This window comes from Phyllostomus hastatus, unplaced genomic scaffold, assembly GCF_019186645.2.
Source record: "Phyllostomus hastatus isolate PE091 unplaced genomic scaffold, TTU_PhHast_1.1 phas_contig_312, whole genome shotgun sequence".
Lineage (NCBI taxonomy): Eukaryota > Metazoa > Chordata > Mammalia > Chiroptera > Phyllostomidae > Phyllostomus > Phyllostomus hastatus.
In genome coordinates this window covers 4,120,686-4,192,774 of record NW_025333849.1, presented here as the reverse complement: position 1 = coordinate 4,192,774, position 72,089 = coordinate 4,120,686, and the positions used below count along the sequence as shown (strand labels likewise).

General features: G+C 38.9%; 1 protein-coding gene and 1 non-coding gene across 3 annotated transcripts; one reads left to right on the top strand and one right to left on the bottom strand.

The window, feature by feature from the left end:
- Nucleotides 1-4,419: 4,419 nt before the first annotated feature.
- Nucleotides 4,420-4,522, top strand: LOC123819486. The gene has a single exon (XR_006785816.1). It is a non-coding gene; the product is annotated as a U6 spliceosomal RNA (small nuclear RNA).
- A 16,987-nt stretch (nt 4,523-21,509) lies between these two features.
- Nucleotides 21,510-62,483, bottom strand: FAM240B (family with sequence similarity 240 member B). Of its 2 annotated transcripts, none has more exons than XM_045839836.1 (3): nt 62,234-62,483; nt 34,745-34,890; nt 21,510-22,153 (listed from the first exon to the last, which is right to left on the bottom strand). In XM_045839836.1, the coding sequence occupies exons 2-3, from the start codon at nt 34,885-34,887 to the stop codon at nt 22,060-22,062; spliced, it is 237 nt and encodes a 78-aa protein (XP_045695792.1). In that variant the 5' UTR covers nt 34,888-34,890; nt 62,234-62,483; the 3' UTR covers nt 21,510-22,059. The 2 variants fall into 2 exon arrangements, with proteins under 2 accessions (XP_045695792.1, XP_045695793.1); XM_045839837.1 differs by having other exon boundaries at nt 62,323-62,483.
- Nucleotides 62,484-72,089: the final 9,606 nt, after the last annotated feature.

Sequence of the window (72,089 nt, the reverse complement as noted above, 5' to 3'; positions counted from 1 at the left end):
CCCACTGCTGGGATTATACCCTAAGAATCCTGAAACTCCAATTCAAGAGAATCTATGCACCCCAATGTTCATAGCAGCACAATTTACAATAGCCAAGTGTTGGAAGCAACCTAAGCGCCCATCAGTAAAGGAGTGGATCAAAAAAACTATGGTATGTTTACACAATAGAATACCACACTGCAGAAAGAAACAAGGAGCTCCCACCCTTCTCGACAGCATGGATGGATCTGGAGATCATTATGCTAAGCAAAATAAGCCAAGTGGTGGAAGATAAATACCATATGATCTCACCTGTAAGTGGAACCTAATCAACAAAACCCACAAGCAAGCAAAATGTAACTGGAGACATTGAAATTAAGAACAAACTGACAGTAACCAGAGAGGTGGTAGGAGGTGATAATGGGGGGAAAAGGGGGAATGGTCATCAAGGAACATGTATAGAGGAGACATGGGCAAAGCCAAAGGGTGTTAGGATCAAGTATCAGAGGTGAGTATGGCTGGAGTGGGTGCAAATGGTGGGGATAAAATGAAGACAATATTATTTGAACAACAATAAAAAAGTAGACAGGGGATGTTAAGAATAGCATAGGTAATGGAGAAATCAAAGAACTTATATCTGTGACCCATGGACATGAAGTAAGGTGAAGGAATACTGGAAGGAGGCATGGTGCTGGGTGGAGGGAGATAAAGGGGAGAAAAAATGGGACAATTTTAATAGCATAATCAGTAACCTATACTTAAAAGAAAGCAAAAGGAAAAAACTCTAATTCCTTCTTCCATTTTTGGACCCCAAGTGAATACAATCTGTACATATCCAGCATAGGTTTTCCATTGGCATTGTAGGTAATGTTGGAACAACTGAGAAAAAATTAGAGAATTATATAGTAAAGTCACTCCCTAAGAAATTTTTCCATAAAAAGCAAACCACAGCACAAAGACGAAGGACCCTTCTTGTCAAAATGACAGTGTTAAAAAAGAAGAAGGAAACTGCCCCTTCTTTATGAATGGTTCTTAGACTCTAATCATTTGCATTGGTCTATAGTAATTTTGTCCTTCTAAACTCAATTTCAAATTTCTATAAATCATCTTCTTGTCCATGCTTTTGAAGCATCAAGAGGTCAGGTTGGTACTCACCCAGTGATGAGTGTCTCTGGTCAGAAGAGCATCCCCTTTATCACAGCTATCTTCCCTGCCAGCTGCCTGTGCTCAGAGAGGGCACCTTTCACTTTTGGGAAGAGATACAACTTGTTTTTGTTACAAGACACAGATTCTCCTACACACACTGAATGACCATACATAGAAAAACACAGCAATCCTGCTTTTTGCTTAATATTCAGCATACTGCAAGAAATTTAATTCCCTTTCTGAGAATCTCTTCAGGGTCAGCAGCAAGAAAGTTTTTTCCATAGGTGCTTCCCACTGAGGGTGCTATTCTTCATGCTGTGGTCCAGCCTTTTCATTTGTTCCATGACTTCCATAGTAAGTTGTTAAATGAGCCCTTTAAAATACATGTTCACACCTTGGCTGGTGTGGCTCAAGTTGATCAGGCATCATCCAGCAAACCAAAAGGTCATTGGTTTAATTCCTGGTCACAGCACATGCCTGGATTGTGGGTTCAGTCCTTGGTCAGGGTATGTGAAAGAGTCAGGCAATCATTGTTTCTCTCTCACACTGATGATTCTCTACCTCTTTTTCTCTCTCCCTCCTGCTCTTTAGAGTCAGTAAAAGAAAAAAATTAAAATACATGCTCATGAATCATTTTAAGAGGAAAATGATTTAAACTCTAGTAAACAAGCACCTGATGATGGATATGTAAGAGTTTTCCCTAAAAAAAAAATCATTACTCTATAACCACTGGTGGTTTTTCAGGACATCAATTTTCTCTGAAAAGTGGTAGGACAAAAATAAATACCTAGACAACCCAGGTGTCCTGTGCTCTGGAGCACTGTTATCTCTGCCCACAAGTATGGCCTTCTACACACCCAGTGTGTCCGTATATGAAACACCTAAACATAAATTTCTGAGGGGAAAAATGAGCAGATTCAGATGGTAAAATGCAGGTATCCATGGAAACTGTTCTTAAGCTGGCAAAGTTAAGAATCAACAAAAAAAACCCCATTAATTTATAGGGATATTTATAAGGATACAGAAGCAGAAGGTTTTTATTGACAGGAGAGATAATTTTGTAAGTAAGGATCAGAGTGGAAATCAATGCTAAATAATGACAATGATTACTATTTTAAAAATCTTGAAAACAACGTAAAACCCTTTCCCCCTTCCTGAACAGCCTGAAGTCCTTTTAGAATTAGGTGAAAGGTGAGAACACTGAAGTAAGATGAAGGAACCCTGGGAAAGGAATTTTGGAAAACACAAGGAAGTAGATAATAAAAGTATGGGGGACGTATGCATACATTGTCATGTGAATAAAGCTAAGATACCTACATTCTACTCCAGTTGGAGTTTTGAGAGTTGATATGAAAAGAAATGAGCCGTGGCCAGGGGAAGAGATGGTGAGGGTCGCAGGGAACATGCCACTCAGGGGAGCACATGGTAGGGGTGCTGAAAGGCAGATTTGTAGATATAAAAAAAGGAAAACCTAGTGGGAAGATGGGAAATGCCAGCCTGAGGGACATTTTTCATCACTGGAACCTTTGGCTCAGTGGGTCCAAGGCTGGACACAAGAGTTAGTGGCAAGGGGACAGGTGTCAGAAGGTTTTGTCCATGAGCTCATGCAGGCGCCTCACTCCCTTTCATTGCCTCCTCAGCCAAGAGCCCACAGTGTTAAGTAAGCATGCTCTGATCCTGCAGTAGGAGCATTATGATCCAAGAGATTAATGTGTTCTCATTTTGATCCAAGAGATCAGTGTGTTCTTCACCATTTTCTCCATGAAGAGGGTAGGGCCAGCCAGGATTTAGAGAAAACCTGAGGGACTTAGCCTACCAGAGCCTATTCTTAGAAGCAGAGGGCATCCTAACTTTTCCCCCAAGATTAAGTGAAACTTTTTAGAAAACCAGGGCAAGAACCAGCTCCCAGACTGTGTGTGTATAAGGATACTGTCTTCAGTGGAGACAGAGCCTGGGGACAGCTCATAGTCTCAGGGCTTTTAGGTTTTTGTGTTTTATCGGGCAGTCTGAATCATCACGTAATACCTCCTCTCAGATTTTTGATCAGCCAGGGAGTCAACACACACTCACTGATTAATCACAGAGTGTGCAGTCAAGTGCTAAGTGTACAGTCACATTAAAGAACATATAACCACCAGCCACATTTCTTTCTACTTTCCATGGCTGTGCACATGGGAAAAAGCAGCCAGAACCTCTTTATTTATACTACTTCAAGGGTGCCGTTATAGAAGTTGCCTCTAAAAATACAGTGGTTAATGACATGGAGACAAATGGAGTGAAAAGAGCAGTGTTTTGGCATCCAAAGCAGTTGCCTGGCTGAGGAATCTTAGGCCAGCTGCTTGACCTCTCCATGTCATCCCTTCCTCTGCAAAATTAGGATGTTGTTGTTGTTGATGACAATGATGATCTTTAGCTGCTAGTGTTATGAAAAACACATCAAGTATAAAGGGTCATGTATGTCAGCTGTTCCTGCTGTAACTCAGGGGTGGAGTCTTTGGTACCATGAAAGCCCAGATGCAGCCTATCTGGATCATAGCAGGGATTCTCGGAGTCAAGGATAAGACGTTCTCCATGTACAACTCATATTCCAGAGAAAGCCATCTCTAGACACCACTGTCAGCCTCAACAGGTGGTGGGAGTTTCTCTACAGACATAGTGGGCAGGATCAAGCTGAGTGTCTTGCAAGTTAATTAAAATGAGCTCTACTTTACATTAGTTTTTAGAAATTACAAACTGCTGCAGATGTCTGAGTAAATAGTCAATAGTTTTGAAACCTTGGTGAATCAAGTCAAAAGAAAACATACTCTTTAAAGACTATCAGGTATTTTTCCTCTTTTATGAGAGGTAAAGTCTAAATTAATTTTTTTTTGAAAAATAAAAAAAAATATGTCATAATAGTTTTCATTTTCCAAAGGTGAAGCCTAGATTCCACTGTGGAACAAAATTCAACACAATGCAGAACAACTTAATATTCTGCAATAATATTAAAGGTAGGCTTTACTACTTATAAAATTGCATTTCTTTATTCTTTTATTCAATCATTCATTTAACTAGGATGTGCTGAGCTCCTATTATGTGCTTAGCAATCCTCTAGGCCCTGAGTTCTGCCCTTATGGTGATCACAATCAGTGAGGGAGACAGATAGCAAGCAACCATTTTACTCATGCTGGATGCTAAAGCAGCCAAGAGGGTGTGTGAAGGGTGATGGGCAGGGTTTTGGAAATCTTTTAAAGTGACTTTTAAATTGAGATCTATAGAATGAGCCATACTTCACAGTCAAAAGGGGGTGGATGCCTGCTTTAACAGCATGTAGACTAACATTGGAACAATATAGAGGAAATTAGCATGGCCATTGTGCAAGAATGACATTCAAATTTATAGAGTGTTCCACATTTTTGCACAACAATGTGAATGTACTTAATGCTACTGAACTGTATACTTAAATGATTAAAATGCTAAATTTTATGTTATGTAAATTTTGCCACAATAAGATAAAAGGGGGGTGATTCTGAGAATGTCCTATTGTAACAGTGGGAGCAGCAGGTACAAATGTCTTGTGGGAAGAGGGAGCATGGGCAAGAAGAAAGCCAGCAGGGCTGGTTTGTCAAGATTTGGGGGAGGTTGTATGGCCCAAGATGAGGCAAAGGCCATCTCACACTGAAACTATATATTGATCTGTATCCTAAGACTAGTGGTAGGTTGTAGAGGGCTTTCATCAGGGCAGTGACATAATTTGTGTTTGAAAATATCACCCTGGAATAGGGTGGAGAGTGTGTGGAGAGACAGTGAATGTGGCTGACCAGTTGGGAAGGTGTCGGAATTCTCCAGGAGAGAGATGAGTGCTACTTTAACTAGGGCTTTGGAGTTCAGATGGAGAGGAGCAGATAGATTTCAGAAAAGTCAGAGGGCAAATGTATAAACTTGATGGCTTGCTGTGGGCGTGAGGGAAGGGACCAGTCAAAAAAGATGTCCATGATTCTGGATGGATAATGGTGGTACTAGTGACTGGAACAAGAAGCACAGATAGAAGGGGTTTGGAGAGGTGGACATGATTCTTGTTTTGGACACATTGAGCTTGTGAGCCTCAGTGAAAGAGGAGATCCTATGTACAGAGTGTTGGCTCAAGGCTCACAGAGCCACACAGTAGTTTCTGGCAGAACACAGTGTTTTTCTCTGAGACATGTCTGTCACCTGACATGTGAGGATTCAGAGCCACTCCCAAGAGAAGAGATGGAATGCCCAGTCTACTTTACGCAGCAGTCTGACCTGCTCCACTGGGCAGCTGACAGAAACAATTTCTTCCTCTTCTGAATGGCTGCTCCCCAAGAAGCTGCACTGGCTCAGTAACAGAATCTTGACTAAACCCTCCTGGCTTAGATGGTAAATTAAATGGGGTTGGGTCCACACACCCAGGATGCCATCTATGTGTCCAACTCTGGTCTCTTAGACCCAGAGGTAGGCATTCTTCACAGTGCTTCTGAAATGTCAGCATAAGAGGCAGATCCTGGGTGCTGACTGACTGAAACTAAATATTATGTCCAGTTACAGGGCTCATGTCTCTGGAATGGGTGTTCTTTCATTTGATGATTTTGAAATATCAAAACCATATATATTTGGAAACCACCTGAGGCAGGAGTAGCATTGTATTTTTAAACTTCTCTCCTCCTTCCCTCTAGCTTCTCTGTAATCTTTAGGCCCACACAAGACCCATTCTAAAGTTACCTTATTCTTTTTGTGTCACTGATAAAATATATACAAAGGCTTCAACTGAACAATGAAATATCAATAAAACAATATTTTTTAAAGCCTTAGGGCATACCATCTAAGTAACTACACATGTAATAAATGCCTTTGATATCTCATAATATACAAAGTTATACAGGCCAAATTCTTGGTTAAGTTTAGAAATTTAATGCTTTGGAAGTGGCTGGTCATCATGAATTTAAAAGTATATGAGTATGAGATAAACCCTCAGGTTTGATGGTAAATATGTACTGAGGGAAATTTGTTAATCTAAAAAGCTCAACAAGATAACCTTGATGTGACCTCAAGAAAATACAATATGATGTAAGGCTACATATAAATAAATAAACATTATTAATATATCTAAGGAAAACATTATGTCCCCAAAGTAGGAGGATGATAGTACATCTGTAGGAAAAATGGTCAAAAAGTGAGGGTATATGGGGTTTTGTCAGTGCTCTGATTCCCTAGTCACCAAGCACAAGTCTTATTAACTTGGCTCTGAATTTTGTTTGACTTTGCTGCTGGTGTACAATGATTCTGAGTGACTTAATCAAAATATCCTGTATTGTGTATTGCTACATTGTATAGTATCCAAATGAACCAAGAGTCTAGTTTTAAAGTAGAACATGTACTTTTTCTTGTGTTGTCCTTCCAAAATTCCTGTGGAGTAGAATTATTGCCTCCATCCAGGTGAGGAAACTGATGCTGATGGAGTTTTGCTAAGGAGTCTAGTAAATTGCAGGCCTGAGATTAGCTCTCAGATCTGCCTGATGCCAAAACCCATGCACTTAACACCTAGGCTCTGTTAATATCAACTTTGTATTTGAGTCTTGGTCACAGTCCCAGTAAGCAACAAATTTGTAGATTTCTGTTCCTTCGTTAATCACTCTCTCAACCACTCTTCCACACAGGATAGAGATACTGATTAACTGGTCCCTAATAATTATTAAATATTTGCCTAAAATATTTTGTCTTTAAAACTGGGAAAAGTCTTGGAAGAGGAATATTATCAGGCCACATTTAGTGAAAATTTAGCTCTAGTTAGTCTCTTTTATTTTTTCGCCAAGTTTTAACACTCAAACTCAATCACTTGTCATGGTCCTCCCAATCATAAGATTAGACAGGGGAAAGGTCAAACATAAGAATTCAAGCAATATCTTCTGGATTCCCATGTCCATTGCATTATAGGTTTCCTGCCCTGGGCTGCATTTTAGAGGACATAGCTGACTACACATGGCTAAGTTAGTGGGAAAAAGGACAAGAATAATTTCAGGATCACAATGTTTCATCCTACATTCAATGTGTGTCACACATAGGAAATGAAACATAGGAGAGAAAAGGAATACCTGACAAATGCCAACCAAAGAAAGCTAAGGTAGAAATATTAATATTAGATTGATTTCTGTGATTTTTTTTGTTACATACAACAAACATTTCCACGCCACCTGCCAGCTAAATTGTTCAGTCTTTGGCATTCACCCAGATGGGAAGTCCATATGTTACCATAGACAGTTGGAAGGGCTGGCTGTGTGGGGGCAGCACAGAGGACATAAGGATGCAGGTATCCAGGGGTACTCTGTGGACACCACCTGGCTCCCCCAGATATGCAGGTGCCATGTCCAGCATCAGGAGACTGGCTGAGGGCTACTGCACCTCCAGGTTTCCTGGCTGGGGGGCCTGCAGCCTCATGCTCCTCTCTGATCCTGATACTGTGGACCATGGTGGGACACTGGAGAGTCTCACCCTTTGTTCAGGATGGTGCAGAGATAGATTCTTGCACTGGGGGGACAGAGGCTAAAGGGATGAATGGAAAGGGACCCCAGCATGCCAAGTGCTAGCAAGGTAATTGGATAGAGAAAGAAAGCCCTCTCCTTTCTCTTCCTACAGGAACTGGGGACTTGAGCAGGAAGGGAGGATGGTCTTTGAGATGGGAGTCCACCATTCACTCAGGTCAGCACTTGAATAAACTCTTTCATTTTGCACCACTGCCTGTCTCTCCAGTTTGGTTTCTGCTGCCAAGGGCAGCCAAACCTACCTTGTTTGATTTCATTCACATTTTGTTTATTTTTGAAATGGTCTCATTAGAAAGCTTTGGGTTCTCCTCTTCTGCTTCTGGGTAAAGGAAGGCAGTGCTCAGCCTTGACCTGAACACTCTTCTAGCGTGAGTACCACCAGAGATGGTTCCACTTTGACCTGACCTTGATGTATTGCCATTGATTCTGAGGTTTTGCACCAAGTCTAGTTTCTCTTGAGCTCTGTCTCTATTTTTATTTGTCAGATCTTGTGTGTTGAATTAACTGTGGGAGGAAAGAGGGGCATATGTTGATTGACCTGGAAATACAGGGATCAACTTGGTCTCCACCATGGAGGAACAGAAATTATCCAGGAGGTGGCACTGTAGTGCCTCTCCTAGGTGGAATCTCTAAGCCACACAGGGCCAGCCAAGAAGTACACTTTACAGAAAAAAGTTACCGTAATTGCTTGGTCTTAAAAAAGTTCAGCCTACTTCTCCTCTTCCTCTTATTTAAGCCACAGAAAGAAATGAAAAACAGTACATACAGGGAAACAGAGTCAAGAGAGAGAGGGAGAGAAATAATCAATGTTTAAAATGCTGATGTTTGTGTAGCATCCAGCAAACGCGAAAACAAATATCGGAGACTTTCAGGGTATCAAAGATGTTACTTTATTGGTCAAGTTTAACCTGTGCAGGGGCGAACTCTCAAAGTGTCCAGTGACACAGTGCCCACAAGGAGCTGCAAACGAGAGCCACGCCGAGTGCTTACAACTACATCCTTATATAGGGGGCAAGCAAGCGTTATACAGAAGCAGACGTGGCAGTTGGCAATTCGCTTACAATGACCGCGCACAGGAATTTCAAACCAAGCATTCTTGCATAAGGCGGGAAGGCAGGATGTTTATTCATTAACCTAGTAATCTCCTGGCTCTAGCTAGCTAGGTTCCTATTTTCTCATTAAAAACTACAAAGCATTGCTTATCTAGCCTACCCAGGGGAGAGCATCTGCTCGACACAGGATGTTTGCTTAAGTGTACTATGTCTCCCTTATCATTTCTTTTTAGCTACAATGTGGTTCTTGTTTACTAAGGTGAAATTTAGTTCTTAATTTCCTTGTTCCCAACAGTTTGGAAGAGATTTGATCAGACTGCAGGACTCAGCCTCCCTGCCAGCTCATTTATTTAATTTCCTGCGCTGTGGGGGCCTCAGAGGAGGGGCTGTGTGAGGGAGTCCTTCCTTTGTATAGCATTTTGGTACACTTTGGACTTTTACCAGGGGTACATACTTTTGGGTTAGCCAAAAATTCCATTTAGTGTTTTTCATAAAATAAAAGTCACATTTTTCATTTCACCAATACCTTTATTGATTTGGATATTTTGAGTAGCTACCTTTTGCTATTGGTTTCTAGTGAGTAGAAGCCAGGGGTCCTGTTAAACATCTTCCAATGAATAAGACAACCAACCCACAACAAAGGGTTATTTGGCCACAATATCAATAGTACCAAGAAACTTCATAAACCACTTTTAACATGTTTGATCAGTCATAGAACCTTCTCCATACACTGCACAAATCTCTTTTTGCCTTTCAGTTGCATTTTTACCTTTCTTGAAACACTAAAGCATAATATACCACAAATGTTGCTTATTTTCTTCCATCTTCAATATTAAAATGGCTACACAAAAATTCACCAATTTTGATGTTTTTAACATGCACGCTGATATGAGAGCTATCATAATATAATTTATCAGAATTGTTTCAAATGCAGTTAAAGACAACTAAACACTACTAGAGCTATTATATGGAAAAAAACACTAAACAAACTTTTTGGCCAACCCAATATTTGAATTTTTGACATAACTGAAATAAATGTGCAACTGCCCAACACCTATTTAGTGCTCTGGGGAAACTAGGACACTTTCACATACATCTATCAGCCCAGAGCAAGGAGAAACTGTCTCCTGTCTTTGCTGTGGGGCCAGGCTCCCAGACGCCCACTGTAATACCATTGGAACAAATTTTGAGTTATCTGTGCATCAACTGTCTTGTTATTTGCTTAATATTTAAAAAATATGCTCACTTTGTTTTACTTAAGTAAATGTGTTTTTTAAAAACCTCAATCAGGTTTTACCAAATATCTTTGTGTTCACATCTATTAAGCATTTTTAAAAATGTTTTGTTATGTTGGTGTTTAGGTAGATATTGAGAAGGGGAGCAAAAGAGACTAGACACTGAACTTAATGAACTGGAAAGCAGGAACTTGTTTGCTTCATCAGGAAACTACAGCTTTTCACACTCCAGTGGACCACATCACTGTGCTCTGTCAAGGGAATTAATACTGCTCCCTCCCTTCCATCCTGGATTGTTGTGGGATGCAGGGGAAGGTGCTAGACTATAGTGGCCTGTCAGTCTAACTAGGGGGTGTAAACCTATCCAAAGGCCATGGAAACTTGGGAAGTTGATTGGCCATTCTAAGAAAGAACCTGGTCCATCTCAAACCCAAGTTCCTGGATATAACCCCAGGGGAACAAAGAAGCTCTCTTTCTTGCCCAGGTGACCTGCACTCGTCCCATGCATTCATGAGTCCTCTCTCCATAGCTATGTGGCCCTAGTGTTACAGGGTGCAGCCAAGAGCGGGGGATCCCAAGTAGGCATTTGAAATGGGGTCCAGAACTCAAGGTGTCCAGGAGATTTTAAGGTGTCTTCACCCCTTCCCCCACAGGTGTGAGTTGGGGGCAGGGGCACACAAGAGCAAGAACATGCAGGGCAGCTTTGCAGCTAATCCATGGCATGGTCATTTAACATACCTATAGCCTTTGGCTGGTCACTTAGATATGCTAAATAGCTATGGCCATGCTCAAGGCCAGGGGGATGGAAAGGGACCTCCCCCCCCAGATGGGACCTGGGAGGCAGGTCCCCTGAGTTACAGTGCCTGCGTGGGAGCTGGGAGAAGATTGGCTCCATGACATGGGGTGACACCTGCCCAGACCCACGATGGTGACCAAAAAAGCTGGAGAAGACAGCAGATTGAGGGCAAGTGTGCCCAAGTGTAGGAGGAGTCGGAAATGGGACTGCAGAAGAAGATTGGCACGGGGGATTTAAACCCAGACACGGCAGCCATTGAGGGAGAACCACGCGGCCTGGACAGAGTGGGGACTCTCCCTTCCCGAAGCCCTGAGAGAGGGAGAACCATGCGGCCTTGACAGAGTGGAGACTCCCACAGCCCTGAGAGGAAGAACCAGAGGACTGCCTGAGCCATGGACTTCTATTTCCTTTCCTGAGATACATGGACTTCTATTTCCTTTCCTGCTCTGGACTGGGCAAAGGGGGAAGGAAGGAAGGACTGTGTGTGTTTGTGGGTGTTTTTAGGGACTTTAGGATTTTTGATAAAGACATTAGGTCACTACTTTAAGTTAGTATAGCATTAAATAAACATTTCCTTTCCTTTTCACGAATCTCTGGCATTGAGAGATGTCTTTCCTAGGGCAGCAGACATAACGGACCCGGGGCCTTCTTTCAATAATAGTGTATCGTCCCAGGCCCCCCCTTGTTTGTTCTGTAACACTAGCAGCCACATGGACCATGACCACAGGGACTCCACACACAGGCTCCACAATTGAGACTGAATACCACAGCAAAGCAATGGACTGCAGCTGGAAAACACATGCTAAGCTAGCTAGATGCTTAACTGGACTGTATTTTGATAAGGCACAGAATATCTGGACATTGACTCTACTTCTGACCCTGATATTCCATAGTGGAATAAAAGGGGATGGGACATTGGAAACCCAGGGGGTAGCTTCTATTTTCACATGCATAAACCATCTTGCCATCCCACAATCTTCTGTATGGGTCCTTGAAATGCTGTCCTTGTGATCACATGGAAGAGCCTAATTTCCACCTACAACTTTTACCACCACTGATCTGATTGCCACATAGTAGGAGGAACTTCTGGTGAGAAGAGACTGAAAAAACATGTTACTAGTTGGTATTAAGAAAAGGAGGCGTCCCCAAGCCTGCGACTTTTGAGAAGCTGTACTACCTCCCTGAGGATGGATGGGGCTTTTAAGGAGCCAGCCTGTATTTATTGCACTGGGATGACTTCCTCGATATCAAGAAGGTATCTGAAGAATTGAGAATTTTCTCCCTAAGAGAAAGTATAACATATTTTGGTACTAGCCAAAAGCAAACAATATTAAAATATTGACAACTTGGCAGAAATTCACAGGCAGGGTGTCTGATAAGGACTTGTGGTTAAGAGCATTGCTGTAGTAAGTGTCCAGAGATGAAATGCAGTTATAAACAGCCCACTCTCTTTCCCACTTTCTTCTTCCTCTCTCATCCCCAGAAAGCAGAATGTGTGGGACCCAGAATGTTTCACATTTAAATTTACTCATCACTCGAGTTTGCACCATTATAGCAAAAAAACTTTATTTTGAATACCACTGTCAATTCCAAAGGCACAATAGAAAAAAAATTCCTGAACCACAGCCCTGAACAAATAACTGAGAAGGGCAGCCTTGGCAGTAGGAGGACCCCTGCACACACCTAACCCCCCACACCTACCCTCCACCCATGCAGATGCACTGAAACCATGAGTTACACATGAAGAGGCTCAGTGGGCATTAAAGCCAGTGGAGCAGCCAAAAGTCAAGGTGACAGAGTAGAAGTAGGTTCCTGCCAAGACGGAGGTATAGGTAGAAATGCTTCACTTCCTCACACAACCAAAAGAAGAATAACAACCAATTTAAACACACACACACACACACAACCAGAACTGCCAGAAAATCAAACTTCATGGAAGTCCAACAGCCAAGAAGTTAAAGGAACATTCATGCAGCTTGGTAGGAGAAGCAGAGATGGGCAGCCAGGACAGAGACTATGCTCAGCAAGGTGATGGACTGCATGGGTGAGGCAGGGGCTGGCTGATGCAGCAGCCCCAGATTCCCATGCTGATAAGCCAGGACAAACAACCAGGGAGTGAGACAGACCATGACACCAAGGATTTCAGGGCAGAAAACTAAAGACTCAAAACCTCAAGACTAAAAAACTGTGGGGATTGCAGCAGCAGGAGAAACTTCCAGTCTTCCAGGACAGTCCATTGGAGAGGCCCATAGGGTCCTAGAATGTACACAAACCCACACACCTGAAAATCAGCACCTGAAAGGGCACAATCTGCTTTTGGGAACTGAAGGAAGTGAAAGCCGGCCAAGAGCTGGGCATTGTTCCTTCTCTGACCCCTCCCCCACATACAGCACCACAATGTAGTGAAAAGGATTGCCTCTCTCTGGAGAATACCTAAGCCTCCATCCCTTACAATATAACAAGTGCACCAAGACAAAGAAATATGGACCACATGAAAGAACAGATCAAAACTGTAGAAAAATAACTAAGTGACAAGGAGATAGACAACCTGTCAGATGCACAGTTCAAAACACTGATAATCAGGATGCTTACAGAAATGGTTGAGTTCGGTCGCAAAATGAAAGAAGAAGTGAAGGCTATACAAAGTGAAATAAAGGAAAATATATAGGGAACCAATAGTGAAGGGAAGGAAACCAGTACTCAAATCAAAGGTTTGGACCTGAAGGAAGAAATAAACATTCAACCAGAACAGAATAAAGAAACAAAAATTTAAAAAAATCAGGAGAGACTTAGGAACCTCTGAGACAACTTTAAATGTTCCAACACCTGAATCATAAGGGTGCCAGAAGGAAAAGAGGAAGAACAACAAATTGAAAACTTATTTGGAGAAGTAATGAAGGAGAAGTTCCCCAATCTGGCAAAGGAAATAGACTTCCAGGAAGTACAGGAAGCTCAGACAGTCCCAAAGAACTTGGACCCAAGGAGGAACATACCAAGGCACATCATACTTACATTACCCAAGGTTAAAAATGAAGGAGAGAATCCTAGAAGCAGCAAGACAAAAGGAGATAGTTACCTACAAACGAGTTCCCATCAGGCTGTCAGCTGATTTCTCAAAAGAGACTTTACAGGCAAGAAGGGTCTGGAAAGAAGTATTCCAAGTCATGAAAGGCAAGGACCTACATCCAAGATTACTCTATCCAGCAAAGCTGTCATTTAGAATGGAAGGGCAGATAAAGTGCTTCCCAGGTATGGTAAGTTTAAAGGAGTTCATCAGCACCAAGCCCTTATTATACGAAATGTTAAAGGGACTTATCTAAGAAATAGAAGAATATCAAAAACTATGAACAGTAAAATGACAACAAACTCACAACTATCAACAACTCAACCTAAAAAAAAACAAAAACAAAAACTAAGCAAACAACTAAAACAGGAACAGATTCACAGAAACTGAGATTACATGGAGGGTTAGCAGTGGGGAGGGGCAGGGAGAGAATAGGGAGGGAAGGTATAGGTAATAAGAAGTATAATTGATAGGCATAAAATAGAGAGAAGGAGGTTAAAAATAGTATAGAAAATGGAGAAGCCAAAGACCTTATATGTACAGCCCATAAACATGAACTAAGGTGGAGGAATGCTGGAGGGTGGGTATGCAGGATGGAGGAGGGATAAAGGGAAGGAAAAAATTGGGACAACTGTAATAGCATAATCAATAAAATATATTTTTAAAAATATATTAATTTATTTTAATTAACATGGATTAAGTAAAAAGAATATAAGTCTAAAGAGACAGCAGAGCTGGTTTTGTTACCAGTGGGGACCTAGGACAAGGGACCTAAGCTCCTGAGCTGTGGTTTCCTCATCTGTAGTAATACACATACCACCATCTCTTTCTCCAGGTGGCTGAGATAAAATAGGTGGGTGTAAAAGCTCCTACAGCAGGACCTGGCACAAAGTGAGGTTTTGGTGTAGCTTAGCTTTCTGCCTTGTTCCATCCCTACTGTCCCTAAAGGTGATGGCCAGTCCTGGGGCAGAGATTACCAAGCTTGCCAGCCGATCACAATCACCTGGAAAGGATTCTTAAATTTATTAATTCCTGGGCTCCACTCCCAGTGATTCTCACTCTGTTGGCCTGATGTGAAGATAAGGAATTTTTGTATTTTTATCAAGCTGCCACGAGAGCTCGATGCTTAGCCAGACTTGGGAATGGCTTCTCCAAAAGAGTGCAGGGATCCAGTGGAGAAGACAAACCGTTAAAATTGAGTTGGTCATCAGGCTGTACATGAGATCTCTAGAATTTAGTCACCTGAAGAAATGAAACTTTGTATATCTCCCTACTTCCCCTAACCACCAGCCTCTAGCAACCACTATAATTAATAATACTGTATTGTATACTTGAACTTTTCTAATACGGTATATCTTATGCATTCTTACCACACACAAAAAAATAACTATATGAGGTGATGGAAATGTTAATTAGTTTGATTTGTTAACCATTTTGCAAAATATATGTGTATCAAGTTATCACATTATACAGCTTAAATATATACAATTTTTATTTGTCAATTATAATTCAATAAAGGGGAGAGAGTGAGTCAGTGTGGCAAGAAGAGCACACGTGCTGATATGGGGAGGCATGAAGATCTCACAGAGAGGGTGAGGTTTGTGAAACAGGAGCAACAACATCCCTGAGACATCAGCTGTGCTGTCAGCAAGGGGAGAAGAGGGAGGAAAGGAGAGGTAGGTTGGGGTTAAATGGGGAAGCCCTTGAAATGCTGGCTAAGGAATTTGGACATTATCACAAAAGTAATGGAGACTCATCAAATGTTTTTAATCAGAGCAGTAACTTGCTAAGATCTGTCTTAGTAACATAGTAAAACCATCCTGGCAGCAGTGTGGAGAATGCACTCTACAGATGTTGGGAGATCGTCTTTGCCAAAATTATGATTACCCAAACAGCCTAATTAGAAAATATACCCTTTATGATCTTCCACTCTGTTCAAGGTGAACTAAGGCACAAATAAGAGGGTGGTCTAAATGATGGAACATAGGGAAAAACATGACAAATTTGCCTTATGTTGTGATTCAAGGTAAACATCTTTATACTTTTGGCTTTTATTTCAAAATTAGCTCTTTTCCTTTAATACACTTGTGTGAAATGTAGGCTGTAAAATGGCTAAATCTTGGAATGTACCAACTGAGAAGTGAGCTCAGCTGCTCAAAAAGGCTTGACTGAATTTAAACCACAGCTTACTTACATTTGATATGTAGTAACAAAGGTCCATGTGACTTTTGGACAAATGATTCAGTAATAGTGACAGAAGAAATGAAAGTAAAAAGTGTCTTTTTTCACAAAACAATTCAATGGTAAAACTGAAAAGAGCTCTTGACTTCCAGACCAATGCCCAAGCTCTCAGGCTAATTTTGGTACAGATAAGCTGACCAGTATGTACCCAGCCAGGAGAGCCAGGAGAGAGAGACCTAGAGAAGTAGGGAGGAAGAGGAAGAGGAAGAGAGACACTGGTTAAAAAAGTTACTGTCTTAGGCACTCAGATGAGATGGGCAGCACCCAAAGGTTGTAGAGAAAATCAGAGGATGACTTGCAGCACTGGGCCACCTCATCCAGACAGCATGAGCACTGAACCACTGGTAAAATGAAAGGAAGGCACAAATCCAGGCACAAAGCCAGGCCTCCCCAGGTCATTGTCTTGACCATAACAAGGACAAGAGACAATACATTAGGAACAAGGAGTTCCAGGCCCTCCCCTTAGCCTGCTCTGGCCAAGATGCTCCTAGAAGACATACAGATTCTAAAGGAGGAAGAAGGATTCCTCCATGCTGAGAATCTTACATTAGATTAAAATACTCTTTGAAAGGAATAAAGAACTGTACTTTCCGAAGTATATTTTTAAGGGAAAATATACTTATATTTTATTTAAAAAGTATATTTTATAAAAATATACTTGTTTGTGGTAAAAATTCAGGAAAATAAAAAACTTGTAAAAGTTATACAAAGTCTACCATATAGCAATAAACACTACTGATACAGTATTTAGAAAACCATTGAGCATCTCTCTATTTACATAGAATCAAAAAGATAAATAATTTTTTAATTGTAATTTAACTACAAATGATTTTTGTAATCTGATTTTTCACTCAATAATATGACTCACATCATTTTTTGTTGGCTGTATACTAATTTATTTAAACCATTACCTGCTTAGGATAAATTGTAAGAAGCAGAACTGTTCTTAGAGGGTGAGTAGACAACTCCTGGATCACAGCGTCCTCTGCCTGCTCATACTGGAACTATTAATTTTGCCTGACTGGTGTCACTCTCCCACTTCCCTTATAACAGACTGAAATAATTTTGGGGAGATGCCCATCTTTAACTCACCTTCCTGTGGTAAAGGGAGGACTAACCCCACCCCTAGGCCCTTGACACAACTTGACCCATCAAAGAGGTGCCCGAGATTGGCTCAAGGATGACCATGAGCTAAATGGATCCAGGGAAGGCTGGGGCCTGAGCCTGGACTGGAACTGTGTAGAAGGGGAACACATGATTTTCTGGGTCTACTAGCAACAATGATGGAGTCTGGGACTGCTATAGGGAGAAAGTCACCCTTGGTAGAGTGTTGTTGTCCAAGAATTGAAGTCAACACATAGGAGGTTGAAGCTGAGAGGAAGAGGATGGGGGAGGGGAGAGTTCCTGGACTCAGACAGTTCTAGAACCAGCTTTATCCTCTGGGTCCTTTGACTTCTTGAGCAGACATATACATAATCTCTTTTCCTTTTTTTATGCCTTAGATCACTGTAGTTGTCTTTCCCTTGTAATTAAAAAATGTCCTGAATAAGAAAAAAAAGGTCCTTCTCTGGGCCTCATCCCTAGTACATAGGCACTGACCCCAGGGCCCTGACCAGGTGGCATCTAGTGATCGCTCATGGCTGTCTGGCCACAGTGACTGATCCCAGGCTGGACACTTGCCCAGAGAGAGCATGGCTGGAGACAAGAGTGCTGGGAGATAGGCACATCAGCATCTGAGCTGGGAAGAGAAGTTCTTCCCACATCTGCAAAGAGGGGCTCACAGAGGCCTGGCTCACTTCCTCCTGTTTTGGGGAAATAATAATTCCATTCAAAAAGGCAGGGGGCTTAGGGGAGCTCATTGTTAAGTAACTGTGAAAAACTCTGGACTGAAAAACAAAAACCACAAAAAGTGCTTTTAGTTTTCTAGGTCTGTCTCACTCCTAGTTTATCCACATGCAAATGTGGGACTGCCTAGTCCTCCAGCCACCACCTTGCTGTGAGTCCTCTCTACCCTGGCTGCCTGTCTCTGCCCCTCCTATTTGTCTGTATGAATGTTTCTTCTTTAATTCCTTGGCTGTCAGACTTCCATATAGTTTGGTTTTATGTCAGTTCTGGTTATTTTTTGTTTTTACATTTGTTGTTGTCCTCCTTTTGGTGTTGTAAGGACACAGAGTGTATCTATCTATGCCTCCATATTGGACAGAAGTCAAAACAAATTAACATCTTGTTTCAGAATTTCCATGACTTGCTCCCCTACATTCAGTCAACCTTCAAGACCTATCCACTCTCTCTGCTCAACTCCTTTCTCGGAAACAGCCTCCTCATTCATCTCTTGCCATCTTGGGCCATATCCCTCTAATCCATTTTCCCAACTACAGGCAAGTGATCATTTAACCTTGAAATTTTTCAAATCATTCTGTTTATGGTACCTGTTGCCACAATAAGCTTTTCATTTTTACACTGGCAAGTATGTCTATTTTTCCTTTTTAGCTTCAAGGTTTTCAGACTTATAATGGATGTCTAAGCAGGCCTTCCCTTCCTTGCCCTCTAGACTTCTAATGCAAATGACAATCCAGGGGTTATGTCTTACAATGTATAAAATATTTGCACACAGTGACATAGAAAGGCAACTTTAGAAAAATGGGCAATAGGTGTGCATAAGCAATTCACAAACGAGGAAACTAAACTAATAAACAAAAATGGAAAAAATCCCGTGATCACTGGTGGTCAAAGAAACAAAGTGATACCACTTTACATCCTTCAGACTAGACAAACTTGAAAACAGCTATCACACTGATTGCTGACAGGGAGAAGGGAATGCTCATTTGAACTGCTGGTTCAAAGGGCAATTTCGCCAGCCTTTCTGAAAAGCATTCTAGTAACATTTTAAAAGTAGAAACTGCAATATGTTTGTTCTAATTTTCCATTGCTGTGAAGCTATTTTCTAGCACAAAACCACTCATATAAAGGACCTGTGGATAAGAGTATTTACTGCTGTATTGTTTGAATAGCAAAATCCTGGAAATCGGGTGGCTATTTATCTCTAAAAGAATCATTGACTTTATTATGAAACATCCGCATCATACTAAAATAGGATCCCATTAGAAATGTGAAGTCTAGCTACATATTGACTTGGAAGCATGTTTATGAGGTGCAGTTGAGTGAGGAAAACAAGGTGCAGAAACTTGTGATATGATTCTGTTTTGTAAAATGTTACCAAATGAATGCAAAGCCATTTAGATGTAGAGTTTGGATGTAGAACTTATATAGAGAGTGCCAGTGTGAGTGTGTGTCTGTACATGGCTATGTGAACACAGAGGAAACTGCAGGAGGACCCACAGTGTGTTATTAACATGGGTGACGGATGCAGGACTTGAGGACCATAGAGAGTAGAGAAGAAAGGGAGGAAATGAACCAAGACAAAAAGACAAAGGAGAAAGGGTCAATAGTAAACTGTTATAAAATCATATCTGCATGTATGAGATGATCATATTTATGAGTTTTTATAAGTTACATGTGTGTATGTGTATTAAAAAATCTGAAGAGTTAAAAATGCAAATCTAATCAGTTCATTCTTCCTAAAACTTTACAATGGCTATCTGTGCCCCTGTGCATCAATCCAGAATCTCCAGCCTGGGCTCCGAAGCTCCTGCTCTCCTTTCCACCCCCCTACAGAATAGCTACCCTCCCCACTCTGTGTCAATGTCACACATTGCCCTGGACCCCCAGTGCCTGCCCTGCAGCCCTCCTACTGTTTTAGCTCTTCACATCTACTGTTCTTCCCTGCCAAGGCCACTTACCCATGCCTGGATAACTCCAACTCATTTTTGTAAGTCTCAGCTTAAACACCACTTTCTCAAGGAATTTTCCTGACCCACAGATATGGTTATGTATCTTGATATATATTCTCATTGATTCCTTGTCCTTAATAAAATTCTATTTACTATTAGCCTTTTCCCCCCAAACTTTGCACAAATTTCCCAAACTGTAATTTACTGTTTTACTGTTTATTTGTTGTGTCCAGATTGGATAAGAACCCGTGGCAGAATCTGAGCATTACACCCTGGATCTCATATTGTGGTGATGTAGAATCACCTCTTCCAACCCTCTTGCCACCCCATGGCTCTCTTAGTCATGATAAGCCCATATAGCTTTCTAGGAGCAGAAGTTCATACCACCAACTGACATCCCTGGCACTATCTCAGATTATCTCCCATCTCATCCCCAGTGTTCCTCTGGCCAGCTGTGTTCCTTGGCTGCTCAGGGTTCCCTACTTTGCTCCCATCCCCCAGAGAGGAATCCCTGGGCAGAGAAGCCTAGTTACTGATGGAATCCCTCCTGCTTTGTGGTCACAATCTGAGCTTGAGAGGAGGCTACAGTGAGAGTGACTTAAAATTCCAGAGTGTGTGTGAGGACAGCTGGAGCTGACATTTGCTATTTCACCAGAGAACGAACTAAGACAGTGAGTTACCAGTAGGCACACACCAGTGAGACATGATAACCAAGTTTATTAAACATTATCTTGTTTTCACTGTACATTTCTAATTAAGCATGTTTATGAAAAAAATAAATACAATTCATATGAAGAGAGAAAACTTAGTTCTGTTTATTTTCAAACTATATTGTTAATAAAGTCTTCTATTTATAACAATTGCTTTATTTCTTTTTTTAATATATTTTATTGATTATGCTATTACAGTTGTCCCATTTCCCCCCTTCACTTCCCTCCACCCTGCACACACTCTCCCACTCACATTTCCCCCCTTTACTTCATGTCCATGTGTCATACTTATAAGTTCTTTAGCTTCTACATTTCCCATGCTATTCTTGCCCTCCCCCTGCCTATTTTCTACCTACCATCTATGCTACTTATTCTCCATACCTTTCCCCGCTCTCAACTCCTCCCACTCCCCTGTTGATAACCCTCCATGTGATCTCTATTTCTGTGGTTCTGTTCCTGTTCTAGTTGTTTGCTTAGTTTCTTTTGGTTTTGTTTTAGGTGTGGTTGTTAATAATTGTGAGTTTGCTGTCATTTTACTATACATGTTTTTTTGATCTTCTTTTTCTTAGATAAGTCCCTTTAACATTTCATAAAATAAGGACTTGGTGATGATGAACTCCTTTAACTTGACCTTATCTGAGAAGCACTTGATCTGCCCTTCCATTCTAAATGAAAGCTTTGCTGGATAGAGCAATCTTGGATGTAAGTCCTTGTCTTTCGTGACTTGGAATGCTTCTTTCCAGCCCCTTCTTGCCTGTAAGGTCTCTTTTGAGAAATCAGCTGACAGTCTGATGGGAACTCCTTTGTAGGTTACTGTCTCTTTATCTCTTGCTGCTTCTAGGATTCTTTCCTTTATTTTTACCTTGGCCAATGTAATTATGATGTGCCTTGGTGTGTTTCAGAAGAAAGAAAGAAATAACCACACAGAAAAGAATGAACAAATAAGAATTCAAAAAAATGAGGAGAGGCTTAGGAACCTCCGGGACATCTTTAAACGTTCCAACAACAATTGCTTTATTTCTATAAGTGGTTGCATTTTTGTCTTGACACAAAAGGGGGCAGAAAGAAAAGGCTGTATGACTCTGTTTTCCCAAAAGACAAAGGGAAGCCAGATTCCCATCATGATGACCGCCCTTGGTAAGCTTAGGTAAAACATTCAGATTTCAAAATGAGAAGAAAATATGGAAATAAATTGTACTACAGAGACCTTTGAGATGGGGGAGTATTAATTCCAAGAGCTTTCAATATTAAATAACCTGAGCTTCACATTCCACTGGCAGTCATTCTATTCTCTGTGCAGGGAGGAGTGAGTTGGACAATATCTTCCATAACCTTTATTAGCATGGGGGGGGGGCAGTAAGTCTCACATATAAATTCCTTCACAAATGGGAAGTCAAATAGGAAGTGTCCTGCTTAGTAAATCACATAATGGGGTTGCTAGTTTTATCTCTTAGAAAAGTGCCTTTGGTGACTTGTTATCTTTGAAGTGGATGAGCCAGGAGGATGTCAGCCCACAATGTTTCCCTGCTTTTCCTTCTCCCCAGGACTGTCCAGCATTCTCAGTCTTTCCTCCAGTCTCTGCTTCCATTCTTCTCTGAGCCTTAGGAGGAGAAACAATACACGTGGCTTAGTGCATTTGCCTCCACATCTGCTGGTCCAGTAAAGTTTTCTTTTCCTTCTAAAGAATATATATTTTTTAATTTAAAAAATGTTTATTGATTTTAGAGAGAGAGAGAGAAACATTGATGTGAGAGAGAAACATCAATCGGTTGTTTCCCATATGTGTCCCAAATGGGGATCAAATCCACAACCTAGTATGTGCCCGGAGTAAGGATTGAATCCATGACTTTTTGGTGTATGCAAGAATGTTCCAACCAACTGAGCCACATAGATAAAGGCCTTATAAAGAATATCTTTAAGAGAAATACATGACTTTTACAAATTAGTGAAGAAAAAGATGAATAGATAGATGAGAAAAGTCTATGAATATATAGTTTTCTCTAAAGTTTTCTTCTTAAATTTATATGTAACTCAATCAAGAGTATGTAAACTCAGTCAAGATTTTAGCAGAACTTTTTTGTAGATAAGAACAAACTGATTCTAAATTTTATATGAAAAGGTAAAAGAAATAGGTTAGTGAAAACAATTTTGAAGAAGTAAGTTGGAGAACTGACACTACATGATTTTGAGGCTAAATATTAGGTTACCACCATCAGGATGGTGTGGCATTGGTGAAGAAACAGGCAATAGATCAATGGGATGAAATAGAGAGTCCAGAAATAAATATACATAAATATGGCCAATTGATTTGGACAAGAGGCAAAGACAACTCAATGGAGGTAGCTGTGTGTATGTGTGTGTGTCTGTGTGTGTGTGTATAAATTTAAACAAATGGGACTAGGACATCATACATCCATATTCAAAAGAAAAGATGGGTTTGGATCCATACCCCACATCTAGTAGCATAGAACTGATGTAAAATGTAAGACTAAGACTTCTAAGGAAAAAAACCATAAAATAATATCTTTATTATTTTCCTGGAGATAAAGGAAGAATTTTTAGATACAACACAAAGAATGATTTATATATAAAAAAAGAAAATTTGGGACTTAAATTTACTCTGTGAAAGACACTCTAAAGAGAATAAAAGACAAACCACAAACAGGGAGAAGATATTTGCAAATAGCATACTTAGAGACTTGTTTCCATAATATACAGCTAAATATACCACAGGCAAAAAAATTTGAACAGACACTTTACTAAGAAGTGGTATGGATGACAAATCAGCACATAAAAGATGCTCAACATGATTAGAAAAATGCAAATTAAAACTGCAATGAGGTACCACCAATATCATAGAATGATCAAAATAAACAAAAAAGAAAAAACAAGAACACCAAGAACCCACAAAAACCCACAAAAGAAAAACATGTAAAAATAAAATTAAAAAATAAACTCTTACAACAAAAGCCAAAACAAATGTTGGCAAGAACATTGAGTAGCTTGAACTCTCTCACATCATTTGGAAATGCAAAATGGTACAGTCAGTATGGAAAACAGTTTAGCAGTTTCCTATACAAATCAACTTAAATTTACTATATGATCCAGTAATCTCAATCTGGGTATTTACTCAAAAGAAATGTCAACTTATATCCACACAGACACCTATATGTAAATGTTCATGGCAGTTTTATTTATAGTCACCTAAAACTGGAAGTAATCTAAATGTCCTTCAACTAAGGAATGGATAACCAAATTACAACACATCTATGTAACAGAATAGTATTCAGTGATGAGAAGGAATGGGAAATTGATACATACAAGAATTATGTCCCAAAGGACCACATACTGTAAAATTCACTTATGACATTCTGAACAAGGCAAAACCAGAGGGATAGAGAACGGATCAGCAGTTGTTAAGGACTGGAAATTGGCAGAGGAGTTAACCATAAAAGAGCACAATGAGGACATTTTTGAGAGCAATGGAACTGTTCTATATCTTGATTGTGGTGATCACATCATTCTGAGCATTTATCAAAACTCATAGAACTGTATACAAAGAGGAAACAAATGCATGGTGCTTATAAATCAATAAAGAAGAAACTCTGTAGTCAAATGGATAGAGGATGTAAATTGGCTCCTCCAGAAGAAGAAATTCAGCTGTTTCCTATACATATAACAAATTTCAATCAAACTTATAATTAATTAAATTCAGTTTAAAACACAGGCTGAACTAACAAGCAAAACAGAGACAGACTTATAGATAAAGAGCAGACTGACAGCTTTCGGCAGGGGTGGGGGGAAGCCTGGGGTTGGGTGGAGGAATTGAGCAAAACAAAAACAGAAAAGAGAGGGAGAGAGCGAGAAAGAACTCATGGACATGGACAACAGTCTGGTGATTGCAGTAGTGGGGGATGGGTGGAGGTGGAAGAGGGTATGGGAGAATAAATGGTGATGAAAAAACAAACAAAACAGAAGAAAAAGTCAGTGAGATTCTATGTTCATTTGTTTGATTAATATAGTTAAGTTTGATAACACAGGATATTAGCAACTGTGGAAATTAGTACTCCCATACTCAGGGTGAAAGTTGCAAGAAAAGAAGGCTATCAAACTTTTAAAAACTCTTATTTTTGACCTAACATTTTCATTTATATGAAGTTATCCCACAATATTTATCCATATATGCAAGAAGATATGCACAGGTATCTTTATTACAACATTGTTTGTGAAGCCTAAAAATGAAAAATGAACTGTCTTTCGCTGTGACTGGTTAAATATGTTGTTACATCATTACAATAGAAAACACTAAAGAAGAACTGATTGGGCTATCTTCTTAAGACAGACTAGGTTTAAAAAGTTAGGGGCTTTTTACATAAAAATATTGGATACATATTTATTTTCTTATTCAAACTTGGGTTTTGGGGAAAGATATACAAGGAACCATGGATGGCAGGGCTCTTCAGAGGGCAGGTCTAGGAGGCTCAGTGGGAAGGACACTCATGCTTAAATATACACCCTTTCTTGATGCTTGAATTTAAAAAATATACACCTGTGTTAATTTCTTAAGGGTAAAAATAACCAAAATGAAAAGATTAGATAATTGCTTTTATTAATTTTGTGGGGCTGCCATAATAAAATACCAGATTGTGTGGCTTAAACAATAGAAACTTATTTTCTCACAGTTCTGAAGGGTGGAAAGTCCAAGATCAAAATGTGGGTAGGTTTGATTTCTCCCAAGATATTTCTTTGGCTTGTAGATGGCCCTCTTGCTCCATCCTCACATGGCCTTTTCTCTCTAAGTGTACATTCCTGATGTCTCTTTATGCGTTCAAGGTCCTCTTTTAATAAGGACATCAGTTAGATTGGATTAGGGCCCACCCTAAAAGTCTCATTTTAACCAAATCAACTCTTTTAAAAGTGCTATCCTCAAATATTGTTACATTCTGAGGTACAGGGTGGGAATTAGGGCTTCAACATATGAATTGAGGGGCATGGTTCAGTTCATAACTGATTAAGTGAAATAATACATTCTAATACAGGAAAAGAAATACACGATAAAATATTTAAAATGATTCAACATTATTTTTACTCTTATAAATAAAATAATACTTAATACTCTGCCCATGTACCAGTCTATTTTCTCCAGAGTGATTCCCAGATGTAAATAGCTTAGAGGGCATAAATACTTTGAAGACTCTAGAAGCATTTTACCTTATTGGCTCCAGGAAACTTCTTACTTAAAACTCTGCTCAATTATGGGCCCAAGAAAGAAGGGAGGAAATCTGGAGTGTCAACCTGTCAGCTTGTTGTTGTTTGTGGTGTTGCTTAAGCAGATTAGCAACTGAGGATTGGAAGTTAAAATATTGAGAGAATTAGGGGTCTGGGAGAATGTTAAAACACTGGTTATAATCCTCATTCTACCTCAACTTTAAATAAAAGCAAATGACATAAACATGGTTTGCCTGTTTGAGAGGGGGATAAAACGGAACTGCTGTTCTCCCATTAGTGGGCAACTGTCTCACACAGATCTTTCCACATTTTACTAAAGGACTGATGATTTATTACTCTTATACAGACTTCTGTTATTATTCATCTATGAGTAATTTTCATAGTTACATTTCTTCATTATGGTTGTTAAATATTAATTCTATATTTTAATTTTTAACCAACCTCTTCAACCTGGAGACTATCTAGGCTCACAAATTGTTTTTGTTTAGTATCTGAAAGTTTCTGTAACTAAATATGCCTCAGAAGTACATAAATTTTGTCAGTGGGATCTTTTAAATCTCACTAATAAGGGTTGATGTCTGTGTTTCACTGAACTTGAGGGACTTCTTTTTTTAATTGTTTTTATTTTTTTAAAGATTTTATTTTTATTTTTTAAATATATTTTATTGATTATGCTATTACAGTTATCCCATTTACACCCCCTCCCACTCACATTACCCCACTTTAGTTCATGTCCATGGGTCATACATATAAGTATTTAATTCTTAATTCATGTCCATGGGTCATACATATAATTCTTAACCTACCTATTTTCTATTGTCTGTTTATTTTGTACCTACCATTTATGCTACTTATTCTCTGTACCTTTTCCCCCTCTCTCCCCTTCCCATTTCCCTACTGATAACCCTCTATGTGATTTCCATTTCTGTGATTCTGTTCCTGTTCTACTTGTTTGCTTAGTTTTTGGTTTTGTTTTTGTTTTTGTTTTAGAATCAGTTGTTAACAACTGTGAGATTGTTGTAATTTTACTGTTCATATTTTTTATCTTTTTCTTAGATAAGTCCTTTTAACATTTCATATAATAATGGCTTGGTGATGGTGAACTCCTTTAATTTGACCTTATCTGGGAAGCACTTTTTCTGCACTTCCATTCTAAATGATAGCTCTGCTAGATAGAGTAATCTTGGATGTAGGTCCTTGCCTTTCATGACTTGGAATACTTCTTTCCAGCCCCTTCTTGCCTGTAAGATCTCTTTTGAGAAATCAGCTGATAGCCTTATGGGCACTCCTTTGTAGGTAACTGTCTCTTTTTCTCTTGCTGCTTTTAAGATTCTCTCCTTATCTTGAATCTTGAGTAATGTAATTATGATGTGCCTTGGTGTGTGCTTCCTTGAGTTCAACTATTTTGGGACTCTCTGAGCTTCCTGGACTTCCTGGAAGTCTGTTTCCTTTGCCAGATTGGGGAAGTTCTCCTTTATTACTTCTTCAAATAAGCTTTCAATTTCTTGTTCTTTCTCTTCTTCTTCTAGCACCCCTATGATTTGGATGTTGGTATATTTAAAGATGTCCTGGAGTTTCCCAAGTCTCTCCTCATTTTTTTGAATTCTTGTTTCTTCAATCTGTTCTGACTGAATGTTTATTTCTTCCTTCTGATCCAAACTGTTGATTTGAGTCCCAGTTTCCTTCCCGTCACTGCTGGTTCCCTGTATATTTTCCTTTATTTCACTTAGCATAACCTTTATTTTTTCCTCTAATTTGTAACCATATTCAACCAATCCTGTGAGCATCCTGATTACCAGTGTTTTGAACTGTGCATCTGACAGTTTGTTATCTCTTCATTGCTTAGTTGTATTTTTTCTGGAGTTTTGATCTGTTCTTTCATTTGGGCCATTTTTTTTTGTCTCAGAGCACCTGTTAGGTAGTAAGGGACAGAGCCTTAGGTGTTCACCAGGTCAGGGAAACCCACATGGCTGCGTTGTGAGGGTGTATGTGGGGGAGGGGTCCAAGAGGGAACAATGCCACTTACTCTGCTCTCTACCAGTTTTCAGTCACTTCCCCTGCTACCCACAATCACATTTGGCCCTTCTGGTGCTGATTCTCAGGTGGGTAGGCTTGTGTACATTCTAGGACCCTGTGGTTCTCTCCAATGAATTCTCCTGTGAGGCTGGGAGTTTCTCCCACTGCTGCCTCAACTCCCACAGATGTTTTCAGTTAGAGGCTTTGAGGTTTTATTTCCCCACACTGGAACCCGGGGTTGTGTGGTTTGTCTCATGCCCCAGTTGTTTCTCCTGATTTATTTGCACTCGAATGTGGGACCACCCAGTCCTCTAGCTACCTCCTCACCAGGTCCTGCAGCCACCATCTTGCCATGAGTCCTCTCCACCTGGCTGCCTATCTCCACCCCTCCTACCGATCTGGATGCATGTGTTTTTTTTTAAGCTCCTTGGTTGTCAGACTCCCATACAGTTTGATTTTCTATCAGTTCTGGTTGTTTTTTGGTTTTAAATTTGTTGTTGTTCTTCTTTTGGTTGTGTGAGGAGGCACAGTGTGTCTACTTATGCCTCCATCTTGGCCGGAAGTTATTTATTTATTTTTAGAGAGAAGGGAAGGAAGAGAGAAAGAGAGGGAGAGAAACATCAATGTGTGGTTGCATCTTGCATGCCCACAACTGAGCTCCCAGCCAGCAACCCAGGCATGTGTTCTGACTGGGAATTAAACTGGTGACTCTTTGAGTCACACCATCCAGGGCTGCACTTGAGGGACTTCTTGATATAACATAGGTTCACTTATTAATTAAAAGGGATTTAACTCTTCCTTAGTGTGGTGGGTATGAAAATGTGCCCCTTGGAGATCCTGCTGGCCAATTGCCTTCTTTTGTAAATAAAGGTTGATTGAAATGCAGCCCTGCCCATTTGCTGACATACTATCTGTAATTGCTTTCACATAACAATGGCAGAGTTGAGTAGTTGCAAAACAGATCACATGTCCAACAAAGTAAAAAATATTTACTGCCTTGTCCTTTACAGAAAATGTTTGCTGAGCCTACATCTGGATTTAGGTGAGTGGGAGAGAAAATCCTCATAATGTAGATTAAATTTAGAAGTGGGAATTGTCTATAGTCATCACGATGTGAATAACAAAAACAAACAAACAAGAAACAAAAAGAAAAACAAAAAAATGTGAAAATAGTAGAAAACTATTATCTTTAATGATGTGATCTTTTTGCTAACTTGGATAGTAAGTAAGCATTTGCCTGATTTTGTTAAATCATCCTTGAATTATAACTGTAGGCTAGCTATTCTTCTATAGATAAAAGAATTTGGCAAAAACCAATAGAAGCAAACTATGACAATAACTTGACTGTACAGAATTTACAATAAAGAACATTTCTTATTATTTATAAATTATGTTATCCTTTATACCAGTAAAATTTATAATAAACTTATATATGTATATATCATACATGTATACATTTTTTCCACAGACCCAGTTGGTAAATATTTATAAGCACACCACCATGTTCTGCCCATTTTTTCTCACAGGTACTTTCCCCAATAAATGTCATACTCATCTAATCTTACCTTGCCCTCTGCTTCTTAAGGACCTAAATGAGACAATTTGAAGGATGAGTTTATTCTAGGAACACAATTTAAGAATCTTGGGTTTATGACACATGATTTACTTTTTTTTAAAGATTTTATTTATTTTTAGAGAGGGAAGGGAGAGAGAAAGAGAGAGAGAGAGAAACATCAATGTGCAGTTGCTGGGGGTCATGGCCTGCAACCCAGGCATGTGCCCTGACTGGGAATCGAACCTGTAATGCTTTGGTTCGCAGCCCGAGCTCAATCCACTGAGCTACACCAGCCAGGGTGACACATTATTTACTTTTTATAACAGCTATTTAATTCGTGTTTACTGTCAGATGATGAAGGATACAGGATGTTATTTACCTAATTTCCCTTTACAAACTGTTTTATGAATATTTAGACCGTTTGCTGCTCCTTTCTGGTCAATATCTTTCACTGTTGTGTCATTTCCACTTGTCTTTGGGTGGTGAGTATTTGTAGTAAGAAAAGACAATATGAGCAAGATCATGCTTAAAATTTGGCTGTACAGACTCAGATACAGTAGAGGATCAATACAACTGACATTAAAGCTTAAAGAAAACATTTTTTCCTTATGCCTAGAAATATTGATCTCTCTTTTCAAATGGAAATGAAATAATGTCTCCTGTTTATTGTTTTTGATTTACTTGATTTGTGGAAGAGTTGTAGTTAATATCTAGGAACACAAATTATCCTTGATAAATATGAGGTTTGATTAGAAAGTACAATGGTATTCATGTGATTCTTGAACCAGAATCATAATGTTCTCACTGGGAACCAGTGAAGATCAGTTAGGCACATAGATTTTTTCTCTCATGTGCTAGTCACTATATGTATGTGTCAGTTTGAGTCCTCCAAGAAGCAGATTTGGAGTAATCACTCACAAAAAAATGGAGGGTGGAAGGGAACTGAAGTGGTAAGAGAGCCTTCAGACTTGAATCCTATGAAAGGACAAAAAGAAGGAAGCAATGCTTAGGTAGGAAGAGCCCCACACCACAGCAGAATTCTGAGAGAGTGTGGCCTGGGCCAACGGGGTAACCCTGAGCAAAAGTCACCCATTTGAGGAGCCCTGTCACCTAAAAATTGCCCAGGACTAGTTACTTGTGCCCTGACCAGTCATTGTTTAAGAGCAGTTGGAGGTTAGTGGCCTAGGCTCAAACAGAAAGGGAGATCCAAAAAGGTGGCAGCTAGAGCTTTCAGTCAGCTATGCTCTCCATTGCAAGTTATCTTGAAGAACCTCTGAGTAGAGCACTTTTGTGGCTACCCCAATATATAAAGAAGAGTAGTAAAATAATAATCCCCATCATGAAGGAATTTACTGTTTAAGTTCTTGGTCTCCTGTTTCAGATCTCAGTACTCTAATTGTAATCTCTGAACTTTTTGTTTTAATATGGAAGGTAAGATGATGATTTTGCTGCTCCTACTCCAGTACAGTAATGAATATGCCTTTACAGTGGTTTTCTCTTAGTGAGGATAGATAGATCTGATTTTGGTTTTCTTGTGACCGACCTGCAACTTACTGGCTGGATCTGGTTATAGGGCAGATCGTGTCAACAATCAACACAGGCTGTCAGCCTCAGCACACCCAACAGACCAACTCAATTTATCAGCCACTTTCCTTACCCCTTCAGCTTGAATAAAAAAATCTAACTAAATTTTTTCTCACTAGTTGTTCTTTGAAGACTAAATCTTATTTTATAAAAAGTTTGAAATAATTATTTCATCTGGCTGTAGGAGGTTATGAGTGGAATATTTTGTTACCTGCAGCTGAAAGCATTCTGATTAACACAGTTGATAAGCAGGAATCTGAGCAGAGGGAGATGAGTGATCTTGAGTTATCAAAGCTTGATAAACTTCTCTCTCCACTCAAGTCCACTATATTTAATGTCTACTTGACACTATGAGTTCTACTAAATTCTTAAGAGGTATTTTGAAGACTGTACTATTGTATATAAGCACTGTATGTTTCTCAGTTATGATTATAGTCCAGTCATTTAGACTTAGGTATTAATATAATTTGTCATTTAACACCCTGGCTGGCATAGCTCAGTGGATTGAGTACAGGCTGTGAACCAAAGTGTTGCCAGTTCAATTCCCAGTCAGGGAACATGCCTGCGTTGCGGACCAGGTCCCCAGTGGGGGCCATGTGAGAGGCAACCACACATTGATACTTCTCTCACTCTATTTCTCCCTCCCTTCCCCTCTCTAAAAGAATAAATAAATTTAAAAAAATATCTTTAAAAAATATAATTTGTCATCTAAACTGAAATACTTTTGATAATAAAAGAGAGTACAATCTATAATTATAACAAAATGATAGATGTATACCTAGACTGTCCCAACAAACCAGGAGTTTTAGCCATCTCATACCTTTGCTACACTTGACTTTTCCCAGATTCCCTCAATCAGTTATTGGCAAACAGTTTTCAACTTCTCCAACCTATGTTGTGTTGCTTCTTTCTAGTTTGATTCAGAGAGAGTAATCGAATTTCACACTTCTCCTAGAGATCTCACCTCCAGGGCCTCTGCCAGATACCTCAATTATCACATTTTTCTTAGTCAGTAAACCTGCAGGCATGTGTTAATGAGCATGTCCATGACAAAACACTTGTTTCCTTCTATGCACCTTTGGCACAAGTTCTTGTTGGGCTCAGCATTGTGAGAGCAACATAAAGTAATATTGACTTTGTTATATCAACAATAGGGGTGATGGAAATTTTTGAGTTTTTTGTCTTCTACTGTTCACTTAGAATATTTCTTAATTGCACAGTGACTTGAATGAATTTGCCTATAGAGTTGGAGGGTAGACTAAAAAAGGATGTGTGTGCTGAGAGTGTGCACTTGTGTGTGTTGGGGATGTGCAGTTTGGGGAGGCATAGCCCATGGGGCTAGAGTAGGGCTCAGGAGGTTTATGGCATTCATTGGTTTGCAAGGGTACACTGCATTTCGAACTCTCTGATCACATCAGCACGATTTAAACAAATGTTCTTAGTTCTGGTTTGGTCAAAACATTTATATATTATTTGTGCAACCAGGTTTATTAGAGATATATGTGGATGCTTTTTGTTTTGTTTTTGCTTTTTGGCAAAAATAATGACAAAACTGCTAAGTTATCATTTATTGTTTACCAAATTAAGATGGCTTTTGAATTTTTTATTCATGGTTTATAAGGGCAATAGTTCTGAGAGGCTCAGAACAGAAGAGGAGAAACAGGAAGCTGTCCCTACTCCTCTGCTCCTTAGATCTTCCTCTGCTCCAAGCAATGCAGCTGCTTTGCCCATGTCTTTAAACTTTTGGCGGGGGGGGGGGGGGATATAATGATGAAATCTTTCAGTGCTACATCACAAATGTGATGAGCACATTTTGAAGATTTTTTCTTTTGCCTGTGGAAAGAAGCCAACCTATCTCGAACTTTGATGGGGATTGTTTCTGTGGCATATGGGAGCCTGGAGAATTAATGAATTTGTTTTATGTACCATTTGTAATTGACTACCTTTTGTATAATTTTTTTTCCTAATTACAAAATGTCTCCATATCATTATAGAAGCTTTGGACAAAGTAAGGCATACACATACAATATCTGCCATCCCACCAGTCAAATATCACCACTCTTAATATCTGAGTGTATTTTTCTAACTTTTTTTCTACACATATAGATTGACTTTGTGTGTGTATTTATATACAAATATTTTGACAAACATCACATCACATTGCAAGTTTTGCTTTTAATATTGCACCCCCAAGCTTCTGAAGGGAAGATGCTGTACAGCGTTCATACTGGGATCTCGTTCCCAGTGGGCTTGTGGACAAGGAGTGAGGGGAGGAAGATGGCAGGGACCACACAACTGACTCATTTTGCTCTCCTGCAATCTCCAGGACTAGATACTTTAACATGTGAATCTTCCAGCATGTGAAAAAGCCTGGTTTTGCTTGCTGGAATGATGGCAGAGTTCTTCTCTGGTTATAAAGAAATGCTATTTCTCCTTTGGGCTTAAGAAAGGTTTTTTATAAGTTTAGTGTTGATTCAACACTTGTAATTACATATATTTTCAGCTCAGCATGCTCAGAAATGTGGAGACACAGTGCCATGATGACTAGCAGAACACTCAGCTCCCACTCCCCTTGTGAGTGGACATTTTGACAAACAGACAGCTTGGCTGGGCTGTTTATATTTTAGAGACAGAAAATCCCAGACAGTCCCTGAAAACCCTTTTAGTCAGAGCATTTTTGACACATATGACACATGTCTTCTCATATAAGTAAATGTTCCCTTCTGAGCAGAATCCTTTGGTTAGAACAAGTTCGTTTGTCAATGAGGAAAAGACCACATTAGCCTTCCCCCAATATCTTAATATGTATCATTCTAGATGTGGGATCTTTCACACCTACACATATATATTGATCTAATTCTGAAATTTAATATTACCTCATGTGCTGGGGATTGCAACAGAGGTGGGATGAAGAAGATTTTTTTAGCTCATCAAGGTATTATAAATGACAGAACCTCATTTTTATTTACATAAAAATGTTCATCTTTATATACAAGACATTGGTGCTCAGTTGGGGGGACTTTGCCTTCCAGAGGCATTTGTTAATGTTAGGAGATATTTTAGGTTGCCACAGTGGGGCAAGGCAGTCCTACTGGCATCTAATGTTTTGAGGGATACTGATGAACACCTTAAAAAACACAGGATTTCCCCCCACAACAAAGAATTACCTGGCCCTTAATGTCAAATATGCTGAGGTTGAGAAACCCTGGTATAGATTGTAGTAAGATTGAATAAACAGATGATTTAGTCATGTCTTTAACTTTCTATATTTTATGATGTTCTGACATCTTAAAAATCTTCCTGGCCACAGAAAGACTGCCCTTCTCAGGGTTGCCCTTTCTTACAGAGAACAAAATCCTTGACTGCTAGCATCTAAACCAATCCTGCATCTGTTCCCTGAACCACTTCCTTATCTAACTGTCATACATGAGGTCATATTTCCCCTGTCCTAAATCATTGTAGAGCCAGGTACCAGGCAACTAGGGACCACATCTGTAGACTAATGCCCTCTAGAATTATTCAAACTAGCCAGTCTTAAACTATTTACCCACTCCTTCCTTGCCTTACCCATGGAAACTCCATTAAAGGCTCTGACTTAGATTTTCCCATTTGTTCTGTTTTCTGCCACTTGATCAAAACCTGGTGCTATCTCTGTGGCTCTGCACGGCATATGGTGACCCTGCCAGCCTGGAGACCTCATTCTTAGAAGAGTGGGTAATGAAAACAATTTAGTCTCCCCACCTTCACATCTGGTCTATTTCCAGGGAAATCTACTCTTCAGAAGTAGCAGAGAAACAACCCACATACTTTTTCAGGGCGCTCCTTCCCTGACGATCTTCTTCCAGTTCCCGGTAACAAGTCTGTTTGCTAATTTCTTTTTCCCAGAAGCTTTTGAGCTCGTGACACGTTTCACAGCAGAAGACTTCCCGACGGATGTATTGATTATTCATCCCCTAAAAGACAAACAAACAGAGCAAAATACAAATCCAAGCCCTCCAAATAAAGCCATTCTAATTTCAGAGTGGTGAAAGATGAGTTTGAACCAAGACATTGTCATTTATACTTTTTGTGACTGTAGACAACTCAACTCACATAGTCACTATGAGTCTATTTCCTCAATTGAAAATGGAGATAATAAGCCCTGGCTGGCGTAGCTCAGTGGATTGAGCATGGACTGGGAACCAAAGTGTCCCAGGTTTTATTCCCAGCCAGGGTACATGCCTGGGTTGCAGGCCATAACCCCCAGCAACTGCACATTGATGTTTCTCTCTCTCTCTGTCTATCTCCCTCCCTTCCCCTCTAAAAATAAACAAATAAAATCTTAAAAAAAAGAAAATGGAGATAATAATAGTTATGTCAGAAAATATTGCAAAAATTTTGAAATGAACAAAAAAAAGATGTCTAGTAACACTTCCAGGTTATCTGATTGTTATAGGAACTGGCCAGTCTTACTATCTTTGAGCTAGTTTACAACTTAAAATATAGAAAATAATATGGTAGCTCAAATAATTCTTGAACATAGAAATTCAAATAAATTTTGATCAATGGAATGCAGTTAATATCCCCATGAATATCAACCAATTTTTCAAGTACTTGTAAATTCATCTCAGTATTCTTGATTGCCTGTTGTGTGTGTTTCTTGAATTCTCCTTTGAATCAGTTGAAGTATCTTCCTAGTTGCCTCATTAATTATGTTTAATAAGATACTTGACTTTTTTTTTTCATTGTTCACTATAGTCTGCATTTCCCCCACCACTCCCCCGAACTCCAGCCATCCCCACCTCCCCCCATCCCAGCCCCACTTGGATTTTTGTCCATGTGTCCTTTATAGTTGTTCCTGAAAACCCTTTCACTCTTCCACCCATTATCCTCTCCCACCTTCACTCTGGGTACTGTCAGTTTGTTTTTTATTCCAATATCTCTGCTTGCATTTTGCTTGCTTGTTTGTTTTGTTGATTAGTTTCCAATTATAGGTGAGATCATATGGTATTTGTCTTTCACTGCCTGGCTTGTTTCACTTAGCATAATGCTCTCCAGTTCCATCCATACTGTCACAAAAGGTAGGTGTTCCATCTTTCTTCCTGCTGCATAGTATTCCATCATGTAAGTGTACCACAGTTTTTTTGATCCACTCATTTACTGATGAGCACCTAGGTTGCTTCCAGTACTTGGTGATTATAAATTGTGCTGCTATGAACATTGAGGTGTATAGGTTCTTTTGAATTGGTGTTTCAGTATTCTTAGGATATAATCCCAGCAGTGGAATTGCAATTCATTCCACTGCTGGGATTACATTATTCAAAGGCAATTCCATTTTTAGTTTTCTGAGAATATTCCATACTGTTTTCCACAGTGGCTGCACCAGTGTGCAATCCCACCAACAGTGCACTAGGGTTCCCTTTTCTCCTCTCCTCTCCAACACTTGTTTGTTGATTTATTTATGATGGCCTTTCTGACCAGTGTGAAGTATTTTCCTACTGTGGTTTTAATTTACATCTCCCTGATGGCTAGTGATGCTGAGCATCTTTCCATATGTCTCTGTGCTGTCTGTATGTCCTCCTTGGAGAATTGTCTGTTTAGGTCTTTTGCCCATTTTTTAATTGGGTTATTTGTCTTCTTAGAGTGGAGTCATGTGAGTTCTTTATATATTTTGGAGATCAAACCCTTGTCTGAAGTATTATTGGCAAATACGTTTTCCCATACAGTTGATTCTCTTTTCATTTTAATGCTGTTTTCTTTAGCAATGCAAAAGCTTTTTAATTTGATGAGGTCTCATTTGTTTATTCTTTCCTTTATGTTCCTTGATCTAGGGGACATATCAGTGAAGATGTTGCTGCTTGGAATGTCTGAGATTTTCCTGCCAATATTTTCCTGTAGGATTTCTATGGTGTTTTGACTTATATTTAAGTCTTTTATCCACCTTGCATTTATTTTTGTATAGAGTGTAAGTTGGTACTCGAGTTTCATTTTTTTGCATGTAGATGTCCAGATCTTCCAAAACCATTTGTTGAAGAGGCTATTTTTACTCCATTTTATGCTGCTGCCCTTTGTCAAATATTAATTGACCATAGAGACTTTGGTTTATTTCTGGGCTCTCTATTCTGTTCCATTGGTTCGTGTGTCTGTTCTTATACCAGTACCAGGCTGTTTTGATTACAGTGGACTTGTAATACAGTTTGATATCAGGTATTGTGATGCTTCCTACTTTGCTCTTCTTTCTCAAAATTGCTGCAGCTATTTGGGGTCATTTGTGGTTCCATACAAATTTTTGAAGTGTTTGTTCTATATCTGTAAGGTATGCCATTGGTACTTTAACAGGGATTGTGTTGAATCTATAAAGTGCTTTGGGTAGTATGGACATTTTGATGATGTCAGTTCTTCCAATCCATGAACATGGTACATGATTCCGTTTGTTTTGTCTTCCTTAATTTCTTTCTTCAGTGGTGTGTAGTCTAGGTCTTTTATCTCTTTGGTTAGGTTTATTCCTAGGTATTTTATTCTTCTTGTTGCTATATCAAGTGGGATTTTTTTTTCTGATTTCTGTTTCTGATATTTCATTTTTGGTGTACAAAAATGTCTTTAATTTCTGAATATTGACTTTGTATCCTGCTGTTTTGCCAAATTTGCTTATTAAGTTGAGTATTTTTTTTTGGTGGAGTCTATAGAATGTTTTATATACACTCTCATGTTATCTGCAAACAATGACACTTTCCCTTCCTCCTTTCAAATTTGTATGGCTTTTATTTCTTTTTCTTTTCTGATTGCTGTGTCGATGACTACCAATACTATATCAAATAGAAATGCTGAAAGCTGACATCCTTATCTTCTTCCTGATCTTACTGGGAAAGCTTTTAGTTTTTGCCTATTGAGTATGATGTTGGCTGTAGGTCTCCTGCTTTTGGCTTTTATTATGTTGAGGAACATAATAAAGCTTTATTATGCCCCCTCTAGTCCCACTTTGCTGAGTGTTTTATCATAAATGGGTTCCGTAACTTATCAAATGCTTTTTCCTCATCTATTGATATGATTATGTGATTTTTATCTTTCCTTTTGTTTATGTGATGTATTATGTTAATTGATTTGTGAATATTGTACCATCCTTGCATCCTTAGGATGAATCCCATTTGATCATGATGTATGATCTTTTCAGTGTATTGCTGGATGCATTTTGCCAAAATTTTGTTGAGGATTTCAGCATCTAAGTTCATCAGTGATATTGGCCTGTAGTTTTCTTTCATTGTTGTGTCTTTATCTGGTTTGGGGATTAGGATGATTGTGACTTCATTAAAAGAGTTTGGGAGTCTTCTATCTTCTTGGGATTTTTGGAATTGTCTGTGAAGGATAGGTGTTAGCTCTTCCTTAAATGCTTTGTAAAATTCTCCTGTGAAAACATCTGGTCCAGGGCTTTTGTGTGCAGGGAGTTTCTTGATTACTGCTTTGATGTCATCAGCCTTTATTGGTCTCCTCAGACTTTCTGCTTCTTCTTTTTTCAGTTTTGGAAGATTATATATTTCTTAAAATTTTACTATTTCACCAAGGTTTTCAAATTTCTTGGCATATAGTTCTTCATAGTAATATCTTACAATCTTTTGTATTTCTGTGGTATCAATTGTAATCTGTCCTCTTTCATTTCTGATTGTGTTTGTTTGGGTCCTCTCTCTCTTTTTTTCTTGATGGATCTGCTTCAAGGCTTGTCAATTTTGTTTATCTTTACAAAGAACCAACTCTTGGATTTACTGATCTTTAGAATTGGTCCTTTAGTCTCTATACCATTCAATTCTGCTCTGATGTTGGTTATTCCCTTCTTTCTACTGGCTCTGGGCTGTCTTTTTTGTTGTTCCTCCAGTTCTTGTACATGTAGAGAGGGGTTGTTTATTTGAAATGTTTTTATCTTTTTTAGATAGGCTTGTATCCCTATGAACTTCCTTCTCAGGACTGCCTTCACTGTGTCCCATGAGTTTTGAATTGTTGTGAGTTCATTTTCATGTGTTTCCAGAGCCTTTTTTATTTCTTCCTTGATCTCATTCTTAACCCATTCATTGTTTAATTGCATGCTATTCAATGTCCAAGAGTTTGAGTGTTTTTGAGTTTTCTTCTTGAGGCTGGTTTCTAGTTTCAGTACCTTGTGGTCACAAAAATGTTTGATATGATTTCAACTTTCTTGAATTTTGTTGAAACTTCTTTTGTGTGCTATCATGTAGTCTATCTTTTAAAATGTTCCATGTGCATTAGAAAAGAATATATATTTTGCTTCTTTGGGTTGAAAGTTCTATACATATCAGTTAAGTCCATTTGATCTAAGGTATTGTTCAATGCCGCAATATCCTTGTGGATATTTTGTTTGGAAGATATACCCAATTTTGACAGTGGGGTGTTAAAATCCCCTATTATAATTGTGTTGCTTTCAATATCTTTCTTGACATCCTCCAAGATTTTCTTTATGTATTTGGGTGCTCTTATGTTGGGTGCATATATATTTATGATGTTTACATCTTCTTGATGGATTCTTCCCTTGAGTATTATGAAGTGACCTTCTGGGTCTCCTTTTATGACACTTGTTTTGGAGTTTATGTTTTCTCATATGAGTATTGCTACCCCAGCTTTTTTTTCCTGTGCATTTGCTTGGAATATTTCTTCCAACCCTTCCAACCCTTCAGACTATCAGTCTGTGTAGGTGTTTTGTTCTGAGGTGGGTCTCTGGTAGCCAGCTTATGTATGGGTCATGATTTCTTATCCATTCAGCTATCAGCTATACTATGTCTTTTGATTGGAGCATTTAATCGATTTATGTTTAAGGTTATTATTTATAGGTATCTATTCATTGACATTTACTTCCTTTGTACCTGTGTTCCTCTCTCTCTCTCACTCTTTTTCTTCCTTTTCTTAAAGCAGTCCCTTTAGCACATCTTGGAGTGCTGGTTTGGTGGAGGTGTATTCTTTGAGCCTTCTTTTGTCTGGAAAATTCCTTATTTGGCCTTCCTTTTTAATTGAGAACCTTATTGGATAGAGCAGTCTCGGTTGAAAGCCTTTGATTTTCATTACTTGGAATATTTCCTGCCATTCCTTTCTGGCTTGCAGGGTTTCCATTGAGAAGTCAGCTGCTAGCCTTATTAGGCTGCCTTGTTTGTTACTTCCTGTTTCTCCTTTGCTGTCTTTAAGATTCTGTTTTTGTCTTGGAATTTTTATATTTTAATTATGATGTGTCTTGGAGTGGGCCTATATGGGTTTCTTCTTGAGTGCTGAGCCTCTGTGTTTCCTGGATTTGTGTGACTTTTTCTCTCATCAAATTAGGGAAGTTTTCCATCATTACTTTTTCAAACAGGTTTTGTATCTGTTGCTCTTCTTCTTCTCCTTCTAGGACCCCTGTTATACACATATTATTTTGTTTCATGTTGTCCTGCAGTTATCTTAACACCTCTTCATTCTTTCTGGGTCTTTTTTCCTTTTCTTGATCCTTCTAGGTGTTTTTTTCTTCCTTGTCCTCCAGCTCACTGATTTAATCCTCTGCTTCATCTAGCCTGATTTTGAGTCCTTCTACTGTGTTCTTCAATTCAGACATTGTATTCTTCATTTCCTCTTGGCTCTTGTTGATAGTATCTATTTCCTTTTTCATGTTGATACAGTTTATAAGGAACCATTCCATGTGGTGTGTGGAATATAGCCCATCCCCCACTTGGAAAAGCCAGTGCAGATTGAGGTCTGGCACACAGGACCCACACCCATGGATAGGTTTTCCCATCGGGAATCAGGTCTGCACTGTACCTAGGCTGCTATGAGACTTGTTTTTGCTAAAACTCCCTCACCCTGAGTTAAGGCTTCAGATGTTTAATGTATATCTCCGAAGCAACTCTCTAAAGTCTGTATGAAGCCTCTCAAGGATGAAATGTAACTAAATCAGTCATTTTTATCGTTCCCTTGCATTTGAAATATTTTTTTTCTTTTTTGTTATTTGTAAGAAGTAATCACTTAAAGTAAACCTAAGGATAATGAATGAAAACCTTCTTTGATGTAATGCAGCTGGAAAGCAATAAAAGCCTGTCCAGGGAAGGGTGAAGGAACTCTCCTCTTGAGAGAGTGGCCAAGGCGCTCTCTCTCTCTCAAAGAGTGGCTGTGCCATCGCTTTTTCTCCACAGAACATCTGTAGTCTGTGTGAATTTGTTCACCGCATCCACAACACACAGACCCCACAGGCCGGAGTCTGCATCAATTCTTTACAGTGAGTTCATCACAGTTTCCCTGTAGTTTTTGGTAATTCTCATTGAACTCATTGAGCTTCCTTATAACCATTGCTTTGAACTCAATATCTGATAGTTGACTTGCCTATATTTCATTTAGCATTCTTTCTGAGGCTTCTTTCCTTTCATTTGGGGATTATTTCTTTGTCTACCCATTGTTTGTGAGACTCTTTTTGTTAGCCTCTGCTTCTTAAATTGATCTGTTCTGATTCTCTGGGTTTGTGGTGTAAACTCCTATGGTAGGAGACCTGTGAAATTCAGTGGTGCAGTCTCCTTGATTTCCTGAACTTGCTGCTCTTGGGCTGTAATTTATGTTGGCTCTCTGGATGTCTTTGGGTTTTAATTTTGGTTGGGTCTTTCTTTGGTGGGTCCTTCCCTCCAGCTGGTTGACTAAGGGTCCCTCTACAAACCACATCTTTTTGCTGTTGTGCTCGTGTGGACAGGTTTTGTTGAAGCTGGTCCTTCTGTCTTCTGAGGTATGAGGCTTTTCTCTCACTATTGTTCAGTTGTTTGATCTGGGTAATTTCTCCACCATTCATGTGTAATTCCAGATTGGTCCTGGGTGGAAGTTAGTGTGGTTTCCACTCACTCCTCTGCCATCTTCCTTTATTATCTGTTGGTTGTTCCCTTGTTGGTGGGTTCTCTCTTTCAGCAGGTATATTAGTGTTCACAAGTAGCTCCCACCTACTCTTGTATGTGATCAGTTGGAGGGGAAAGGCAAAATAGATTAAGACAGAGGGAGTGTATTCTATGGGATTTAAAGTCCCAACACATAGAGAAGAGATAGGTGATCCTTTGGATAAGTATAGCATTAACCATGATATTTCACTCAACTAGACACTTTTTATAAAAGGTGGAAAAGAGATAAGACTCTTGTTGGAGGGGGGAAGGATTGTGAGCTGAATCCAGAAAAGAGAGATTGTGGGAGGTCAGATTATGAGATATAGTGAGAGTAAATGATAGAAAGTAGGCATAGTGTGTGAGAGAATAGAGTTAACCACAACAGTGATACAGCTCTGGAAGATAGTGAAATGGGCCAAGATCCGGGAGGGGTGCTGTGTAGTATTTACAATTGTATAGAACAACAATTATTTGCAATAATACTGGAACAACAATCATATGACAGAAACTATATGATCTGGACTTCCAGCAAGATGGAGGCATAGGTGGAAACCGTACCTCCATGCACAACCAAGATTAGAACAACAACAATTTAGAGGCAGAATGACACCCAGAACTGATAGAGAATTCATCTGAATGGAAGTCAGATAGCCAAGAAGTTGAAGTACACCTGTTCCTCCAGACTGGCAGGAGGGGCAGAGAGGAGCAGCCGGGCATGGGTTGCAGCACAGGTCGCGGCATGGAGAGCAGAGAGCAGTGGGCGCATAAGGCAACTGGGAGCGTGTAAGGCAACTGGGGCGCGCATGATCGCAGCGGGTTGACCCTGAGTACTCGAGCGGCAGCTGGTAGACCCAGTGAGGCAGCAATTGTGGACCGGGACAGAGCATGCAGCCCAGGATCCCAGGGAAGGGATTGTGGTCCCAGGAGAGCAGAGCTACCGCCATTGTTCCATCCCACCCCCGCCCCCACATACAACGTCACAATCTAGCGACTGGGGTGCCCAGCCCCCGTGAATACCTAGGGCTCTGCCCCTAACTGTAATAGGAGTGACCAGACCAAAAGAGAGAGAGAGAGAGAGAGAGAGAGAGAGAGAGAGAGAGACATGTCTCAAACAGAAAAACAGATCAATGCCCCAGGGCTCATCCTTTTGAGCGACTAAGAGATAGCCAATCTATCAGATGCACAGTTCAAAACACTGGTGATCAGGAAGCTCACAGAATTGGTTGGTTTTGGGCACAATTTACATGAAAAAATGCAGGTTACCATAAAAGAGATGAAGGAAGATGCACGGAGAACCAATAGTGATGAGAAGGAAACTGGGGCTCAAAACAATAGAGTGGACCAGAAGGAAGAAAAAAACAACCAAACAGGAAAGAATGGAGAAATAAGAATGCAAAAAAATGAGGAGAAGCTTAGGAATCTCCAGGACATCTTTAAATGTTCCAACATCCGAATTATAGGGGTACCAGAAGGGGAAGACGAAAAGGAACAGATTGACCATGTATTTGAACAAATAATAAAGGAGAATTTCCCCATTCTGGCAAAGGAAATAGACTTCCAGGAAATCCAGGAAGCTCAGAGAGCCCCAAAGAAGTTGGACCCAAGAAGGAAAACACCAAGGCACATCATAATTACATTAGCCAAGGTAAAAATGAAGGAGAGAATCCTAGAAGCAGCAAGAGATAAGGGGACAGTCACCTACAAAGTAGTTCCCATCAGACTGTCAGCTGATTTCTCAAAATAGATCTTGCAGGCAAGAAGGGGCTGGAAAGAAGTATTCCAAGTCATGAAAGACAAGGACCTATATCCCAGATTACTCTATCCAGCAAAGCTTGCATTTAGAATGGAAAGGCAGATAAAGTGCTTCTCAGATAAGGTCAAGTTAAAGGAGTTCATCATCACCAAGCCCTTATTATATAAAATGTTAAAGGGACTTATCTAAGAAAAGAAGATAAAGAAAAAACTTTATAGTAAAATGACAGCAAACTCACAATTATGAACAACCACACCTAAAGCAAAGCCAAAAGAAACTAAGCAAACAACTAGAACAGGAACAGAACCACAGAAATGGAGATCACATGGAGGGTTAGCAACAGGGGAGTGGGAGGAGGAGAGAAGGGAAGAAGGTACAGAGAATAAATAGCATAGATTATAGGTTGAAAATAGATAGGGGGAGGGTAAGAATAGTATGGGAAATGTAGAAGCTAAAGAACTTATAAGTATGACATATGGACATGACTAAAGGGGGGGTATGGGTGGGAAAGGGTGTACAGGGTGGAGGGGAGTGAAGGGGGAAAATGGGGCAACTGTAATAGCATAATCAATAAAATATATTTTTAAAAAACCTATATGATCTGAATAAGAAGAACAGGAAGTACACAACCTAGAGTAGTGTGTTATTAGAACACAAGTGAAGTGAAAGGAGGAACATTAAAATACACCATGAAAGAGAGAACAAGGAAAACCAGTCAAACAATGCAATTAAACACACAAATAAAATGAAGAAAACTAAACAGAAAAAATGAAATAAAAAATACTAATAAAATAAAAGAAGTAAAAATGAAAAAATAATAATACAAGTAAACAATAACATGCAAGTTCTCTGAAATAACAAAGTGAAATTTGTCTCAGTTTCTCAGTTGTTGGGGTTGGCCTTGTGATCCCCCTTTGGATCTATCTCTGGACCTTTCACAGCTCCAGGTCTTATTGTCTCACTTGGGGAGAAAACGAAAGAAAGAAAAAAGCTTCCTGCTGACTTTAAACCCACCAAGCAAGTTCTGCTGGTCTTCCTGAATGCCGCATGCTAAGAGGGGTTGAGCTTCATTTTTCTCCCTTCCTATGGCTTTGCAAGGATGGGGGCCGGGTCTGGGCCACAATCTTCACAGTTGCCCAGTGTCCAGCCCAGGTCCTCCATGCTCTGCTGGCCACCACTGCCCATCTGTGCCAGGCTGGCACCTTCAATCCACCAGTTGTGCTATCCTTGAGGTGCTCTAATTAAAGGCAACTCACACACCACCTTCTCCCTCTTTGCCGTCCTAGGTGTGAGGCACTCTCAAAGTCTCTTCAGAATAGTTCAGCACCCTCACTGAGTTAAAGCTTTCTGGGGGACTGCTAACTCCCTGAGCTCTGTTTCTCTCCTCTGCTGGAGGCACCTCTTCCTTCCTCTTAGGGAGCTAGCCATGCTGTGTGGGGGCAGGGGCATGGCCATGGTTGTGACAGCAGCAGGGGTGGCCACTATGGTAGAGTTACCTAAACAATGACCAAGAGCCTCATTTTTAAATGAAATCCTCCTGTTTAAGCTTGCCTTTCTTAACAAGCGCCAGGCCTCTCACACAGTTAAACTTTCCAATGAGACTGGAGACTCTCCGGGTCAGGGTCCATCATGGCCCAACTCTTCTGCCTTTTCCAGGTGTCACTGGGCTCCCCAATTTCTTTGATAATGACCCAGCCAGCATCCACAGTCCCAGCGGGTGAACACCACCCCTGTGTGTCTCCCACTTCCTCTTTATTCCCACCAGTGACTTCAAGCATGCACGCCCATCCTGGTGGTGCTCTGTCCTCCCTATTTGGCAGGGGAGGGAGCTGTTGATTTGACTCTAATCCAAGGATCTTGAGGCACACACTGGGCCTGGCGCTGCAGCAGCCCTGGTCCCTGTGCTGTTCCCAAGGAACTTACTGTCCCGATGGAATCTCCTTACCATCTGTTTTTCAATGCTCTCTACAATTTTGGCCCCCATCCTTCATTTATGCTGGGATTCCATTGGCTGTTCACTCTGTTCCTTAAAAGATCAGCTAGGTGTTCCACCTGTGCGCAGGGATTATTTGACATATTTTTTATGTTTGTATGAAAGTCATGATTTTAACTTTGTTGAAAAAATTATCCTTTAACAGTTACTTCATAGTTGCATGTGTGTGTAAAATGCATGGTGTATGCAAATAGCAATTAAGCACTCAACAAATGTTATACTCTTTCCACCCTTCCTTAATGAACAACAATGACCTCTAGGGTTTATTGGGCACACAGTGTGAAATAGGCATTTTATCCTCATCACAACTCAGAGATGGGTAATTTCACACTCACTGGTGTGATGAGAAAACTGAAAGAATTTGCACATTGCCTCATAATTGAACATGAAAGAGTGGGAATTTGAACCTATATCTGTCCATCTTCACTTCTTTCCTCTGTAAATCCTCATCAGGTTTGAAAATGCTCACACCCCAAACAAGCTTATTTGGCATGCATGTGTGTATCCCAGGAAAGCACACATTTTTAATACTCAAAAATGTTTACTTTTTACTCAAACACTGACCACTTCCCAAATCTTAGTGGCTCTGGCAGGCAGGTAGACACAAAGGACTGCAAAACAGATCCCTCTCTGCCTGTTGATGAATGCCTACTCAGAGAAGAGTTTCAGCCCTGTCTGGAAATTGGAAAGGACCTGGATGTTCACTTCTCCACTACAAAGTCTCAGTGATTCCATTAAACTGGGATTTCCAAGGGCAGCCACAGGATCAGGTGAGAAAGGATTTGAGAAAAGAATGTAAATAACACTTCTTTATTATTCTGTAATTATCACACTTAATAGTAATTCTATATTATAGAGTTACAATGTTTTGTAATATAGAATAATATATAATATAATATGGAACATATGATTTATAATATAGAATGATTTATAATATAGAATAACATAGACTATTTTATTTATATTATATTTATAATAACAGATTGGCACCTGCATTAGAGAGGGGCAAGACCTTCCCATCTGGAGAGATATGTAAATGCTCTGAATAAGAAGAGACTTCATTTCCTAGAACTGAAAGCAGCTTTAAGTATTCTATAAAGATTAAAAAAAACACTTTTGGATTGAGCAAGAAGGAAAAAAATTTCATGGACATGAACAACAGTATGTTGATTGCAGGTGGGAGGGGATAAAAGAGGACTAAATGTCAATAGAAAAAGTACAATAAAAATTTTTAAAAATAAAATAAAATCACTTTTATAAGATTTTATTTATTCGTTTTAGAGAAAGGAAGGGAGGGAGAGAGGGAGAGAAACATGAGTGTGGTTTCCTCTCATGCACCCCCTGCTGGGGACCAGGTCTGCAACCCAGGAATGTGCCCTGACTGGGAATCGAACCAGTGACCCTTTGGTTCGCAGGCCAGTACTCAATCCACTGAGCCACACAAGCCAGTGCAAAATAAAATAATTTTAAAAGTTAAAAAAACACTTCTCTTATTTTTCCTCCTAGACCCATCTTCTATTAATCTGGCCATTACTATAACCAGGAGCATGGGAAAGGGCACTTGTTGGTTTGGGCAGGGTGAGAATGCCAGCAGATGGGTGCATGGGAAGAAGGGAGAGAGAATGTCCCAGTCTGCCAGGGGTTCCATGGGCAATTCTTACTTACTGTCACACACAGATGCATGAGAGCCATTGCTCTTTCATTTTTCCCATAAAGAAGTTGATTTTTTAAAGTGAAATATATTTGAAATATATGTTATGTAAATTTAAGGTGTGCAACATGTTGATTTGACAAAATTATACATTATAATATGATTGCCACTGTAGTGATAGTGGCAATCTCTATCACATCACATAATTATAATTTTTTTGTTGTGGGAACAATTAAGATCTAGTCTCTTAGCAAGTTTGATGATTATAATACAGTATTGTCGACCTTTGCTATACTAGGCATTAAATTTCCAGGAACTATTGTCTCTCCTATTTCCCCATCCCCTAGCCCTGAAAACCACCATTTTACTCTCTGTTTTTGCAGTTTCCACCTTTTTAAAATTCCCCCTCTATGTGATATCATGCAGTATTTGTCTTTCCCTGTCTGACATTCAGTGTAAAGTCTTCAAATTCCATCCATGTTGTGGCAAAGGGCAGGATTTTCTTCTTTCTCATGACTTAATACACACACACACACACACACACACACGATCTCACATCTTGTGTGGACAGATATATATACATTACATCTTCTTTACCCACACATCACTCATTATAAGGAAAATGTAAATCAAAACTACAATGAGGTATCACCTCACACCTGTTAGAATAGCTATTATCCAAAAGACAAGAAATAAAAAATGGAGAATATGAAGAAAAGGGGACACTTGTGCACTATGTTAGGAATGTAAATTGGTGCAGCTACTGTGGAAAACAGTGTGGAGGTTCCTCAAAAAATTAAAATAGAATTATTATACGATCTAGCAGTTCCACTTCTGGGTATATACACAAAGAAAATAAAAGAGTGTTGAAGTGATATCTGCATTCCCATGTTACAATTTCAATTGCATTATTTATAATAGCTAAGATATGAAAAAAACTTAAGTGTTTATTAATGAAAAAAATGGAAAAGAAAATTGATTTTTGATATGTGAATTGAACTTGATATCATATAGCTTGAGAGCAGCACAGCTATCAGAATCCAGAACCAATATGGTCCCCACCACACACACCCATGGCCTTGGTAAGGAGGAAGTTCAACTTTGCTGACCTCTCCTCCTTGGAGGTGCCCAGAGGTCCTCTTTCCTTTGGCTGATGGACACTGAGGATTTTGTGATTCAGGGTAGAATCTCTTGAGAGAATCCAGGTCTTATTTTGGTTTTTAATAATGTTTTCTAAATTTTTTAAAAATTATTGTTGTTCAAGTACAGTTGTCTCCATTTTCACCCCACCACACCCCCCAATTCCACCTATCCCTGCCTCCCACTCTTGAACCTACCCCGTTTGGCTTTGTCCATATGTCCTTTATACATGTTTTTTGATGGGCCTTCCTCTATTTTTCCCCATTAACCCTCTCCCCCTCCTTTCTGGTTACTGTCAATTTGTCCTTTTTTTTTAAATTTTTTTTTAAAGATTTTATTTATTTATTTTTAGGGAGGGAAGGGAGGTGGGGAGAAGGAGAGAGAGAGAGAGAGAGAGAGAAACATCAATGTGCGGTCCTGGGGGTTATGGCCTGCAACCCAGGAATGTACCCTAGCTGGGAATCGAACCTGGGACACTTTGGTTCCCAGCCCATGTTCAATCCAATGAGCTATGCCAGCCAGGGCAATTTGTTCTTTATTTAAATGTTTCTGAATATATTTTGCTTACTTTTTTGTTTGGTTGATTAGGTTCCACTTACAGGTTTTTAATATCTTGAAGCATAGTTATTCTTCATTAAATTAAATTAAATTAAATTAAATTAAATTAAATTAAATTAAATTAAATGATTTTCCAAGTTAATTTTCTCATAAAAAAGCTGGCCTAGAAATGACAATGTCCCTTTTGGAGTATGTCAGACACTTGGGAAAGTCTGACTTCAGTTGGAGTGGGAGTGATTTTGTACTTTCTGGGTAAGGGAAATGGTCAAATTTGGCTATCTTCTGTAGTCTTGTCACCTGCTCCCTCACAGGTACTCTCTGAACTTCTGTTTGAGCTCTGAGTAGGGAATGGGACCCACCCTTCAGCCTGACAGAAAGATACTCTACAAGTTCTAAGGGCCTAGTTCCTAGGCTAATTGTCTTTCCTAGGCTAATGGAGTCAGTACATAGAATTCTAATCAATTCTAAGACACAATATTGAAAGAGTGGTTAACAACTGTGTATATCAGATTTTATATTTTATTTATAGAACTAGAGTATAGGATGAGTGCCTCTCTGTAGCAATTAGGTTTCGCATGGATTTAGTTCAAGCTGCAGGGTTATCTAAGGCCACTCATTTTCCTGATGTTACCTCTGTCTATATAAATGCTTTGAACTGGGAGGAAGGTATTAATGCAGAACCTGCAATATAACTAGAAAAAAGATAATACATGATTTATTAACACATTCCTTTATTACAAAATGCTCCTAAAAACTTCAAGTTCATATTAGGTATTTGGCACTCAGAGAAATAGTTTGGTTAAATAGGTACTCACTGGAATTTTTATTTTTTTGAAATTTAGTTTTAACATTTTCTTCTAAAGAGCTTTTTATTTTTATTTTTTTAAAAAGAGGCTTATTCAGGAACACAGATGGTTCATATCATCACATCATCACATTTCACATTTCACATCCACCCCATTTGGTAAAACGGTGTGGTTTGGACATGGAAGGAGATCCTGTATTTGCCTAATTATGAACTAGGTTAAAGAAATAGCTGAAGGAAGAGTGATGTTCAAATGAAATCAGGGTGAACCCAAGGGAATCTAGGTAGCAGGTTTTGAAGAATTTGATGCATTCTGGCTCTGTTTCTTGTTTTCTTCGGGTCAGGAAGCAGTTCTGAGGCTTTTTTTTTTTTTTCAACAAGGAGCTTGAGTGTGGTGGCTGTGGACTTTGTGAGGATTTAAGGAAGTATCAATAACTCAGATGCCCTCAGGGTCCAACCTCAGGGGCCAACCAGGTATCAGTCACAAAACAGTGAGGCTACTAGACCTGAGCAACAGGGAACAATGGGCACCTCAGTCATCTGCAGATCACACTCTCTGCTTCAAGACATCCCATTCAAGAAAGGGTCAAACATTGTGCTGGCTGAAAGGAAGATGGCTTTCAGCTAGTTGCAGTCTGAGGGCATCCTGGTTGCATCTATTAAAGGATGCATTCTCTATCTACAGATTTGGTCTTCTGTCCTATTCCTTAGCTTTTCTCTAAAACCTCTCCTGGTGCTCTCCCGGCAGAGCACCCTGAACAATGTCACTTTCTATCTGCCTCCCTCTGTGCTGCTTAGTCTCTCTGAACAGCCGCTTTTTTGCCTCTGTACAGAAGCATGTGAAACACCCCCCTTTCCCCGCCCATCCTACATTGGCCAGACTCACTCATGTTGTCATCCCAGCAGCAACTGGAGTTGGAATTCTACACCGAAACTCACCTCACCCCCTAGGGGACATGTAAATGTAGCTGTCCTGCCTGCCAAGCACAACTGCAGTCCCACCTCACTCACCAACCTGGAAGCTGTGCCCTAATAACCAGGATGGCCAGGGAGCTGAGTAAGATGACATGATTGTTACCACTATTGTGACTTTGGTCAATAAACTCTTCCTGTGCTCCGAGCTCAAGTTTTATTATCTATGAAGTGAAGATTAAATGTGGTAGTATAGAGGAAAATGCCCAATACACTTCCATTCATTCCCTAAATGTTCATCCATAAATACAGCAAATGCTTGCTCTCTGGAGCTCATAGTCTGTTGTGCCCTCCCTTACCAGAGAATCACCACTTAAGTTCTCCCTGTCTTTAGTTTATACATGATATTAAATGCTTTGTTCCTTATTGACTCAGTTCATATTTAAGGTTTATTTATCTCTGTTGTTAGGTTGACAAGACTATAAAGCCTTAAATCTCAGGGATAAGATGCTTCTTTTCTTGTCCAAATTCCAGTGTTGGACAGTATACAGAGAAACCTTTAGCAAAAGCTCTTGGTGATGAGTTTCACCCTTACATCATTTAGGATTTATATTTGAGGATCATTGTGTTCATATCTAGAAACACATTCACTGAGTGATGCCCAACGTCTTTAAGAAGTGATTATCTTACTAAAGTTAACAGTTGCCACTCTGCTAAAGCTTGAACTCAATCCCCCCATGTTATTTCACAATCTAACCACTTATTTTGCTGGAAACTGCTGGGAAACATGAACTTCAGCATCTAACATCATGACAACTTGTAAGAACTTCTACAAGAGGATATGCCTTCTGATTTAGACAGGTTATACCATCCTCTTTCCCTTTTGTTTTTTACTTGTTTTCCATTTGTTGCTGCTTTTACTGTGCTCATTGTCAGCAGCATGGTAGTAGCTGGGATCATCTGACTTTTACCCTCAAGAAACAAAATTGATAGCACTTTTAGAAAAATATCAAAATAAAGCAAGGAGCAGGAAATAAAAGGTGTCTAGTTTTCCCTAGGGGTATTGACTGTTACTCTGTATTTGCATGTGCTTCAGGCAGAGAAAATCATCTGCATGCTACATCCAACATTGCCCTGATTGAGAGCAACAAGGTTCTCAATTATTTTCCCAAATCATTCTTTTAGGGAGAAGAAAGGAAAATCACTGTGATCTCCTGTGAGACCCATCGGTAGTGCTTTCCTAGTCACAGAAATAAGAAATTCTACAGAATATGCAGATGTGTAAACCTATCAGGTACCTGAAACCTCCAGAATCACTTAAAGATCTTTAAAATCAAATCTTATTTTTTACTGAGGAGATTTTCAAAATTAGGTGTCTCCATTCTATTCTTATGCAACTCTTCTAAATAAACCCATTTAGATTTTTACATTTATTTCTTCTAAATTTCAGTTTACTAATTTCATCCCATGGTGTATGCAGATTGGAAGGAAACAGACTTCTCAGGTGATCTTGTGTGCTTTTGTTGCCATTTTATTTTCTTCTAATTCTGACATTTTCTAAGAATATAGAATAACTTTTTATTGACATTCAGGTAGTTTTGGTTTCCTTTACCCTCAATGGCTCAAAACTCATAAGCAGCAAGTTTAAATAACTATAGTGGATAGAAGTTCCCATGAATGAGTCATTCTGGATATCTTCATAACACTTAAGAATAGTATCTGCTTCCCCCCTTTAAAATATTTATCAGGTTCACTGTACTTATTTTTTTTGTTTCTCCAATTTTAATAAAAACATGGGTACAGAGAAATGTTTCTCTTCTTTAAGATAGACAATAGGGTAAAATGCATTGATATTAGCAACTGATTCCTTGTCCTGAGGTGACACCAAGGGGTGAAAGTGAGTTCAGATATGAAGCAGAACTGTTTTCACTATGGGGCCAGATAAAACCTTCTGGCATGCCTTCACCTGCTGGCTGATGGGCTGCTGGTCTGTGATGTCTGCTTTATTTTTATGCTCTTTATTGAGTACATACTTAATGTCTGCATTCTTCAAAGTGCTTTAGAATTCACATTCATTTCTCACAACGCTACTGTTCTCCACAGTTGGCAAAGGAGGTACAGAAAGGCAAGCCATTGCCCAAGGTCATTTCATTGAAGGTGATGGAGTTAAGAGTTCAAACCCTGCCCAACACCAAAAAACCTGTGCTTACTAGTGTCATACAATGGCCAACCAGCAAAAAGATGTCACTCATGGAAAGAGAAGAGTAGCTCAAGAAGCATACCTCCTGGTTAAATTTGTTCTGAGCAATGTGAAAATCATTAATTCTTTATCAAAGCTAAACTAAATTAACTTTTTTTCAAGATTATTCTGTGCTTATTACATTAAGACAAACTTCCTTTTCCCCTCTTTAATACCTTTTGTCAGAGGTGTACACTATGATCAGTTTTACGTATATCATGATAAAGACACACACAAACATAATGCACATAAGGCACTGACTCCTCCTACACCAGCACTATGTAAAATGTACCCTCCTCACCATCCTATACAAATGCCCATTTCATCACTGGCAATTCTGCCTCTGCAGATGCCTGGGGACATGGCTATCACTTCATTTTTTTCTCAGGTGGTCTTCGTCACCTGCAATAAAAATACCTTAAGGAATAATGTTCTTAGGTCCAGTTGCTAATATGACTACAACTTTTGGTGGGTTTTGATAGGTTTCTCCCCCTCAAGGGCCCCACTAGACAGAGATTAAAATGTTTTTTTAAGTATTTGCATTTTAAAAAAATGTATTGTTGTTCTATTACAGTTGTCCCCATTTCTCCCCCCCCAACCATTACTCTATTCTGCCCCACCTACCCCCTACCTCCCACATTGAATCCTCCCCACCCTCCACTGTTGTGTTTGTCCTTGGGTCCTTTATACATGTTTCTTGACCCTCCACTTCCTCTTCTTTCTCCTGTTATTCCTCTCCCCCTCTCTGGTTACTGTCAGTTATTTATTTCCATGTTTCTGGTTCTATTTTGTTCATTTGTTTGTTTTGTTGATTAGGTTCTACTTGTAGGTCAGATCATATATCTCCTTCACAGATGGAAGTAGAAACATTATGTGAAAGTGCTTCTCAGTTTAGCACCTTTTTAGAAAACATTTTCTTTTTAATCTCTCCTCCAAAATTCAGTCACACTAGTTCAGTTTAAGTCTTGAGTCCCTGTCTACAGTTTTACCTCCAACTAATATGCTTCAAAGCCATCTCAGATTTTGCCACAATTTGATATTTCTGTGTTAAGAAAAGGCACAGGGACAGTAAAAGGGCATTTGGGGCAGTAAGGTGGCCTTGGAAAACTTCTATATCATTTCTAAAGCTTACATTTATCATATTAAAAATGAATTTTTCTGTGAGTTAAATAAGATTAACATCTGAAGTGTTTAACATAATCTCTGGCTCATCATCATCATCATCACCACCATCATCATCTATATTCATAGCAACCTGTATTGAGTGCAGTCTTAAATATTAGCTCATTTAATTCTCCACATATTGTTAGTTTTTATCATTCCTGTATTTGTGGATGAGGGAGTGAAACTGTGAACTTAAAAGTGAATGTCCCTTAATTTCCAAGGTAACACTGGAGAGAGCCAGGAATCTAGTCCAGACCTCATGACTTCACATGGTCTGTTCACTCATCTGGTGCTGACAAGACATCTAAGTAACAGTGAACAACAAATCTTTTTTTGCACTTGTCAATGAGATCTTGAGAATTATCTCACTTAGTGATATCAATACATCTGGGAAGTAGGGCTTATTATTTCCTCAGTTACCAGACAAGAAGCCAGGCTTAGAAAATTTAAATTCTTGTCAAAATCACAGAACCAGTAAATGCTGGTGCTGAGCGCTGAACCTACGCTGTCTGATTCCAAAGGTCCTCTCATCACCTCCCACAGTTTGAACCACTTTCTTCACTCATTTAGGTGAAAGTTTACCTACCCTAGAAAAAAATAACTAATTAGTATCTGTCACCAAAAAATATAATTACCCCAAAAGCTCTGCCAGGTCATTGCTTGGACCCACCCACATCCAACTAACACTCTCAGTCCTATGAGCTTGGTCTATGGGACTTGCTCACTAGATTGGTCAACAAGCACCCTTGTAGAGGAGAGGAGCTCTGGATACCGAGCTGGGGATGAGGATCAGTAATACTAGAAATATCAATCTAGTTACTTGAATGGCTCAAAAATTAAATTTCAGAATGCTTTACAGGTCAATATTGAATCAATGTACAAATTGAAATATGGACAATAACAGTATTATATCTACATTAAACTTCCTAAAGTTGATGACTACGCTGTGATAATGGAAGAGAATGATTGTGTTCATAGGACATTCACAATGAAGTATGTTGAGGTGAAGGCTCATGATGAGTCAGCTTGTTTTCAAATGGTTCATAAAAATACGTAGGTGATACGTGTATTTGCGTGAACAGTATATGAGAAATTTTTATTCTTGTACTGTTTCATAATCTTGAAATTTTTAACACACAAAATAAAAATTACTTTTCTCTCTTTTCAAGAGAAAAATTGCCATTTACCTTGTTTCTTTCACATTTATTCCACCCACCCCCATCCTCTTATGCAGTCTACAAACCGCTATAAATAAACCTTGGATACTCTCTATGTTTTAAAATTCTTTGTAGTGAGCATTTTGCAATGCTAACAGTAAGAAAAGCTTAAGAAGCCCTGGCTGGCATAGCTCAGTGGATTGAGCACGAGCTACAAACCAAAGGGTCGCAGGTTCGATTCCCAGTCAGGGTACATGCCTGGGTTGCAGGCCATGACCCCCAGCAACCACACATTGATGTTTCTCTCACTCTCTCTCTATCTCCCTCCTTCCCTCTCTAAAAATAAACAAACACAATCTTAAAAAAAAAAGCTTAAGATATAGGTGGGGGGCATTGCAAAAAGACAAAGGAACAACCTTAAAAGAATTCTTGATAGCCAAAACTGGGCAAAATGTGAGCAGCAAAATAAATAACATGATATTCGTTACAACCTAAAAAATGAACCCAAACTAATATGAATTAATTAAATGAATTCATGAAGGAGAAAGAGCAACTCTTCTTTTCAGAACCATTCTGATGAATAAATGTCAAAGAAATGAAGAAAATAGAAAATCACCATGAGAACATCACAGTAATAATTGCTTGTAGGCAAGATCCATTGATAAATAATAAATTTAGTGGATGAAATTTTAAGGAGACACAGGATATTTGCTCAGCTTCAAGAATATCCCTCCAAAACTTACTAATTACTGTTGTAGTTATAAATATGACCACAAAATGCTTGATCGCTCTCCCTGCCCCCCTTGCAGGTGGGCCTAAATTACCCTCTCTTTGCATCTGGGATGACCTGGTGACTGATGGAAAAATAATAACTTTACAGTGGAGAAACAGACACCACTTCAACCATGTACTCAAGGTTAACATCACTGGTAATAAGCAACATTGATATCACATGTCTCTTGATATGATGTGATGGATGGGCACATTGCCTCTGTGGTATACTTCCCCTAACTCCACAAACTTCAATCTATTCATTAGAAAATTGCCAAAAATTTAAATTCAAGAACATACTACAAAATACCTGATTACTACTGATCAAATGTATCGAGGTCACATGCCATATTAAACATGTAAGACAAGGACTGAAAAACTGTAGCTGGTTGAAGGGGACTAAAGAGACATGAATATATATTTAGTCCAGGATATATATATATATATATATATATATATCCTGGATTAAATCCTAGAACAGAAAAGGACACAAGTGGAAAAATTAAAGGAATATGAATGAAGTCTGCAGGTAATTTTATTGTGGCAATGTTAATTTCATATTTTTGATAAATGTCCTTGGTTATACAAGATACTAACATTAGAGAAAATTGAGTGACGGATTTACAAGTTTGTCTAAAGCTAAATAATTTCAAAATAAAAAGTAAAACAAGCCTGTATACAAGAACATCTACATCTTCCTGACACTATTGACAGTTATCAATTATGGCTCAGTCTTTCACTGAAGAATATTTTCAGTGAACATAGAGATATCCTATCTTGAAGCCAGCAGCATCATGGAGCTCAGCCTGTGTCATGGAAAGAGCCCTGCACTAGGAGTTAGGAAATCTCTACTTTCCACATGAGCAAGTACTTGAACTAAATCTCTGTTTTCTCATCTGTAAAATGAAACAATATATTCTTTCACACAGTTAAATAAGTTTTTCATTAAAAAACCTGCTATAGGAAAAGTTTAGCACCTGACACACTAAATGTTTAATAAAATTATGGGCTTTCTAATTTACAGCCAAAATATTGATACATACCAATTGAGGGCCATAGACTCAGAAGCCTGTGGGGGTCCAGGTATATTCAGAAAGCTCTGTGGCAAGTTCTGGACCACATGTCCCATTGCAAGGAAGCACTGTCACTCAACTCCAACTGATTGTCACCAGTGGAACATATGTTCAAGTTTTCCAAGAGAAGCTGGAAATTTTGATTTTTAAAAATGTTCATCTTATTTTTCAATCGTTGATAATGAATTTAAGACATCTTAAAGCACCATATGGACCATAAAAACATACCTGTTGGCCAGATTTGTCCTTTTTAGTCAGCAGTTTTTTATTTCAACATGGACTAATAGGGAAAATCTCTGAGTTCCCCATGGATCAGGTAACTTTGCCTTAGATTCCAGGAGAAACATACACTAGGACATATAGTGTTAAAATAAAACACCACAAAGCAAAAGCAATCAGAGTTTAGCTTCTTCTCTCTCCTAGGTCACTGCTAAGCATGATGGGTTTATATTAGTAACACCCAAGCTGTTTCATTTGATGTCTAGTCACCTAGTTGAGGTTGAAAGGGGGCTGAGAGACCATCCTGCCACACACAGAGGAGTGCCTAGGTCTGTGTCTTCCAACTCCATTGAAAAACAGAAAGCCTCCATGCCTAGCTGAATTGGAACCAGGAGCCAGGTCTCCATTCTCCTTGATTTCAACCACATACTGTTGTCCCTTCATCTAGATTCTAAACTACACTGGGGCAAGGATCTTACTTCATCTGATGTCCTTCACACAAGGTGTCATAGACTTGCTTGTCTAGTGAACAAAACACCTACGATTCTTTCATGCTGATACCATTCATCTAGCCAGCCAAAATGGTGCAATAAATTTTGAGTTAAAAGTGGTAACTTCTCTAGCAAACTTTATATTCAATTCCTATTAAAAACATATAAGAAATTAATATCAGAAATTTATAACAAACTTAAAAAACCCAACAACAGAAAAACAAAAATCCATTTAGAAAATGAGCAAAGGACCTGAACATACACAAAGGACCTGGACATATCCCCTTTGGACACTTCTCCAAAGAGGATATATGGATGGCCCATAGACATACACAAAAATTCTCAACAGTTACTAGCCATCAGAGAGATGCAAATTAAAAACACAATGAAATATCACCTCCCAGTGGTCAGAATGGCCATCATTAATAAATCAACAAATAACAAGTGCTGGCGAGGATGCAGAGAAAAGGGAATCCTAGTGCACTGTTGGAGGGAATGCAGGCTGTTGTAGTAACTGTGGAAAGCAGTATGGAGTTACCTCAAAAAATTAAAAATGGAACTGCCTTATGACCCAGTGATTCCACTTCTGGGAATTTATCTGAAGAAACCTGAAACACTAGTTCAAAATAATATATGCACCTCTATGTTTATTGCAATGTTATATATAATAGCCAAGATTTGGAAGCAGCTTGTGTCCATCAGTAGATAAGTGAATAAAAAGTGGTAGTACATTTGCACAAATGGAATACTACTAAGCCATAAAAAACATCTTACCCTTTGGGAAAGCATGAATGGGCTGGAGAGTATGATGCTAACTGAAGTAAGCCAGTCAGAGAAAGACCAACACCATATGATTTAACTCATACGTGGAATCTAATGAACAAACTGAACTAACAAGCCATAGGGATAGACTCATAGAGAGCAGGCTGACAGCTGTCATGGTGGGGCTGGGAGGTGGAGGGATTGAACAAATAAAAAGAGAAAAAACTCATGGACATAAAAGATACTGTGGTGATTGCTAGAGGGAGGTGGGGTGGAAGGAAGTGGAGGAGTGTATAAGGTGTATAAACGGTGATGAACAGAGACTTGACTTTGGTTGGTGAGCACACTATATAGTGTACAGATGATGTTTTGTAGAACTGTGCACCTAAAACGTGCATAATTTTGTTAACCAGTCTTACCTGAATAAATTCAATAAAAAGGAAAAAAATTAAAATGTGTGAAAGGTAATTTGGCTGGTTAAAATAAAAAATTTGGCTAAAATATTGTTTTGCTCCTGCCCCCGGAACTCCAAACTTCTAGCCCATTGGCTGTTTGACATTCACTAATCAATGTTATTTTTTCTAAACAGAAATGAGCTGTATATTCCTTTTAAAACAGTTGGCACAAGCCATAGTCTGATTGTTCCAAAATAATTGTTTCCAGAAACCTTTATTTTTTAATAATTAAATATCTGGAAGGAAGCATCCTTAATTATCTGTTTCCCTGTTGAGTGAGAATAAAATCATATAGTGGTTGTCCCACATTTCTATCCCACTCTTTATTTGAAGGTTATTTTGATTACAGTGACAAGCCAAGTTATTCCAATTAATAAAGAGTAATTCCTTAGAGACTCAAGATGTGTGAGGGCAGCTGAGTCTAAAGCACAAGTTCAGGATGACTGTTGTAGAGGGATGGGGGAGGAGTTAGCATGGCTGTCAAGGAGAGCAAACACAGTTGTCACACTTGTTGGTGGTGTTGAGGGAAATAAGACACTTGCAAGCAAGAGTAATGAAGCAGAATAGCACTCACTTTCCTTTTCCTCCCTGAGTACTGTTTTCTTATTGTTGGGATGGTTCATATATTTGGAGATACATATGAAAATTATTGCACACCATAATTTATTTAGTTGTTCTCTTTAGAAAATCCCCCAAATAATTTGGCCAATGGGCTTCAAACTTTTACACTATTAGCAAAGATACCCCTTTATTACTGTGTTTGAAAAAAATGTAAATGTAATACATGTACACAGCAAAATATCTCAGAAAGTACTGAAGGATATAAAACAAATAGTAGATTGAGCGCGGGCTGTGAACCAAAGCATTGCAGGTTCGATTCCCAGTCAGGGTACATGCCTGGGTTGCAGACCAGGTCCCCAGTGGGGGCTATGTGAGAGGCAACCACACATTGATTCTCTCTCTCTCTCTCTCCCTCCATTCCCCTCTCTAAAAATAAATAAATAAAATCTTAAAAAAATAGTAAAAGTCTTTTTCCTCCTTTCTTGTTGCAGCAAGCTACACTTCCCAAAGATATCCATTGTTAATGCTGTTTTATTTATCTTTCCCCTTTAATGAAAGCATGTGTGTGTGTGTGTGTGTGTGTGTGTGTGTGTGTGTGTATACAGGATGGGGGAAAAGCTGGTTTATAGTTGTCTTTACAGAAAATAAAGTAAATAATACAAGCATAAACAGTGTTTTGAATAATCACAACTGTAAACCTACTTTTGCCCCACCCTATGTATATGTAACATTTTTTTGCAAGTAGTACCATGCTATATATACTGTTCTGCATTCTGATTTTTTTTCACTTAAGAAAATATCTCCTTACCTGTCCACATGGTTTTTCATAGCTGCCATTTTTTATGGATATACCATAATATACTTACCCATTCTTATACTGATAGACATTTAAATTAATTCCTGTTTGGGTCTATTACAAAAAATACCAAAGTGAATCATTCACTTTGTTCATATATACAAATATATCTGTAGCACAAACTCCTAGAAGTATAATTGCAGGTCAAAGGCCATGTGCAATTAAATATTGAATGTATAATTCCACAGCACCCTCTGCAATTATGTCAGTGTTGGAATATTTATTGACTCAGAACACCCTCTACTATAATGGTACTTCCAGTCTTCACTTGGGCAGAAAGACCAGGCTGTCAATGTGTTTGACTCTTAGTGAAAAGGCACAAGCACAGCTTCTCATCTTGTACTCAGGAGACAATAACCAAACATGCCACCCCAAGACAGACCCTGATAATAGTTGACACTCAAAAATATTTGTTGAAGTAATGAATAAACAAATCATGGCAGTGATGATATATAGACAGTATGTATTTTCATCCAGTTATGCTTCAAACATAAATGCATTATTTAAACAAATAAACATTAACCTCAATTTTATCACATTCTTATGCTAATGGAAAAAGCACATAGTTTGAGGTAGGTAAGAAGAAATGCTCAAGGTCTAACAATCAATAGATACTCTAAATGACTGATTATAATTTGTTTCTCCTACTTTCTTTGAATAATATTTGTCATATAGTTATTTCAACCATAATATCATTAATCTTAAATACACGTTTAAAGGTTTTTTATGAATTTCACCCACTTTTTCAGAAAGTTTGTTTTTTAGAATTTGCCAAAGATTCTTCACTTCACTTTCCTCATCTATGAATTGAGGTGTCTGGTTTAGTAGAGGCTCATCAAAGTTCTCCCTTGCTCTAATAGGGAAATCCATCATCATTAAGTTCAAGAAAAGAGTCTGCCTTCAACATCAAAGGGGCTTTGTATTTTAGTTTTTTCACCTCCAAATGAGAATACCTGGTTGCCTTTCTCATATGTGAGGGGCAACCAGGTATTCTCATCAATATATATCAATATATATCAATAATTAGACAGGCTTTTAGCAAAAGGGGACTGTTTTTTTGATAAATAAATAGTTATATTTATCTGCATTCCCCACAGCAAAGGCATTTTTAAGATAATTAGTTTCATTTGCAGTAGCATCACTAATTTGGAAAAGTCATAATTCCAATGGCAATTCTTAAACTTACCTTACTAAACTTATACTTAAAGAGTACTAGAACTTCCTTTTAGTAAATATTAATTTATCTAAGAACATTTATTGAACCTTGACTTTATGGAAGGCTCACATACTTATGTCATCTAATAAGGGGTTAGATAATGGTCATTTTTGTAAACTAAAACAAAATTAAATTCCACAATTTGATTTCTCAAGTTCCAGGTTATTCAGTCAAGTAAAAACCCCAAATTAAAGTTTAACCTTCTTGCATCAGCTTTCAAAGGAGTCCCCATAATTCTGGCACCTGTAATGAATGTTTCCTTGGGACTAAGTTATTCATCAATCAACATGAGATATATTCTGTGTTTTATTTAATCTTAAGAGAGTCTTATTCAGTGAGATCAACACTAATTTCTTTTTTTCAAACATTTTTATTGTTGTTCAAGTACAGTTTTCTGCCTTTTCTCCTCACCCCTTACTAATTTCTGTTTTTTTCCACACTCTTTAACTTGAAATTAATGCATTATTGACACAGAAATTGGAGAGGAAAAAATTATTGGCCTATCTAAATCTATTACCAAACTGATGCAAAGTAGGCTGTTCAAAGTGAGGAGAAATGATTCTAAGTGGACAACAAAGGCACAGGAATAAGGAGTTTATCTTAGTTTCCAGCCCCAGATGTGGGCTTTTCCCACTCCTGACAACACAAATTCAACACACTGTACCTTAAAGATGAATTTGCAGGTGAACTAATATCTTGCTGAGGTGCAAAGAAGGGCAAGTCTCACAGCCCCACTCCTGACTCAGCTCTTACTTGTGAAGGCCACAGGTGCTGTCCTGAAGTCTCATTTTTGTAGCTCTTTATATATGAAGTGGAGGACTTACAGAAATCCCTTGGCCTTTCAAGGTCATTTGAACCAAATTAGTAGCAGAATCAGACAATATCTTTCCAGGGACATTGCAGCCTTCCCTTGTGGTGAGAGATGCTCTAAACATCTCTTGCTACACCACCCACCTCAGGATAGGTGACCTTTTTTTTTTTTGGCAGATCCCATGAGTGCTGTGACTTGGCCTGAAACAAGAGATATGATTTAGAACATGCACTGGATTATACATGTTCCCTGTTCATCTGACACTTGTGAAAAGCTGCTATCTTCCCTTCAATGTGCAAAGGGGACTGGAATGGTGGGACAAGTCCCTCTTGGGTGTAATATTACAGGAAGACTTTGAAAGGCATCTTGTTCTTTGGAGCTACTAATCCTTGAACAAATCTGGTGATGACATGGCATAGTGTGCTCAGTTCTCTCACAGTTGGAGCAGGAATTGACCTCTGATGAGTGGTTTCCAATAAAATGCATCCAAATGAGATCAACTTCTTGCTTTGGAGTGGCTCTTATCCTATTACCAAGGAGAACATTTTGTTCTTTGGAAAAATATTTAGAATACTCACTCCTCTGATAATAAAAATAGCTCTGGTTTTCATCAAATCCTTCCACCATGCTACTAAATGTGTATCCATTACTTGGTTTACTGGGTTATTAATTTATAACTTTGATTATATATGGCAACTCATCTAATATTGATGTTCACATTTTATCTTACTGACATGTTAATATTTAATGTAAATCTATAAAGCTAATTTAATAAGCCTGTTTACTTTAAACTGTATCCCTGCTTTAATAGCAGAACCAAATTTTACAGATGAAATTGTACTTTTAAAAAAGAGAGAGAAGAGTTAATTCTGAAGCCATTGTGAAGAGTACATCCTATAACAAAAACAATAATTTAAAGAGAGAAAACACAATTAAAAAATGTTTCCAAGGAGTACCTTGAAATCAAGAAGCAAAGTTTCATATACAGTGTATATATCCCACTTAAGAAAATGTAGTAAAACAATAACTGGCAGATGACAGATTACTAGATGATAGTTTTTCCTTTTTTCATTTCCTTCCAGCCTCTCTTTTCCCCTTCCCTCCTTTCCCCTCTGTGTGCAACTCCCTGTAGCTCCCTCTCCCTCTCTTCTCTCTTTCCTTTTCCTCCCTGTTTATCACTGATATTCCAAAAGCCATGAAGATTATTTTTATTACATGGGATTCTTCAGTCTTTGTTTAAACCATTAGCAAGATTATAATAGGTTATCAAAATACTTTTTATGTGGTGTTACTCTACTTGGTTTATATCAAGTCTATAAATACCGAATCTGCTAGCATGGAATTTTGCACAATTAATAATTTGCTAAAGTGTTAACAAATTCTAATTCAGTTGAATTTAATTCAACTGAAGTTTTAATCTACAAGTATTTGGATGTTTAATTTTGATCTTACTTTTATATTTAACCTGACTGGGAGAACAGGGACACAGAGACTAGGTCACATGACTAGGAAGTGGCAGAATTGGGATTTGAAGCTCAGCTGTTCAACTCCCAAGCTCTTACTCAAATGAGATGTTCAGTTTCAAGGAAGTGTGTGACTTTGCCTCAAGCCCCAAGTGCTCCCGCCATTCATCCTATTATTGATAAAAGAAGAGGAAAAGAAGAAAAAAAGTGAGAGAACATGTGCTCAGGTCAGACCCTGCAAGACTCCTCCTCTTGGAAGGTGGGACAGGAACAGGAAGAGATGTCTGTAGTTGAGGTAGGGTCCACACAGGGCCCTGCATCCAAATACACACCATGCTCTCCTCAACCATTTTCTTTATATTTTCCCCCTTGGAAATTTTCAAGTATCACCTTCCTCTTTCCTCTCCTGCTCCAAATAGCCCTCACTGCCCCCTTTCTTGCAACTTTCCTTCCTTCCTCCACCAAAACAAGAACTAAAAATGCTTTCTCCTCCCTAGTCACATTTTCTTCAAATCCAGATAATTTATGATTTTCATTTTCTTGCTTAGAGTATGTGTCACTTCTGATTAACAGTATTTACTTCTCATCATTATTACATGTTTTACCAGATCCATTGCTCATTATTCTTCTTCATTCTCCTCATCTTACCCTCCTTGAATTATTTTTCTGATATAAATGTCATTTGTTTATAAGACTTTTTCAACTGTGTCCCAAATTGGGGACTCCTGTTGGTAATGAATTGGTGACAATGACCTTTAGTTAACACTATATATGCCACATATGTGACAGATGAAAGATTAATGTCAACCAGCAAAAGATAAATAAACTCAGTGTTATTTGTCTAAGAACAATGGGCAATAAAAAATTGGCAAAGGACCAAATAGGCAGCTCTAAGAAGAAATTCAGATAATAAATAAATATTTGAAATTCTAATTGAACTTATTATTAAAGAAATACAAAGTATAATAGTGAAAAATGGGTTTTCGGTATTTGATGATAAAGAGTGATGATACCCAGTGTTAGTGAGGATTGGGGAAATAGAAACCCTCATACTATGCTGGTGGGAGCTTAAATTAAAAAGTATATACCATAGTTTTTATTCATTATTGGAAAGTAAGTTATTTTAATATTCTAATGAATAAAAGATTGGTGTAAAGGTTTTACTGGTGGAAAAAATTGAAACACCACAGACATGTTTAGAGATGTTTTCTCTCTCCCGCCATTTCCTCCCACCCTGCCCCTATTGCACGCCTCTCCCTAAATATAACCACTGCTAATAATTTGTTGCCCATCTATCCAGTGCTTTTCAATCATATGCATGCAAAGTGTGTGCATACACACATATATTCTTATTAAATGAACTCATATTACTTAAATAAATATTCAACTTTATTTTGTCACTTAATCTATATGTTTATATTTTTTTCACATCAAGACTTAATAATGGCATTCCTTTTAATAGTTGCAGAGTTTGCCTTGTTATGGTTATAGTGATTGTCAGTGGGATTGGGTATTCTTCCCCCTAGGGTATATCTGGGCAATGTCTAGAAACATATATGGCTGTCATAACTGGAGGGATGTGTGTGCTGCTGACATTTAATGAGTAGAGGTGAGGGATGCTGCTACACATCTTACAATGCACAAAACAGGACCCCACTACAAAAAATTATTGAGTTCAAAAATGAATAGTCCTGAGGTCAAAAATGGGCTACAACATAAAATTTCCCTTATTTCTAGGTATTTAGATTTTGTTAGCCAATTATACATATACTAAACATCTTCATGTACACTGCTCAAGTCAGGGGTAGATCAGTTTTTGTGGGTACTTCAACTTATATAATATTAGAGTCCTCTTTAGAAATATAATTATGAAATGAAAAATATAAAGTTACTGTGGTCTATACAAGTGAGTAGCCTTGAAGATTCAGTAGCTGCACAGTACATGGTTTCTCTTTCAATTATTTCTGTAGGATAGATTCCTAGAGGTAAAAAAAATTGCTGAATCAATGTCATATACTGTTCCCTGCAAAATTCATATTTTGAATTCTAATCTCCAATGTTATGATATTTGGAGGTGGGGTCTTCAGCAGTGATTAGGTCATTAGGGTCATTCAGTCATGTGGATCATTCACTAATTTTATGAATGGGATTAATGCCCTTATAAAATAGAGTGTTCTTACCCCTTCTACCATGTGAGAACACATGCAAAAGAGAGGGTTATCTATGAACCAGGAAGCAGGCCTTTACCAGATATCAGAATCTGACCACACCAGCACCTTGATTTTAGACTTCTAGCCTCTAGAACTGTGATGAACAAATTGTTGTTGTTTACAAGCAGCCCAGTTCATGGTATTTTTGTTATGGCAGCCAGCTGACAAAGACAGACCTTTGTACTTTGAGTAATGACATTAGATTGCCTTCCAAAAAGGCTACAAGTTTTTATTTTACTCTTTTGTAATGAAAATAATCTTTTCCCAGAGGGCAATTTGGCAATATGTATCAACATTTTACTTAGCAAGTTTACATGGGAATCCCATTTATGGAAATTAATCCCATTAAAATGTTTCTTAAGTGGACACAGCTATGTGCATTAGGGTAATCAGAACAGCATTGTTAATCACAACAAAGAATTGGAAAACCAGTTAAAGGCTAACAACAGAACCAATCAGTAATAAAGAATTATGATACAGCCCTGGCTGGCGTAGCTCAGTGGATTGAGCACGGGCTGCGAACCAGGCATCGCAGGTTCGATTCCCAGTCAGGGTACATGCCTAGGTTGCAAGCCATGGCCCCCAGCAACCACACATTGATGTTTCTCTCTCTCTCTCTCTCTCCCTCCTTCTCCCTCCATTCCCTCTCTAAAAATAAATAAAGTCTAAAAAAAACCTTAAAAAAGACGGCTATTTGTTAAAAAAAAGAATTATGATAAAAATTTACAAAGTGCTGATATAGAAAGATTATATTAGACATTTCAAACACACTCACAATTTATGGGGCTTGTTTAAAGGACATAAACTTCAAAATTTAACACTTAGTACTTCATAACTCCCAAATGCCTCTGTGTTTCTTTAGCACTACCTTTTAGCATCCCCAACAGATGAGATTTAGGAAGGGGGTGACAGAGGAAAGATATCATATCAATTTTGGGGTTCTATTTGGTGCCAAAGTCCTTCTTTTTGAGAGGCAAATTCAGGCCACTGGTTTGGCCCAGCAACAAGATCAGGGCCACCCAGCAACAAGAGTAGGCCTGTGAGTAAGAGTCATTGGACATATTTATACAATACGATCCTTATTTCCACTTTGGGGTGTTGGGAACCGCCCTGACTGGTATCAGAGGCTGAAACCCCCACCTAGCTAAGGCTAAGGGAACGCCCTTGGAACCGTAAGCCGGCAAGGAGACAAAAGCTTATCTTCCTGGCAGGAATGCTGCTTCTGCTGCTTTATTCATGACTGAACCCCAAAAAGCTTGGTCGGTTAGCCAAAGACGGGTAAGATTCCCCACGGGGGGAACGACCTAAGCCAGGCACGATCACTTTGGGAGACCCCCAAAAGAAGGACTTGGAGGGCTGCAGCAAAAGGGGGTGATGGACCCTCACTCCTCGGCTTTGACATAGTCTGAGTTCTCAGCGTCTGGGAAAAAACCTCCTTATCTCTTGGTTACCTAGTTCCCTTGCTCCACCTAAGCCTGAAACAATGACAGGGTGGTGCAGCTCAGTACTGAGAAGTGCGGATTCCCCAGGGTGATCAGGCCTAAGAAAGAATATGTAAATTACTGTGAAACGTCCTTTGTTTAGAATGCTCTCAGTTGAATGAGAAGGGTCTTAGGAGGAAGTTATTTTGTTCCTCAGTCTTACAGCTCTTTGACCCCCAACTCAATAGACCGGCAGAGTTCTTTGTTTTCTATAGTTCCTTAATTCCCCCTAATATGTACTGTACTTTGCCTGAATTATTATGCAGAATGAGCCTAATAAAAGCAGGTATGGACGGTAAATCAGCGCGCTCCCCACTAGGGGGGGTGGCCATTTCGTCCCTACTTCCCCACAGAAACTAGTCTGTCTCTGTGCATGTGTTGTTTTTTCTCGCGTGTTTTGTCGAGCCATCCACAGCGTTCCATGGTCACTGCTGGCCGGTGACCCATGCGCAACATTGGGGCAGCAAAATTTTTGTGCAAGGACAGCTTTGAAAAGTGTAGGCAGACCTAAAATCCACTGGAGAAAAAGTTTTGATTGGGATTTCTTCTAACTAATAGATTCTACTGGGCAACCACTAAAAAGTGGTTGACGAATATCCCTTTGTCTGTTTCATAACATGTCGTGAGTGAAAAAAAGAGTTATATAAACTTGCCTTTGTGAAATAAATGTGTTTATATGCATATCAATATGTACTATATATGTATACTAAATTTCATATATGTATATATGAAAGATATGTACATATGAATTGAAAAAATAGAAAGATCTACATCAACTTTGTTAATGGTGATTATCTGGGCAACACTGGCAAACAGGAGACTTTTATTCTTTTCCTTATGCAAAAGTTCATTGTTTTTTGCTTTCAACAAATATATATTGCTTTTGTAATTGTAAAAGTAATGAAGGGAAACAGACAAAATCCCCAGAATTCAAGCCTAGGATTAAATAAACAAAAAAATCATCACACTCTAGTTCATGAAAATAACTAAATACAAGGACTTTAGAGAGATGGTAGTGGGAACATGTAAAATTTTCACTTGTATTTGAGGAAAAATAGAGGCTAATAAAATATTCTCAGGTGCCTGGATGCCATTACATAGTCAATAGACTATGGTGATGGTGAAAGGCACCAGGGTTGGATGAATGAGTGGTTCACAAGGGCCAAGGAGCTGCTAGAAGGTAACACTGGCTTCTGGGAAGACAGATGTCAGCCTGACCAGGCTGGGAAAGGACCAGGTGGGGAAGTAGCTGGAGGAACAGGTGTGGACGATGACCTACTACAGCATACTCTGCAGCTCCACTCAGGAAGGACCTGGCTTGGTCCACTGCTCTAGGGAGTGCCAGAAAGACTCCTCTGGCATACTAACTCTCAGTAGGAGGGGCTGCACTGCTGGGTGAGATACTCCTGGACCTCAGCTTGGGAGGTCTACGCTTGGCCACAGAAAGTAGATGAAGGACAGGTCTCTTTTCTGTCCTTCAAATGAGAAAAAGAATTTCTCCTCAGCCAAGCCTAGTGAAATGGAATCAGCTATGCTCCCACTAAACATCAGTTTGCTTTTGTGTTGAGCAAAAAATGTGCTTAGTTCTTCCATAAAATAAAAAGACACATTTTCATTTTTACCAATAACTATTGATTTGGAAAGTTTGAGTATGTCGGCTACCTCCTGCATGGTATGACACTGATTGTTTTCAACTAATGTCCCAATTAGATCACTATCAACTTTAACTGGTCTACTCAACTGTAGAGTATCATCCAGCAAGAAATCCCCAGCACAAAACATCACCAACAACATTTTTTAATTGTTGTTCGAGCACTGTTGTCTCCACTTCCCACCACTACCCTCTGTCACCACAACCACCCTTACTTTCCTCCCTCAATTCTACCCTCCTTTGACTTTGTCCATGGGTCCTTTATATATGTTCCTTGATGACACTTCTCCTAGTTTCCCCCATTATCACTTCCCACCTCCTATATGACTACTGTCAGTTTGTTCTTTATTTCAATGTCTCTGGTTATATTTGCTTGCTCATTTTTTTTTATTGATTAGGTTCCACTTATAGGTGAGATCATATGGTATTTGTCTTTCACCACCTGGCTTATTTCACTTAGTATAATGCTCTCCAGATCCAACCATGCTGTAGTAAAGGGTAGGAGCTCCTTCTTTCTTTCTGGTGTGTACTCTTCCATTGGGTAAAGGTATCATAGTTGGGGGTGGTTTATTGTTCTTCAAATATAGTTTTTTGCCTTACCCCCCACCCCTCCCCACACCCCAGCCCTCCCCAACTCCCTCACCCTATTCCACCCCCTTGTTGTTGTCCATATGTCCTTTATAATTGCTCCTGTGAACCCTTCACCCTTTTCCTCCTTTAACCCCTCCCCTCTCCCTTCTGATCACTGTCAACCTATTCTCAACTTCAATGTCTTTGGCTATACTATGCTTGCTTGTTCGTTTTGTTGATTAGGTTCCTGTTAATGGAGAGATCATATGGTATTTGTCTTTCATCGCTTGACCTATTTCACTTAGCATAATGCTCTCCAGTTCCATCCATGCTGTCACAAAGGGTATAAGCTCCTCCTTTCTTTCTGCAGTGTAGTATTCCATAATGTAGATGTAGTTTTTTGATTCATTCATTTACTGATGAGCACTTGGGTTGCTTACAGCACTTGGCTATTGTAAATTGTGCTGCTATGAACTTTGGTGTGCGTAGGTTCTTTTAGATTGGTGTTTCAGGGTTCTTAGAATAAAATTCTAGCAGTGGAATCATAGGGTCAAAGGGCATTGCTATTTTTAGTTTTCTGAGGACATTCCATACTGTTTGCCATAGTGATTGCACAAGTCTGCAATCTCACCAACAGTGCACTAGGGCTCCCTTTTCTCCTCTCCTCTCCAACATTTATTGTTTGTTGCTTTGTTTATAATGGCCATTCTGACTGGTGTGAAGTGGTATCTCATTGCGGTTTTAATTTGCATCTTTCTGATGGCTGGCAATACTGAGCTTCGTTTCATATGTCTCTGTACCCTCTATATGTCCTCCTTGGAGAAGTGTATGTTCAAGTCCTTTGCTCATTTTATAATTGGGTTATTTGTCTTCTTAGATTCGAGTCCTGTAAGTTCTTTATATATTTTGGAGATCAAACCCTAATCTAAGGTATTATTGGCAAATATGTTTTCCCATATAGTTGGTTCTTTTTTCATTTTAATGCTATTTTCTTTAGCTGTGCAGAAGCTTTTTCTTTTGATGAGATCCTATTTGTTTATTCTTTCCTTTATGTCCCTTGCTCTAGGGAATATATCAGTGAAAATATTGCTGTGTGGGATACCTGAGATTTTCTTGCCAATGTTCTCCTATAGGATTTTCATGGTGTCAAGACTTATATTTAAATCTTCTATCCACCTTCAATTTATTTTTGTGTATGGTGCAAGCTGGTGATCAAGTCTCTCTCTCTCTCTCTCTCTCTCTCTTTTTTTCTTTGCATGTAGCTGTCCAGCTCTCCCAACACCATTTGTTGAACAGGCTATTTTGCTCCATTTTATGCTGCCCCCTTGATCAAATATTAATTGACTATAGACATTTGGGTTTATTTCTGGGCTCTCTGTTCTGTTTCATTGGTCCATGTGTCTGTTCTTATACCAGTATCAGGCTGTTTTGATTACAGTGGCCTTGTAATACAGTTTGGTATCAGGTATTGTGATTCCTTCTACTTTGCTCTTCTTTCTCAAAATTGCTGCAGCTATTCGAGGTCATTTATGGTTCCATGTAAACGTTTGAAGTGTTTGTTCTATATCTGTGAAGTATGCCACTGGTACTTTAAGAGGTATTGCATTGAATCTATAAATTGCTTTGGGTAGTATGGACATTTTGATGATGTTAATTCTTCCAATCCATGAACACAGTATATGTTTCCATTTGTTTGTGTCTTCCTTGATTCTTCTTCAGTGTTAAGTAGTTTTCTGAGTACAGATCTTTTACCTCCTTCGTTAGGTTTATTCCCAGGTATTTTATTTTTCTTGTTGCTATATGAAATGGGATCTTTTTTCTTGATTTCTATTTCTGATATTTCATTGTTGATGCACAAAAATGCATTTGATTTCTGTATATTGACTTTGTATCCCACTGTTTTGCCAAATTCATTGCTTAGGTCAAGCAGTTTTTTGATGGAGTCTATAGGGTTTTCTATGTACACTGTCATGTCATCTGCAAACAATGAGTGTTTTGTCTCCTCTTTTCCATTTTGATACCTTTTATTTCTTTTTCTCCTCTGATTGCTATGGCTAGGACTTCCAATACTATGTTGAATAGGAGTGGTGAAAATGGACAACCTTGTCTTGTTCCTGATCTTAGTGAGAGTTTTTAGTTTTTGTCTGTTGGCTATGATATTAGCAGTAGGCTTTTCATATATGGCCTTTATTATGTTGAGGAATGCTCCCTCTATTCCCACTTTACTGAATGTTTTTATCATAAATGGGTGCTGTACCTTATCAAATGTTTTTTCCACATCTATTGATATGATCATGTGATTTTTATCTTTGCTTTTGTTTAGGTGATATATCA

Coding starts and splice junctions, on each gene's coding strand:
- FAM240B (XM_045839836.1), bottom strand. CDS start 34,887: ATGAATAATCAATACATCCGTCGGGAAGTCTTCTGCTGTGAAACGTGT. Junction 22,154..34,744: donor GGAAGGAGCGCCCTGAAAAA/GTATGTGGGTTG, acceptor TCTCCTCCTAAG/GCTCAGAGAAGAATGGAAGC.